Source organism: Nicotiana tomentosiformis, chromosome 3, assembly GCF_000390325.3.
Source record: "Nicotiana tomentosiformis chromosome 3, ASM39032v3, whole genome shotgun sequence".
In the NCBI taxonomy this organism is placed as follows: domain Eukaryota; kingdom Viridiplantae; phylum Streptophyta; class Magnoliopsida; order Solanales; family Solanaceae; genus Nicotiana; species Nicotiana tomentosiformis.
The window spans coordinates 3,297,795-3,355,927 of record NC_090814.1 but is presented as its reverse complement, the minus strand read 5'-3'; the positions used below and the strand labels follow the sequence as shown (position 1 = coordinate 3,355,927).

The 58,133-nt window shown below is 35.9% G+C and overlaps 3 protein-coding genes and 1 pseudogene across 4 annotated transcripts; all 4 read right to left on the bottom strand.

The window, feature by feature from the left end:
- Positions 1-6,766: 6,766 nt before the first annotated feature.
- Positions 6,767-19,915, bottom strand: LOC104087287 (protein TIC 40, chloroplastic). 2 transcript variants are annotated; one of them, XM_070196666.1, is made up of 14 exons: positions 19,537-19,915; positions 16,467-16,578; positions 16,246-16,303; positions 16,127-16,144; positions 14,905-15,190; positions 13,498-13,592; positions 13,320-13,422; positions 12,541-12,619; positions 10,462-10,502; positions 9,630-9,675; positions 8,773-8,867; positions 7,595-7,698; positions 7,411-7,458; positions 6,767-7,188 (listed from the first exon to the last, which is right to left on the bottom strand). In XM_070196666.1, the coding sequence occupies exons 1-14, from the start codon at positions 19,739-19,741 to the stop codon at positions 7,129-7,131; spliced, it is 1,350 nt and encodes a 449-aa protein (XP_070052767.1). In that variant the 5' UTR covers positions 19,742-19,915; the 3' UTR covers positions 6,767-7,128. The 2 variants fall into 2 exon arrangements, with proteins under 2 accessions (XP_070052767.1, XP_070052768.1); XM_070196667.1 differs by having other exon boundaries at positions 13,320-13,419.
- On the bottom strand, positions 13,773-13,884 carry LOC117274410 (U6 spliceosomal RNA; annotated as a pseudogene).
- A 6,390-nt stretch (positions 19,916-26,305) lies between the features above and the next one.
- On the bottom strand, positions 26,306-27,247 carry LOC104087285 (22.0 kDa class IV heat shock protein). The gene has a single exon (XM_009591698.4). The coding sequence runs from the start codon at positions 27,122-27,124 to the stop codon at positions 26,534-26,536; it is 591 nt and encodes a 196-aa protein (XP_009589993.1). The 5' UTR covers positions 27,125-27,247; the 3' UTR covers positions 26,306-26,533.
- A 20,032-nt stretch (positions 27,248-47,279) lies between these two features.
- Positions 47,280-49,399, bottom strand: LOC138907277 (uncharacterized). The gene is made up of 5 exons (XM_070197868.1): positions 49,018-49,399; positions 48,724-48,900; positions 48,388-48,628; positions 47,634-48,333; positions 47,280-47,432 (listed from the first exon to the last, which is right to left on the bottom strand). Exons 1-5 carry the CDS (start codon positions 49,397-49,399, stop codon positions 47,280-47,282), a joined length of 1,653 nt encoding a protein of 550 aa, XP_070053969.1.
- Between the last annotated feature and the right edge of the window lie 8,734 nt (positions 49,400-58,133).

Here is a 58,133-nt window from a genome sequence, read left to right as displayed (position 1 = left end):
GATTTTATTTTTAGACACTGGGTCTCCACTCCCTAGTCGCCTTTTCCAACATAGGGTCTTCACTCCCTAATTGATTTTATTTTAGACATAGGGTCTCCACTCCCTAGTCGCTTTTCTAACATAGGGTATCCACTCCCTAGTTGATTGATATTTTAGACATAGGGTCTTCACTCCCTAGTCTTTTTTTCAACATAGGGTCTCCAATCCCTAGTTTATGATTTTCCAACATAGGGTATCCACTCCCTAGTTGATGATATTTTAGACATAGTGTCTCCACTCCTTAGTCTCTTTTCAAACATAAGGTCTCCACTCCCTAGTTGATGATTTTCCAACATAGGGTCCCCATTCCCTAGTTGATGATTTTTAGACATAGGGTCTCCACTCCCTAGTTTCTTTTTCAACATATGGTCTCCACTCCCTAGTTGATGATTTTTAGACATAGGGTCTCCACTCCCTAGTCTCTTTTCCAACATAGGGTCTCCACTCCCTAGTTGATTTTATTTTTAGACATAGGGTCTCCACTCCTTAGTCGCCTTTTCCAACATAGGATCTCCACTCCCTAGTTGATTTTATTTTAGATATAGGGTCTCCACTCCCTAGTCGCTTTTCCAACATAGGGTCTCCACTCCCTAGTCTCTTTTCCAACATAGGGTCTCCACTCCCTAGTTGATGATTTTTCAACATAGAGTATTCACTCCCTAGTTGATGATATTTTAGACATAGGGTCTACACTCCCTAGTACCTTTTCAAACATAGGGTCTCCACTCCCTAGTTCATAATTTTTCAACATAGGGTCCCCACTCCCTAGTTGATGATTTTTAGACATAGGGTCTCCACTCCCTAGTTTATTTTCCAACATAGGGTCTCCACTCCCTAGTTGATGTTTTTAGACATAGGGTCTCCACTCCCTAGTCGCTTTTGCAACATAGGGTCTCCACTCCCTAGTTGATGTTATTATAGACATAGGGTCTCCACTTTCTAGTCGTCTTTTCCAACATAGGGTCTCCACTCCCTAGTTGATTTTATTTTTAACATAGAGTCTCCACTACCTAGTCGCTTTTTCCAACATACGGTTTTCACTCCCTAGTTGATTTGATCTTAAATGCAGGGTACACCATTCCCCGATATCTTTGCCAATATAGGGTATCTCATTTGCTGGCCACATTTTTCCAATATAAGGTACACAAATCCTTAGTTGAGATATCCTTTTGACAATAAAAGAACACAATCAAAAAAAAAATGACATTTCCAGGGTACACCACTCACGACCTTTTATTGCTTTCAATAAAGAAGTAGTTTAGAATTTTGTTACAATAACTCACGAAATTTTCCTAGTGAAAACTCGGGTAAAAAAATTTCGTTCGATTGTTTGTTTTGGTGTCTGAGTAGGTTTTACCTCGAGGCACAGGGTTCGAGATGACCAAAAGAAGAAGTCTCAATTCAGAAAAAAATAAGTGAATCCAAAATGCAAAAGCAATTGAAAAGATGTGGAATGCTAAGACATGACTGAAGCCGCGAGCATTGGAGTCCCGTTTTGATTAGAAGAAGCTATAGAAAAATGAACTATAACCTACAGCTAGCGAGCATCAAGGTTTAGATCAGAGTGTGCATGAAGAACCAGTCAAGACTCAAGATCAAGTTTCTGAAGACTCATAGATATGAATCTTGTAACTCATAATTGATAGGCTTGTTTAGTTTCTTTTTTATTTTGATATAATAGCAGGACCGCGGACCGGAGCCTCGACGGAACCTCACTCGACTCCTCAACTCATCATTCCACCATTCTTCTTGAACTACACGCGACCTGATTCCCCTATAACCCGGGATATGTAGGCTGTCCAAAATCAGGACTCGGTTGCACCCTATCTTTTATTTCTTTTCCTTTTGAATAATGGTTTTGTCAAAAATTAGTCACCTGGCCCACCTAGTCTTTGCCTGAAAACTCTTCATGTTTCCAAGCAAAGAGGGGCAGCTGTGAGCACCTAATTTTTTACTATATTTGAATTTTTATCACCTTCTACTATGTAAATATTTTCAGAATTTAATATATATTTTTTAGCTTTGTTAGACTCTATATATATATATATATATATATATATATATATATATATATATATATAGAGAGAGAGAGAGAGAGAGAGAGAGAGAGGAGGGAGGGAGAGAGGGAGAGAGAGAAAAACTATTAATAATTTAAAAGGTCAATTATTACTATTAGTATTATTTTTATTATTATTTTTATCTTTATTTTTAAATAAAATGAATTAAAAACATTATTATTATTTTTAAACAAATTTCGGATGGGAATCAAAAAATAGAAAAAGTAGAAATATAAAATTGAAAAGTAAAAGTAAAAGTAGGTAGAAATTGTTTAATAAAAAAAATAAAAGAATGTGGAAATTTAAAAAATAAAAAGTAAAATAAAGTTGGAATTAAAAAATAAAAGTAAGGGTATCTGATTTTGTTTTTAAAAAAAAAAGGTAAAAGTAAGTGGAAAATAAAAATAAAAGTAAAATAAGTGGAAAATAAAAAAAAAGTAAAAAAAAATATGGGATTTTAAATATATTAAAAGTAAAAAAAGTGAGAAATTAAAAAATAAAAATAAAGGAAAGTGGGGAATTATTATTTTTTTTAAAATAAGAAAAATGGGAAGTGAAAATTCTTTTTAATTAAAAATAAAAAAATAAATAAAAAGTAAAAATCTGAAAATTCCGAAACTTTTTTCTATAAATAGAAGAGAAATGTGATGAAAAAGAGAGAGAGAAAATTAAAAAATAGGGAGGAAGGAATTGAGAAAAATTTATTTTTCTTCTTCTAGGATAAGGAAATTTCTACTCGTGTCATTCTTTCTTCGGCTTTCTTTCGAAAAATCCAGTAGCTTCACCACCCCAAAACCACCAGCCCTTGATCACTTTTGAGTTATCATTAACCCCCCCCCTCCCCCTCTCCCCCTCAAAAAAAAGCTCCAAAAATAGCCACTAAATCGTCAGTTTTGCAATGTCGATTGAGGTTGCAAGTTGAGATTTGCCGCTCGAGTTTTTCGTGGTCCGAAGGGTCCAGTTGAGAGCTATCCGATCATTGAGTGGTTGTAATTTAAATCAACAATCATCAATACAAAGGTTCACTTCTCTTTCTATTTTATTTTTTTTCTCATTAATATTTTGAGTCACTCTGTTTTAATTTAACTTTGAGTATGATATGATCGAGTTCGCATCTGAGTGTGCTAAGATTAATTTGTTCTCATGTTGAGTATTTATTAAGATTAATTTATTGTCCTTTTTAGTAGTTCATATGGTTAATTTTATTGATGAATATGTATTAATTCGTTACTTTTCTTGTTTATTCAATGAAGTAATGACTTTCCATTTTAGCATGCTTTAGTTTCATTTTGATCTCCTATCTTAGTGACTAAATTGATCCTGCCTGTATCTATCTTTTCCTGCCATAAATTTAGTCTAATTTCAAATATTGGTTAGCAGTAAAATTATAAGAGATTAGGTTGGGCCATGATTGGTGTAAGACTTTAATTGAACTTCCCTAGCGTATTTATGGGCTAATTATTGCACATGACCAAAAACAAATAAACATTCACAAGCTAGCCAACTTTTTTCATAATTAATTTACTTCATTTCCTCCATAACAATATACATACCTCATGACCTTACAATAATGTCAAAATTAGTAATTGAATAATATTCGAACACCGTAGCTTGATTTAGGTGCGATTAATAATAAATCATCGTGACTATGGGTACGGTTCATGTGGCATAGTCATGATACGTAAACCCCAATTCAAGTGTATGTTTCACGCGACTTGACCATAACTTCAAATAATAATAAAAATAAACATGTTGTAAATCGCGGGTGCGTTTCACGTGGCGCGGTTCGCAATGTGTACCAAAACGGCAAATGTGCGACATCGTGACTTGTTCAAATAAATTTCATAAATATTAAAAAGCGGTAAAAGACAAAAATGCACAATGGGTTTAAAACATGTAATAAATCAAATAATTACGTCAAGTATTAATTGTTAAGCGACCGTGCTAAAACCACGGAACTCGGGAATGCCTCACACCTTCTCCCAGGTTAACAAAATTTCTTACCCGGTCTTCTGTGTTCGTGGACCAAAAGTAAGAGTCAAATTTTCTCGATTTGGGATTCTAAAATAAATCGGTGACTTGGGACACCATAAATTATTCCAAGTGGCGACTCTGAATAAATAAATAATCTCATTTCGAATAATGTCACTTAAATTGAAAAAACTCTCTATCCGCTATCCCCTCGGAAAAAAGGAGGTGCGACAATATATATATATATATATATATATATATAATAAAATAAAAAGGCTTCACACCATACAAGATTTTTATTCAAATAGCAATTAATTGTACTAGGAAGTTCTAGTTTCAAATGAATTTTGGACATTTAGCGGTAAAAATTTTACAGGACGCTTATTTGGTTGCTTTCATTTAACTTATACTCATTTTTTTTTTAAAGTTTAACTGGTATCGAGTGTAACCGCACTTCAGATTTCTTCCACTTTTCAAGCTTCTTCCGCTTCTCATATTCTCATATTCTCCTTTAGAAATTTTTCTATAGGTTATGCTGTATTTGCTGAGGAACCCAACAGGGTCTATTCCTTTCTCGTTATCCGACTGCTCCTTTGTTACCTTGCCAGTCGTTGTTTGTGCTATAAGACGAGTTTTTCTCAAAGATAAAAAATTTGAATTGAATCCGTCAAAGAGAGTATGGTTGATGCTAATTAGTAATTCCTACGGTTTAAGGGAGAAGAAGATGAAGTATTTACCCTAGAAATCTGAAGTTAGACCGTTTCAAGCGAACTTCAGATGCGTTTCTGAAATTGTATTGAAGCGGTGGAAGAATTTTAAATCCGATTTTTTTAGTTGCATTGAACCGGTGGAATAAGAACTTCAAATCCAAGTCTGAAGTTGCACTTTGAAGCAATAGAAAAAATTCGGTAGTTTACAAAATCCTACATTTGTAACTTAAGATGTGAATTTTGAAGTGTGGTGCTAAGTGAGTTAATATTGTAAATTTTTATTCAGTGAGAATATGACTTCAATAGTGGCCCAACATCGGGTATATCTTGGTAAAACTTTCGCGGGTATCCTATTTGGTCACCCCTCTATAACTTGTATCCACTTTTTAAATTTTTTTTTTTAACTAGAAGTATAGATAACTTCAAGCTTTTTTCTCCTCCTCCTCCTTCTTTATGAAAATAAAGGTGAATTTATATGGTGTTTGCGAGCATATTTTAAGGTGGTTTACGGTGTTTTGCAGTGGTGAGTTGTTGTGGCGCTTTATTTTTTACTACCGCTTATGGTGTGAGCATATTTTAAGGTACTTCTTCTTCTTCTTCTTCTTCTTCTTCTTCTTCTTCTTCTTCTTCTTCTTCTTCTTCTTCTTCTTCTTCTTCTTCTCCATTGCACAATGGGTTTGTTAGATTTATTGTTTGATAAATTGATGATTGAGGTTTGTTCTTGATGATATTTGAAGGTTATCTTTCAAATTTAAACTCATTTGGAGTAGATCTAAGTGTAAATCGTGTATTGGATTGTTGAAATTCGAAGAACAAGTTTCTGTTTCTGGGCAATTTGCATTTCAGATCTATTTTTCCTTAAGTGCATGAAAATATTGGTTGCACTTCAAACCTATTTGGCATTAAGTGCATCTGAAGTGCGACATTTTTACTTCAGATCTATTTGGCCTTAAATGCATGAAAATATTTGTCGCACTTCAAACTAAAAAAAATTTCAAGTTTAGATCCAATAAGTCTGAGTTAATCTTAAAGTGAATAGGTTTGCAAAATTTTGTGCAAAGTGAGTATAACTTTAATGGTGACCCCAAAATTGGGTATAGATGCAAATGCTAACTTTCCCACTTACTGCTTCAATAATAGAATGGGCCTATAAGACATTATATAGTACAACTCTTTTCCTTGGTGTAATGTGAAGGCATTTTTTTGGTTACGAGGGTCATTTCTTGTAGAAATGGCAACTATTTTACATTTCAAATAACACATATGGGACCTGAAATTATATTCAAAAATGGTACTAGAAGATTGCATGATTGTCTTGTTTCTTTTGGTGACAGCTTTCCCACACAATTGATTATCTTCATTTACTTCAGCACTAGACCAAAACTTTCACCCCAAGTACACTAGAAAATCAATTTTAAAAAACGTTTTAATTACCCACATTGGGTGTTTACACCACACCATACTAATATTATCATGATTAATAACCAAGGTGAAAATATCAATTAATTAACTATGATTTAATGATAACCATATTTGTGAATACATATCATATATTCATTGATTTGGAGTAAACACGAAAACCTCTGCACCTTTTTGTAGCCCCCTTTCAACAACTTTAATTTTTTCCCCTGATAGCCCAAAATACAGGCATTATATGGTACTCTCCTTGCATCGAGTGGCAAAGTTTCAATGTAATGCTTAAGGATGCAAAGAAGCTTTTAACTCAAAAATTCACTTCCTATTTCTTTGATTCAGTTATCAAATACAGTCACCACAAAGCATGGCTTAACCACTGATAAATGTTCAAAAATGTCAAAAGTACAACCCAAATTTTGTTTCACCTTAACCTCTAATAGTTGCCATTCAATTACAAAAACTATTCAAGTCCATTTACACAAGGAAATTTTAGAACATAAAAACAGGTTTAGAATCAAGCAAATACTGCAAGAAATGCTTGAAAGGTCCTTAGGTAAGAACAAAACATCAAGATAGAAGAATAGCATATCTTCATCAAATCATACAGTTGAACAAGCTAATATAAGTTATAAGTGACTCTAAAATCATTAAAAAGCTGGCAAATTTACAGCTGAAGTTAGCTTCTAAAGACTACTGATAAACAAAGGCATGTTAACATGCACAAAATTTTAGAAGGGCAGTGAGTTTATATGTTCTTAACAAGGAGGCGACAGTTTCATGTGCATCCGTTGCAAAATGACCATTTCGCTAGCACACAACCAACCGAGTGTGCAGTACATCTTAGAGCCCAACAGTTCTGGCTGATACCTCACTCAAACAGAACAAAAATGACAAGGAGCGGTCACATAACAGCAGCTAAAGCAGGAAGGAGAGAATCAAGGTGAACCCGACACCCCAGGGAATAGTTCAGATATTTTATTGAAGACATCCATCACCTATGACCATATGTGCAAATATATGCATTAGGTATTTATCAAATGTATATATGAGTATCTAAAACATACATGGAACGTAATATGCATTAGGTATTTCACGTGATGACTGCTCTCGTGTAGTGAAGCAAAAATTTCAGACAGCCAATAACATATGCAGACTTCATACTCAAAATTAAGATCAATAGACAAGAAGACATGTATCGGATGAAACTACGTTCTCACCTCCTTGTCGTTTTGATACTTTGCGATACTCAGTGGATTCTGTGAACACTGCAATAATCATAAAAGTCAGAGTGCACCAACACTTCAGGCCATAAAAGTGCATCTCTTTGAAACTTCAATAAATTCAAGATTAGATTTTTTTTTTAAAAAAAGTTAAAACAGAAAGGGAGCAAAAAGTGCATACATCCATGATGGCTGCTTGAACTCTTGGATTTTGGAAAGCCATAGCAACATCAGGATTAGCCATAATTTTCGAAATGACTTCCTCAGGAGTAAGCCCTATTTGATCTGCAATTTATAAAAATAACTAAATATGCAAAAGGAAAGTGCAAATCATATCATTTGTTAGTTTTGGCTATAGCAACTGCATGTAGAATTAGAAGTCTTCCAGACAGAAATCAAAAGGCACAAAGTTAACTACTAGTGCAAGGCTACCAAGTCAAATTAGTAAATCCATCCTGTTTTATCAAGCTGCATATTAAGAAACAAATGGCAATGTTTCTTCAATATAAGCTCCACATGGGAGGAGTAATAGCATAGCCTAACGGGGGGGGGGGGGGGCTCGAGAGCAAATGCCACACATTTGATCCGGAAGATGACTGGCTGTGAAATCAACTTGTGAAGTCTCAAAAATATTGTATTTTCACAGAAAAAGAGTTACTGGCGGTTTAATGCTGCGAGCTCGTCCAAGACGGAGAGAGACAGATTTAAAAGAATAAAAAGAAATAGCAGGATTCAGGGAGTAATATTAGTTTTCTTTATAAGATGAGGTTGCTAGACTTACCCGTGGTAAGCAATCTGCATGTTCAACTATATTGGAGGCTCTTTCAACTGGGAACCAATAGGGAGGGATACTCCTCGAGAGATCCCACATACAACATCACTACAAGGCCTCTAAATTACCCGCTTCAACACATTAAATCAGACGTAAAAAAGATGGTTTGAGACTAGCCCTAATGGAGTTCTAAGCAGTTATTTCTGCACCACTCATAACATTAATGTCGTGTCCATTGAATATCTCAAAGAGTTTCTCCTCTGACTGCAACTTGTCACTATAAACTTGTAAAGCAATAGCAGAAAAGGAGTAACATTCTTTCCTCTTTTATATTAGAATAGCAACTTCATCAGAAGACTCTCATTATAAAAATTTCTTGTATTAAGACTCCATCAGGATAAAAGTTTGTTCTATATTTCTCCTGGATGAGATGGGTCATTTATCATGATAATACACGCAAAACATATATCGACGCTCAGAGGAATCCAGCTTTTGTCTAGACCCTATAGTCCCACCGCAGGATCAGAGAGCTATGGATATTAATGTTGCAAGTAGACCACGAAAAGAAGAAAATAACTAAAACTTACCAAATTGTTGCTTAATTTCAGGGCTGCTAAGATCAAAATTCTTCAAGGAATCCACCATGCGGTTGTCCCATTCTGGGTTTCCACCCATGTTATTCCTGGGAGGGGCAAATGATGAAAACCCTGATAAGCTTTTCATAGACATAAAAAGAAAGTTGTTTTAACACTGGAAATCCCTACCAAACCATAAATCAACAGATTATTTAACATTTATGTTCTCTTCCTCCTTTCTTTTCAAAATTGAGACCAAGACATACATAAAGGCAAGCAGATTGACAAAGAGTAGGTGGTCCCAAGCCCAAGAATATTTGAATCCAGACAGATAATTAATATCAGATGATATATATCGTTCCTTTTTATGATAGAATTGCAATTAGATGGACAAAGAATCAACAAGATGAAAAGGGTCCAACATGTACCAGTAAAATACATATATTGGGATGGAAAATATTTTCATGTAAGCTGAGAAGTTTAACCATATGAGGGCAGAAGCAAAAAGTCAAGTCTTTTTTCTTTCTTTTTTTGATAAGTGAGAAAAAAAAAGGTCAAGTCTAGTTCGCACAAGTTCAACAAAAGCCTTGTTACTGCAGTAAATAAAGAGCAGTCCAAATACATCAGATCGAGCAGAGCTACACCAGAATATGTTTTCTTATACTTAAAGTAGTTATAGAATGGCATTAGATTCTATTTAAAAAGTTTTTGTGACAATGCTCATGGCAAAGCTCATCCGATGGCTGGGATACTAAATAGAATATAGTGCCAAACAGAGATTTCAGAAAAATAAATGACAATACAAGTACTGAATTTCGGTACAGAATATAGGGAAATATGCACTTGAAAGACAATTGAACCAGACTTACAGCATGTCCTGCAACTGTTGACGGTATTGTGGATTTTGTAGCATCCCTGTCAGAAAAAAAGATGTAACACCCTCTTAGCTTATTTTTATCTGATAGAGATAGTAGATAAAGAAGCTTGAAAAATTATATCAATGAATCATATCATTATATAAATGCGGACTGTCATTTGCCTCGACCTAATTAATGTATTCCTTTTTCTTATTTTAATCTTAAGGTAGATTTCTCTCACTACCAATGCTAGAAAGTTTCGGTTTTTTATAGCAAGTTATTAGATTGAAATCAACAAGGTTATAATGATGAATATCATTTTTACCCACTAACTTTTTTGTTGGAAAGGCACTAAACAGCCCTTCCCCTTTGCGCCTTTATATGCAATAGAAGAAAACTAGATAGTTGTATTTAGAATTAGCCAGACCGTATGAAGTATGACCTTTGTTCTAAAGGCCTGGCGAGTTACCTTTTTTTTTTAGTTTCAAGTCTCACAATAAATCAGAAAGACAAGTGTTCCCTGGTAAGATGAGAACACAGCAAAAAAAAAAAATTAATGGTATTTAACTCTTGTTCTCAATGATGCTACAACTTAGCAATTCACACAGAAACAGTCATTGACAAAAGAAGAATTGAATTTTACTCTAAAACCTGAGCCATGAGTTGATTGATAAAAGTTAACACAAACCAAAAAAAGAGAAGTTACATAATTTAGGCAATGCGTTACTGGGTGCATTGTCTGCACTTACATCCTTCAAGAGATCCATTAATGGTCAAAATTAAGGGTAGTAGCTGGGAAAGCATAGTTCATATGCATAGAAAAGAGCATCAGATGGCAGCTTACATTTAAATGTTGTAGGATTCCTCATCTCCTCCGGTAGATAGCTGCACCAAGTATCAAATGAAATGTTAGTTCTCGTCAAAATAAAGCACAAGTAGTTTATACATACAAAACATATGTCACATAAGATGAAAGGTCTGCGTATGGTCACAAGAAAAGCACAATAGAATGAACATAGAAGAAAAAACGTCACTTTAGATAAAACACCGCATTTGCCAACCTTGTATACAATCTAGTACTTTAATATGCATTAGCCAATTTATTCAGGGTTTTCTTAATTACACTTTTCCGGTCAATCACAATCCACAACATTAAACACTTATTGCCAACAACCATCTTAGGTAACGTTTAATATTTTAAGTCCTACTCCATAGACCATCTAAATATCTTTTCAACACCATCCTCTAAGCATCTCAATTCTCAAGTTAGTTCACTTCCTTCCATTATTACCAAAGTATAGCATGTTTGGCCAAGCTTCTCCAAAGCCAAAAGCACTTTTTTCAAAAAAATGCCTTTTTCAAAGTTGAAGTGTTTGGCCAAGCTTTTAGAGGGAAAAAAAACGCTTTTGAGTAGAAGGAGAAGCAAAAAAAAGTAGCTTCTCCCAGAAGCACTTTTTTGAAAAGCACTTTTGAGAAAAATACACTTAGAAGCACTTTTCCAAAGCTTGGCCAAACACTAATTGCTGCTCAGAAGTGTTTTTCAAATTAATTAGCCAAATACAAACTGTTTCTCACCAAAAATACTTTTAAAAAAAGTACTTCTCAAAATAAGCTGATTTTTGAAGCTTGGCCAAACAGGCTAGTAGTCTACATCACACTAACAGCCTATCGTACTTTCCTACCCTGTTAATTGAACACAATAATGAAAGGATATTCTCCCTGCTATGCCTTAGAGAGATTTAAAACTTAAATTCATACATAAGAACTTTGACTTCACTAGAAGTTCATTACTTCTTGATCGATAATGCAATACATAGTAGCATTGTGCAACTGAAACTAGAGTTTCGACCAATAAGGTACTATAATTAATTTGTAGTTAACAACAGCTTTACTTCACGCAAATTAAAATTCATCGACAAGGCCCATCCCGACAGCACATAGTAGTACAGAATAGCAAGAGTTAACTTGGGTAGAACTTTAAAATCCTAGAATATTCAGGTCATACCTAAGAAAAATTTACTTTCTCATTTGTATTCTTTCAGCTTTATCTTTGCTAGAGCTCCAGTTGGCAGCACTACAGTATGAAATCAACGGGAATCATCACAAGTCACAGACTGGGTCCAGATGTCACAACCCAAGCCCATGTTACATATTTTCTGCTTTGGCCTAATAGACCTCACGAATTTGTCCCTTGGACTACACTACGTTGAGCCCAAAAGCACGCGTACTATGTGAATTTATGCTATTTGCTACATACTTTTTCCTCCTTTCTGATGAGGAATTTGCCTAAGATGTCATATGCGTCCTTTCTCCGGAAGCTTGTCAGCTTAGAAGCCTACTATTATTTCTCCTTGACCCGTCCTCCTCACTAAGGATTTCCCCCCATCATACTATGAGAGTTTAACTCTTATAACATATTTGTCACAACCCAAGCCCATGGGACGTATTGTCCTCTTTGACCCAACAGAGCTCAGAGATTTGTCCTTAGGACTTCCCACATCAAGCTCAAAAGCGCGCATATGATGTGAATTTTTGATATTTGTCATATAGCCCTTGACTTTTCCACTCTCTTTTTTCAATGTGGAATTCTCCTAAGATGTCATATGCTCTCCTTCTTTGGAGACTTGCCAACTTAGAATCCTGCAAGTCCTTCTCCTTGATCTGCCCTCCATTATGAGCATCACACCAGACATTATTTTTGCCCATAAGGATAGAATGAACAAGATATCTTAACTAAGGTTTTACAACAAAATTTTCTATGTTAAAATTTCAATAGCATGACGTAGGACGAAAAGGAATTCAAATGTTCTAATGAGTCGAGGAAGATATCATTCAGAACGCTAAGTAATCTAGACATTGCAAATATTCAAGTTAATCAAACAAAACTAATAGAGCATAACAGAAAAGGTACATGCTATCTTACGGGTAAACCATCTTCTGCACTGTTGGATCTTCCATCATTTTCTCCAGAGCATCCACTGACATTAGCGGGTTTGATTTTTCTGTTCAAGAGAGAATATCATGCAAAGGTTTCCACTGGCTGAGAAGCAGAGAGCATGAAGGGAAATTTTATTTGTTTTCCCATAAATAAAAAGTCGAAGGGAAATTAGGCCAGAAGAAACATTTTCTTAATAATAAACAGACATGATCAAATAAGCAGTGGAGTATGTGCCATTTGAAACCTCCAACTTCAAAACAAATAATGCACCCAAAATTTTCATCCATCCAAAAATCCATAATAAAACAAAGATATAATGTAAGAAATAGGTCATTTTCCGTGGAATATGCCCGTTAAAGCAGTTTCCATTAATTACGATAGTTCTACACAGGTTTCTAGAGAAGGCAATATTCAGGTCATTACAAAGACTACAGTTTCTGACTGGCTGTTCATGCTTTTTTGCCTGCATCTGATCGATGCAGTATCTCATACAACATGGATCCATAGACTGACAAGTGTTTAACCACTTCTAAATTCTAATTGTACATAGATATGATCGTGCCTTTATGCCTTATTGGATTAGGATACATATTGAAAACACAAAATGTAATCTCTTAAAGTCTTGTACCCTGTTGATTTACCAGAATACCTCTATGTATCCAGGTAGTGCTACAAACATACTGAATGTACTTTTGACCTGATGCATGAATGATATTTGCAGTACGACAGCCATGCCTTAAGGGCAGGACGAGCAGATGATTTACCAGTTGATGAGGTACTATCAGATGTATTTGCACCAAAACCGGTACTGTCAGATGTATTTGCACCAAATCCCGACTTTGAAGCAGCCCCATTTTGAGTTACCTTCTAGACATTAAAAAACTATTGAAGTACGATTGTTATATGACACCATATTCTCAGATAATAGCTCTACCGACTCACCTGATCAACAGTTACTGAAGCTGTCTCATTTGATTCTTTATAATTTTCGAAAGCACCCTTTTGGAATGTTTCATCAGGAGATATGTCAATAAAAGCTGCAGAGAAGTTCCATTAATAGATATAATATCATAACCAGCAAACCTAAATATCTTTGTAAGAGTAATACGAAATGCATCACTATCCCAAAGTGGTACTAACTTGGGAAATAAGAGAGAGGATGAGCATTCTTATAATTATGGTACAAACAAAAGTGAACTCCCCTGACATCATTAATTCCTTTTATGGACCATTTCTCGATTTGTGTGTGACATCCTTGCGCTGGCAGGGCCATGATAATCTTCTCTATATTTGTTCCAATTTTATCGGATGTCCCCACTACAACTGAACTCATGTATCCATTTCTACTGTCCCACAATGGATGTTAGCATTTAAGAAAAGCTGTCAGGAAAAGGATACAGTTGCAAAACCTGCTTTGTTTCCACAAAGCATTCTGCTCCTTTTCTTTTCCTTTTTTTTTTTTTTTTGAAGAGTTGGTTAATCTGGGATATCAGTGGAGTCTAAAATTTGGTTCTGGTGACGGACTGTTGACAAATGCAGGCCAGAAATCTTTTGATTATTGAGGCATTTATCAAAAAAAAAAATCATGATTGAGGCACAGATAAAAGAAGTTGTTAAACTGATTTAATTTAAGCTCGAAGAAATGGAAAAGGAACCTTTTTCCTCTAGCTCATTCCTTTTACGCTTTAATGTAGAGCTTTTCCCCAATCCAGCATTCCCCTGCTTGCCTCTTGTCAGCAACGGACTCTAGTAATTTCATGAGGGGGTTAGGTTTCTACAGGAGGGGGTGATAAGGGCTTAGGGTTTGTACACTTGCAGAACCCCAGCAAAGCTGGCAAAACGGGGTGATGTGGATGAATTCTCATTTAGAAGATCAGAAGTTCACGTAATGACCACATCATGGTACTCCAGATTCTTGAGCTGTAGATGGTTGAGGGGTAGTGTTTGTTGCTGACAACTCCAAAACCGGAAACGAAGTTGAAAACTTTTCTGGTATGGAATCGTAGTCTATAATATAATTAGAATTATGATTTAAGCTTACCCATTAACTAGTGATGTTTTTAATATCAATGGCTAATTGCTGGTTAATTTTAAAATTTAGACGATAACTTGCTAATTTAAGATAGTAATAGTGGCCTCACTGATTTACTCCAATATCTTTCAGGTTAATGAGACAAATCTAAGTTAAGGTTGATCAAAGCTTGGAACATACAAGGCTTTGAACGCACAAGGCTTTTTAAGGGTAAGTGTCAAAAGAGGCATTCGATGAACCTGCCTTGTAGCTAGAACTGCTTTTTTTTCTACATAAAAAAAAAAGCAAAAGCTAGAAGTAACTATCAATTATATTACCATTTTTCTTTGGTACCCTTTCAGCTTCTGTATCATTCTTCTTGACATTTACAGCTGGAGGTTCCTCCACTTTGGTTGCGGACACATCAACAGTAACCGGCTGAGATGCAAATGAAGCTGATGATGCAGGTGGTGGAGGTGATGAACTAGCTGCACCTGACATTGGAGGTGGTGGTGGGAACGGAAAAGGCGACCCAGGTGAAAAAGCAGTGTTACTAAATGGACTATTCTGGTTATTATTCATTTGCCCCATCATTGTTTTGAATGCTTGCTGCATTGCGTACTTCTGGAGGAATATGCAGGAGTAGTTAGACATATATGAAAGATCTGGTTTTATCGAATTTCTATAGCTAAACCAATGAAAAAGGGTTTCCTTTGAGCAACGGTAAAGTTATCTCCGTGTGACTCTTAGGTCACGGGTTCAAGCTGTGGAATCAGCCACGGGTGCTTGCATTAGGGTAGGTTGCCTACCTCACACCCTCTTTAGGTGCGGTCCTTCCCCGGACCCTGCGTAAACGCGGGATGCTTCGTGCACCGGGTTGCTCTTTTTTTCTATAGCTAAACCAACTACAACATCTGACATTTGAAGAATCTGAAAGTAGTTTAAACACTATTTTCCGCCATAAAGAATAAGAGAGCAACCACCGGATTTATGTTTACCTGAGCAAGTATTGTATATACAATCCGGTTTTGACTCATTAGCAGGAATAATTTAGTTGTTTAAAATGAGGAAAATGCCATGCTACTTATCTTAAAGCTCACAGATACAAGAACAAAATCAACTAAATGAAACAGCAAGAGTTAGGACTCTCAAACAAAAAGACAAGTATAGTGACATAGCTAGAAAAATAATTAAGGATATTATTGGCCTTCCAAAACCAGATTTGAAATTATTTGCAAGAGACGGAACATGGTTTGAATTACTTGCAAAGCATGAAACTGACATGTAAATTGCAGGCACCATCAACTTACGCATAGTTCCCATTCTTTTCTTGCTTATATGCTTTTTGGCCCTTTCTTCTTAACATGTGGTTAATTCTATAACACATTATTGCTCAGAAGGTATGTCCCATCATGTCCATGTCAGATTATCGACAAGTTACGTGCATATTTGCATCTAAAGGCTAAACTCTCTAGCTGTCACTCTGTTAGTAGGGCCATAAGAAATAACAGAATTAGACAAGCATCAAATCCATGCAAATTTTAATTAAAAAGTACTTGCCTTTAGGTATGAAGCCACCTGCAATATATTTCAAAAAATCCAGTAAAGAGTTAGTAAAACAAAACAAAATGAAAAAACAAGAGTGCAACAAATAAAATCAAGAGAATTATCCTTCCCACCCATGAGAAAAGTGCTGAGAGCCCAACACCAACTCCAATCCAAAAAAGAGGAGACCCTCTGTAGACACAAAAAAACAACAATGAATAAGTAACAAACCAAAAGATATTAATTATCAATGCAGATGCAAACAGTATAAGAAGAACGTGTAAAGCAAGAAACTGATAGGCAAAGTTGTAGACAAGATAAAACATATCAAATGGGGAATAATACAAATTATTACACTTGAGACGATGGTGATGGAGCTGAAAATTGTGGATTTACACCAACTGAAGAGGTCTGCTGGCCACCTGAAGTTGTGCTAGCAAAACAATCTCTCCCTATTTTTTCTGGCACTGCATAGAATCAGTACAAAGGGAGGTTAAGGCTTAAGAAGCAGCAGAATTAATAACAAGAATATAACATTAAAAAGTCCCAACAATAGTAAGCCCCCGTTTGGCCATAGATTTTGTCAAGTTTTTTCCAAATTGTTTTTGGCAAAACATGTTTGTTTATAGATTTTATCCATATTTTGGCAGATTTTGAAAACAAAATTTCCAAATCCCAAAACTAGATCTAAACCTGTTTTTGGCCCAAAATATTATTGTTTGATTTTTTAACAATTTTAAAAATTACCCCAAAATTTTATATTTTATAAAAAAAAAACACCATCTATTATGACCCAACTAATCCACCAGCTAATTACTATCATTTTCTTTTGGACTGATGGATCTTGTAATATTATTACAATTTGACGAATTATTGTGGTTGGTAATTGTGTTATTAGCATTTGATATTAAAATATCAGGTTATGGTTTTAGGATAGTGTATTATGTGGTTCATTATAAAAATTATAATTTTGTGCCAAACGTATCTACGTTCAGGACTATGGTTTGGGATAATGATAATGAATGGCATCAATGAATGTTCTGTATATACAGGATAAGCAAGTTTGTTTGTTGGGTATTGTTGGGTATTTTTGATAGTTTTTAGAACTTATGGGTATAAGTAACATTTCATGTTTTTTCAAAAAAACAAAGTGAAATATGTTCTGAAAAATTATGTCCGAACAGATTTTCATCTTCAAACCAAACTTCACCCAAATCAGATTTTTTAAAACAAATTTGGGAATCTATGGCCAAACACTAGCTAAAAAACTTGGGACAAGAGAAGTGACTGTCCCTTCCAGGTGATACTCCTTGAATTATTCTTCACGATATAGCAGTTCTATGAATAGTATGTCTGTTTCCAACAACAAGCTCTTTTTTATTTGGTCGTCTAGCCAGATATAAAGCATATCAAAGTTGTAGCAGCAACAACCTCTGAGAAATTTCACATTACCCATAGAAACATGACGCCAATGAGCTTAAGCGCAATAACCATCTTGTAATATATTTTAAAACAAATGTCTTATTGGAAAATTTGATCTGGCAATTGAATCGGGCCAACAGTAACTTTTTCTCTGACAGAAAAAGATATCACATATTGGAATCATTCTTTCAACAAGTAAAACCCATCCAAATTTCAAAATGCATGTTTCTTAAAACCCTAAAAGCGTTTTCAAAATAGATTTGAAAAATACAAATGTAAAAAAGCTAAGATGAAAATACCGAAGAAAAGAAAGAAAAATATTATCTGATGTCAATATTTTCCTTTTCTTTTCTTCGGTATTTTATTTTTCAAACCTGTTTTGGAAACGCTTTTCTTGTGCCGAGGGTCTAGCGGAAACAACTTCTATACCTCAAACGAGGTAGGGGTAAGGTCTGTGTACACCCCACCCACTGGGTATGTTGTTGTTGTTGAATGGAACATTAGCTTGTTTGAGATTTACAACCACATTTGATCTCTTAAATAAAGTTACTAGACAAATAAGATGCTCTACTTGTGATACTTTAGAGGACACTTTTATCTTTAGACCTTTTCTCCTTTTCCTTTTTTTCCCTTTATCCAAGTGATGTGTATGCATTGGATAGACTATTGGAGCGCTCTGTTCTTGCGTGCCTAGTTCAAGCCCTAAAGGCATGATTTCATAAGGTATATTATTACAGCAGCATAATTTAAGCCCTATGATTTTAATGATGACAACAATCTTTACCTGGAAAAGGATATGTCTGTCACTAAGAAGTTAAGTTTTGAATGCAGGCACGAAAATATGCAAGTTAGATCAGGTGCAAATCAGTCAAGGAAAATCAACAACAGGCTGAAAAACAAGTCGCGTACAAGAAAACTAAGCTATGATTGATGGAAGAAAATGATTTTCTAGAAGGCGACCAAATTACTCCTCCAATGGAAAGCGAGATTCAGCAGTCGTGTTTCAAGAACACAATTCACCAATCACCCCCACCCCTTGAGTTTTCACACAAAACTCGAGAGTGAGTTTTCACCAATTTAGGAGAATTGAAATAATGGAAACAGCTCGAGAATGAGTTTTCACCAATTACGGGAAAATGATGCAGAAACAACTCAAAATAGGAAAATCTTTCCTCCTAGAGATGTGAGTCTCGAGTTTTCACCAATTACGGGAAAATGATGCAGAAACAACTCAAAATAGGAAAATCTTTCCTCCTAGAGATGTGAGCTTTTAGCCATATTTTTATAGTTTAGGTTGAGATTTATGTACTGTTTCTTTTTTACAGGCTACTCTGAGGCTTAGAATATTTATATCGGTAATTAGGTGTTCTGCAGTAAAATTGCATGTAATCTAGCCAATTCGACTATAGGTGAAGTCCAACTTGTCTTAAAAATCAACTTACAACAGTTTCTTATCCTGTTAACAATTCTAAAATATGGGGAAGCTGGAAACTTAGATACCTATGTAATCTTTCTGGTCAAATGAATTATAATAGGACACATGTGAGCTTCAGATAAACACACACATACACACAAACATCTGGGTAATGAACTTCTACTAAAAGAATCAATTTTTAGACAAAAAGATATCAGAATTATGCAGTTTCAAGTTATTGAATAAACCAAAAAAGTACCTCACAATACCAAAATTTCAAAAGGTTATCTTCAAAGACAGCTCCACTTCTACTATAAGTTGCAATAAGGCTTCAGATAAACACATATATACACACAAAAAATCACTAAAAGATCAATTTTTTACATGAGTAGAAATTAGAATTGTGCATCTCCCAACCATTAAATAACCCCGAAAAAAACTCATAATACCAAAATTTCAAATAATTAACTTCAAAGACAGCTCCTTTTGGGTAATGAACTTCTAGTCTAAAAGATGAAATAAAGCTTCAAATAAACACAGAATATATAAAGGACATTGAGGACTAGTATAAAGAAGGAGTATAAATTACCAATCTTTTTGGTGAGTCTTGGACCCTGAAAACAAGAGACAACTTCAAAACAAGTAGTGGGTCTGACAATTCTTGCATTCTTTGAGGGTCTTTTGGGTAGATGAGGAAGACCAAAGAAGGGTTTGCTGGTAATTACTAAATTCCTTGGGTTTGAAGAGAGACCCAATACCATTTTCGGTGATGAAACTATTCCTATGTTCTCCATCACCTTGAAAAAATACTGAATAATAATTTGCTGCTACTTCAGCTTATTACTATAGACAAGGAGAGCAGAAGTGCAAAAGGGTCTCTCCTATTTGGCTTATTTTTGGAGGTTCCCGAAGAAGAGAGAGACAGTGAAGTGAGATATCGGCAGGCAGAAGAACAGTGTTAAGAATTGAAAACGGAGCGGGTTATATGGATAGGTTTTGCAGCTTCTTTTTGCCCCACCCGTGTATAAGGCTTTCTTTTGGACGTCAAAGTAGTAGTCAAAGCTAAGAGATACGGAGAACTAAGAGGGTCGGGAAAATCGCACTGTATAACCGCTGTAAAAATAATAATTAAAAAAATATATAAAATTTATATATTTTTTATATATATATACATTATGTATATTATATACAAAATTTATACAAATTTTATATATTTTTTCGGCTACCAGATATAAATAATTTCTGATGCAGACTAAAAATGATAATACTCCTAAGGGGTCGAAGGATAAGGAAAAATAATTTTGGGTTAAAAATTAGTAGTATTGCTTTATATCTTGTTTGATTACTGATTTTGAGATAAGTTATTCCAATATTAAAAATAGTACTGGAATAACTTATACTTGCCAAATGTTGGAACATCAATTCAGGATAAGTTATCCTAGGATAAAGCAGTAACATTGATAATCTTACGATTAATACAACATATCAAACAGTCAATAATAAATAATATCAGAACAACTATTACCAGCATAACTAGCTAATCTGAACATAATTAATCGTAGCATAACTTGTCTTCAAACCAAACGGCCCCTAAAAGTTAATAAGTTTATTCATCTTGTGATTAATGTGTGAGTAATAATATTTACAGAAAAGGGTCAAATATACCCCTCTGTTTTATTGTACCCTGCGTTTTATAAATACACTAATAATAAAACGGAGGATAAGTTTAAACAATTTTTGATAGTAGAAGGTATACTTAACCCCTTTCCGTGATATTTTATGAATGAGAAACATGCATGTCTTGGGTTATGTCGAAACCCTTGTTAGGTTGATTATTTCCAGAAATTGAAAGAAATGAAGAGAAAGAAAACCCTAGATCGGGTGAGATGAGAGAGAATAAGAAGAATGTTTTTATTTCATCATTTGTGTAAAATGAATCTGTTACCAAAATTAATAAATCACCAATACTATAAAAATGTGCCTAATATACTAATGGGCCAGCTGTACATATTGGGCCCATTACTACTTATCAACCATTGGGCCTCTCTTCATATGTGCTCTATTCAGCTCAACACCCCCACTCAAGCTTGAGGGTGTTGACACCCCAAGCTTGCCAAGCAGATGATGATGAGTGGTGCCTGGAAGGGACTTAGTGAGAATGTCAGCAAGTTGAGAAGAAGAAGAAATATGATGTAAAGTGATGAGACCAAATTGTAGGATATCCCGAACATAGTGACAATCAACTTCAATGTGTTTAGTGTGTTCATGTAATACTGGATTCCTGGCTATATGCAAAGTAGCTTGGCTATCACAAAACACAGGAACAGGATTGGAAATAACCAACCCAAGATCAGCCAGCAATCGAACAAGCCATGAAATCTCAGCAACCACTTTGCGTAGAGCTCTATACTCTGTCTCAGCAGATAAGAGAGATATAGTAGGTTGTTTCTTGCTTTTCGAAGAGATAGGACAACCCCCTAAGGTAATGTAATACCCAGTGACAGACTTTCGAGTCTGGGCACAAGTGGCCCAGTCAGAATCAGAGTAAGCTAAGAGAGAAAGATCAGTAGACTTAGGAAGGAAAATACCCAAATCAGGAGCATTCATCAGATACCTCAAAACATGTATAGCAGCCAGCATGTGAGGAACTTGAGGAGCTTGAAGAAACTAACTAAGGTGTTGGACTGAGTATGCAATATCAGGCCTTGTATGGCATAAGAAATTGAGCTTGCCCACAATCCTTCTGTAGATGCTAGGATCAGAAATGGGCTCCCCCATATTAGAAGATAGTTTGATGGAATGATCAAGAGGAGTATTGACAGGAGTGAAATGATCACAGTGAAACTCCTCCAATAGATCATTTGTAAATTTGTGTTGACACATCAAGAAACCTTGGGGTTGTTAGAGAACTTCCAAACCCAAGAAATAGTGAACACAACCTAAGTCTTTGATTTTGAAAGTAGCATCCAGAAAAGCCTTAAGAGCATCCAATTCAAAAATATCATCTCCTGCCAATAAGATGTCATATACATACACTGCTAAGACTATCAAGGAGCCACCAGAGGACTTTGTGAACAATGAATAATCATTTTTGCTGGAAATATAACCTCTGGAACACAAGGCTTTAGACAATTTAGAGAACCACTGTCTGGAGGCCTGTTTGAGGCCATAGAGAGACTTCTTGAGTTTGCAAACTAGTGGAGAAGAGGAGGAAGAATGACCAGGAACCATTAGACCAGGAGGCAGACCATGAAGAAAAACATTATTGACATCTAGTTGATAAACAGTCCACCCCTTTTTAGCAGCAAGAGAGAGTGAGCACTTGATAGTGGTGAATTTAACAACTGGAGAAAAAGTCTCATTATAATCTATCCCTTCCTTTTGTGCGTCACCCCTTATGACTAATCTGGCTCTGTATCTTTCAATAGTGCCATCAAATTTCTGTTTAATCTTGTGCACCCACTTACAAGGAATGGATTTCTTGTGAGGAGGGAGAGGAACAACATCCCAAGTGTGGTTAGCTTCAAGAGCTTGGAACTCTTTTAGCATGGCTGCTTGCCAAGCAGGATGTGAGGCAGCCTGTTGATAATATTGAGGTTCCTGCAGCTGTAGCTCAGAAGTGGAAACCTTGGAATTTATAAAGACAGGGTTGGCAGAAAGAACAAAAGAACAGACATAATCTGGCAAGTAGGAAGGAGGGTTGGAAACCCTGGTAGAATGCCTAACAAGCAAGGTGTTAGAAGGAGGAACATGAGCATTGAGAGGAGGAGAGACAAAGGAAGAAACAGGTATAACAAGTGGTTCTTGATGGTGGGAGGAACAAGTAGAAGGATCATGATGTGATTCTTGAGGTACAACAGAAATATCATCAGGAGAAGTTAGTAAAGGAGCAGTGGAAGAGTGAAATAAAAGAGGATCTTCAAAGGAATCAGAAGAAGAAGGGAAAACAGAAGAAGATGGGGCAGAGGAAGAGGGAAAGATGTGTTCATGGAAAAGTACATCTATGGAAAAAATACATAATGAGTAGAGAGATTAAGCAATTTATATCCCTTTTTCCCAAAGGGATAGCCCAGAAAAACACAGGCAACAGCCCTAGACTGGAATTTGTCTCTTCCAGATTTATGGGTAGTTGCAAAACAAAGATAGGTGATCATATGTAGGAGGAGTTCCATGCAGTTTTTCAAAAGGAGTAGCATTAGTCAAAATAGATGAATGTAGTCTATTGACAATGTAGGTTGCAGTTAACACACATTCACCCCAATATTTGGTAGGGAGTTTAGATTGAAACAAAAGGGCTCTAGAAGTTTCCAAAAGATATTTGTGTTTCCTTTCAACCACACCATTTTATTGTGGGGTGTGAGGTATAGTGGTTTAGTGTAAAATGCCATTATCAGCAAAGAAGGATATAGCCTCTGAACTACTACCTAATTCAAAAGTATTGTCTGATCTAAAAGATTGAACAAAAGACCTAAAATGGACTTTGACCATCATAGTGAAAGCTTTGATTACAGAAAAGGCGTTGCCTTTGGAAGAAAATAAGTGTGTCTAGGTGACTCTAGTAAAATCATCAACCAAAGTAATAAAATATCTGAAACCATTGTATGTATTAGTGTGGTAAGGTCCCCATATATCTATATGGACTAACTGGAAAGGTACAATTAAATGAATGTGACTATCATAGAAAGGTAGTCTTTGTTGCCTAGCCATAGGACAAATAGAACATACAAATGATTGTTTAGAAGATACTTGAGTAGATAAACATGGAATAGATTTCAGCTTATGAAATGGCATATGGCCTAACCTTTGATGTCAAAATAGATCCATTTTATTGATAGTACTAGATGAGTTACAAGTAGAGCTGGGAAAACAAGGGATAACCTTTGCTGTAGATGAATTACAAACAGTAGAACAAGAAGCATTAGAAGAAAATGAAGGGGTAACCATACCAGGTAGCAGAAAATAGAGCCCATAAGCAGCTTTACCAATTTCCAATGGCCTCTTCAGAGAAGGGCCCTGTAGAAAACAAGAGAAACTGCTGAAGATTGCTAGACCTTTCAATTGACAAATGAGTTTATGTACTGAAATTAAATTGAATTGAAAAGAAGGAACCAAAAGAACATTGTGTAAAGTTATATCATGCCTAAGATGCAGGGATCTAGTAGAAATAACTTTCACTTTATACCCATTTGGTAAGGTGATTAAGTAAGGAGAAGGTAAAGGTTTAATATTGTTTAAAAACTATTTGTGAGGGGTCATATGATTTATGGCACCTGAATCTAAAATCCAAGAAATTCTTCCTAACCGAGCAGACAAAGAATGCATAATAGAATTTACTGCAGGAAACTGATTTACAAGGAGATTGCACACACCTGCAAAGTTGGCAAGACCAATATTTTCTCCAGGAGAAGTGGACTGAGGATAACCAGAAGAAATATTTGCTTGTTGGAAGAGAGTCAATGAGATGTTCATATTGCTCCTTACTGAATCCATAAGCAGAGTCTGAAGAATTGTTACTAGTACCAGTAGCAATCAAGTTTCTTGGAGAAGAATCCCCCACTTGAACACATACAACAGACCTCTTGGACTTAGTGAACTTGAAATCAGCTGGAAACCCATGGAGTCTATAGCATTTTTTTACACTATGCCCAGGCTTCTTGCAATATTTGCAAGTTACAGGAGAAGTAGACTTCTTAGACTCAAAATTTACCATCTGATTATATGGCATATTGGTGGAAGAAGATATGCCAGATGAAGCAGAGAATGAGGCTGTTGAATCAGCTGAAAACCCAGGAGCTATGGACTTAGCTTCCTTTTGATTTTCATCTTGTTGTAAAAGTGAATAAGCTTTGATGATGCTTGGATAAAGAGACATCATTAAAATGCTACTTTTGACTGTAGAGTAGGATTCATTTAACCCACTGAGAAACTGAAACAGGTGTTGGTCCTCAATGAATTTAGGAAGTGCACCACATGAACATGTTGGTCCAACATAGGCAGAATTGAGCTCATCCCAGAAACTCCTCATTCTGGTAAAGTAACTAGCTATATCAGATGTCCCTTGAGAGGTACTACTAATTTTTCTCTGATTTTGGATATACTTGGAACCATTTGACTGACCATACCTATCATTTATGTCTCTTCAGACTTCACTAACAGTGTTGAAACACATAACGCTCAGAGCAATTTCTCTAGTCAAGGAGTTAGTAATTCAAGCCTTGACCATGTTATTGCAACGCTCCCAAAAAGGATAATAAGGAGAATCAGGTTGAGGTTGAGGTATCCTACCAGTTACCAACCCTAACTTGTTTTTAGCTGAGAAAGAGGTCAACATACTGCTACGCCAAATAACGAAGCCAGTTCCATTAAATCCATAGCAGAATCACGGTAAATTTATCTATTGTCTATTTGCAATTAATGTTTAGTTAATTAATCATAATTCATACATGATCAATTGAGACGAGAATATAGATAAACTAACGATGACAAATAATAAACTTGTATATAAAGGATATTGATATGCATGCATTATATAAATTAATTACGCGTGGGTAAATTTCAACCCCAAACCTCAAGTCCCTAATGATTCAATTGATGGTGCATGTCATTCATTAATGGGAGTACTTGCTACCGTTTGTTTGCCTTTTTTTTTTTCGTTTCCCGCCCGGTGTCCAGTACCTATATTGGGGTCCGATTAAATCCGGATTCGCACCGAAAAGTTCCACATTGGGGTAAAGCGCTCCCTAACAAAAGGTGACTCCATAATCAGAACTCAAACCTGAGACCTCTGATTAACAATGAATGAGTACTTACCACTCCGCCACAACCCTTGTTGGTTGTTTGGCTTTATTTGTTAACAAATGTGTCAATTGTCCATTCTTAATGACTTCCACCACAATTCCAAATGAAGGGAGTAGCAAATTTATTAACTTAAAGGGGCTAAGCAGTGTACAACTTCAGTCATATTATTGTTCAATCTGGAAGTGTTTGATATTTTTAACTCTTAATTGGTTAAAGGCGGGTCGACTAGTAAATAGTAAAACTCATGTGCAGTCAGTTGAAAAGTAGTTAATTAGATTAGCAGGCGATATTTATTTGAAAGGAAGGGAAATAGATTATTTTGCCTTTGTATTGCTCAATATGACAGAAATGAAGACCCCTCTTCCTTGCTGTCTACATATTCTTCTCTGAGTTCTGTTTAAATTGAGTGAAATCCATTTACATGTGCTAGATCATTGAATTGCTAGATTAGCTCAAATTAACATAACTACTACCAGAAAATTACGACTTGAGCTTTTGAGAAGTAGCATTCGTGAAAAAATATGAATAGAACTTAACAATTAGAAAATCAATCCAAGAACGAAAAAGAAACAGATCAAATATATATGATACTACTTCCCAATTATGACTACATTTACATTATTTTCATCACTTTTCACTACTTTCTAGGTACAAAAGACCAAGCATATTAATTATAAATCACACCCCATGATTTATTACTATTACAAGAAATACAGTTTGACGCATAAAGTATCCTGTATTCACGCAGAATTCGAATGATGTGAAACTAATACAAGCTATCAAAGCCATTAGAGCTCCTCTTTAACGGAAGGAGAAGAGTTTTTTCCTTCTTCTTTGGTCTCAATGGCGACAACTTTAGGACCCTTAATTTTGTCAGGAGACAACTTAGCAAAAGAAATAGTTAGCACCCCATTCTCAAGCTTAGCTTTGAGAGTATCAATATCAGCATTTTCGGGCAGACGGAACTGCCTCCAAAACTTCCCGTAGCTCCTTTCAACACAGTGCCAATGATCATCTTTCTTCTCTTCTTCTTTCTTCCTCTCTCCACTCACCCTCAACACCCTATTTTCCTCCACCTCTATCTTTATCTCTTCTTTCTTTAAACCTGGAACGTCTACTGTTACCACGTGTCCCTCATGCGTTTCTTTCCAGTCTACTTTTGCAACGGACAGAGTCTCGTCTCTGGTTTCTAGTCCTAAGGGTATCTGTTCCAACATTCTGAATGGATCAAGAAATGTTTCACTTAGTAGACTACTGGGAGTATTGGCCATTTGGTCCAAGAATAATGGTAGAATTGATCCTTCTGAAACTAATGCCACTTGCAATATGCAGCCAACTGAAAAGATAAAAAATGGAATATTATTTTTGCTGAGCCTCATCCTTGCAAGCTTTGACGATCTTCTTCTTTTTCTTTCTCTTTTTGTGTTTGGTTCTGTGATGTGGTAGATGATATTAATATCAACTGGCTAGCTAGTTTGTTTGACTGGGACGAGCTAACGGGTTTAATGGTGCATTATATATATAGAGAAAAGATTTATGAGGATAGAGAGAGGGGTACAGTTTTAAGAATCTTGAAAGTTCCGAAATTGTTGAGAGAGTTCTTTGTGCAAGAAACTTCCAGCAACTTACAGGAAATTAAAAGTGGGAAGAGGAAGGGGACATATCTTTCGAGTTTCGAGAGGCTTCTTGAGATGTGTCTGCTAAAAAAGGTTCATGCTATGTAGAATTTTATGACTAACAATCCACAAACAAAGACGTCACAATAAGGAATAATTAATCTTATAATTAAATTTAATATGAATTTATCTAATGTTTGGTTGAGATAAAATTACGATATAGCTAATTTTGAAATTAGTTATTTTGGAATTTAATATTATTTTGATCCCTATGAAAGGGTAGAATAATAATCACCGAATTAGTAATCCCGAATAATTAATTCTAAAATAATTTGTTTCCTAATAAAACGACCCTTCAAGTTGCATCTTAACATTATTGATATTCCTAGTAAATGTGTTGGTTTCTCCCTTCAGAAAGATTTTTTATATATAAGAATTTAGAGCTTAGAAGTTACTTACTAGAGATATATTGTGGACAAAAGGCCCCCGAGACACTATTTTTTTGGACCCCTCTTTATTTTTTATTTAAGTTTTGCCCAGAAAAATGTTAAGCGGGGATTTAAGTTTGATCGGGGGCTATTTTGAATTTTTAAAAACTTCTAGGGTAAACTTAAAATTCAAGAAATAAATCAAAATGTTATAAAAAAAAATCAAATTATGGTGGATGTCTACTCTTCCTTCATGATTTTCATCTCAAATGCTTAATGACATATTCAATGACATATTTTTCTTCACTTTTCATGCCTATATAAAGGCCTTGTAATAGATAGGAAAATACACACAATTGAAGAAGAAATAAGAATCTCTCCCCTCTTTCTCTCTATATCTCTTAGCTTGTTTTTCCTTATTCTATATTGTTACTTTGAGCTATATTTCATAACACGTTATCAGCACGAAGTCTCTAACCTCAAGGTTGAATTCCACTTCTGTGTTACAGTCACGTCTTTCTGCTACAGCAACAAGTCCGAGCTTTAAACCAGATAAGCTTATACCAATATTTGGAATAAGTAATGGTCTGATTATTAAAAAATTAGTATTTATGTGGCTGCTAAGGATGTCACCTTGTTAAATTTTCATGAACTAAATAATATGTGGCATGCGGTATACTAAATAATCTATAAAATTAAAATTATACTTTATTATGTATGCTTATGGTTTTACCTTATAATACGATTTTAGTATGCCTAGTATAATGATTATACATTAGTTTGCTGTCAAATATAATATAATAATAATAATACTCGTAACTATTTTATTTTAATAAGATAAAATATTAGTACAAGAAGTATGCACTACACCAAATTTTTCATTGATGATAGTTCTTATCAAATTAACATGTTGAATCATTTCTATGTGGAAAGCATATAGTAGTAGATAGTAGATAGATATTTTTTTTAAGAGCATAATACTTAGTTTCCACAAAAGTGCATGGTAACTAGTAGCACTATATTATTCTATTTGATACATTATTTTTCTTTAATACTCTGGTCATATCACTTTCATCTTGAAGTAAGCTTATTGCAGCAAAGACCACGTGTGAATTTTCAATATTATTTTGTACTTTCATATATCTGTTTGACACTAATTACTTAGCTGATTTGAGTAAACGAAAGTCTATTATTGAGAATTATATCCAAATGACATTATGAAGAGTTTAACTCAAGAGGTAAGCATTTTCTTCGTATTTGAAATTGTTTTTGTCCTTTGATATTAATGATATCAACTTCAATGAGTTCAAGTCGCAATGCACCATGAGGGTAAGACATCGGGATCAAGTCCTGATGCTCCATGATGATAAGAGTTGGATTTGAGTCCCAATTCATTATGGTCTAACATGCCTTTATATTGATAAGACATTGGGTTTGAGTCCCACTATACCATATTGATGATATAATAATGACTAAAGAAAATAATATATTTTTCATGAAAAGGCATGAATATTGTCCCACTTGATTTGCTCTATTCTTGAAGTGAATGTGGTAGTGGCGTATAATAAGTCTAAATGAAGACAAGTGGTTGAATAATGAACGTGGGCATTCCAAAGATCAAAATAATAATAATCATCACTACGATTATAAAAGGAGAACAATAAAGGTTCTCAAAATAGTCCTTCAAAATGTGAAGGAAATGTTTACCATCAAATTGGTATGAAAAATAATAAAACACGTCGCTGATTATGATCCATTCCTTGAAGAGAATGTATTTTGTGATAAGCATTGAGAATGCAGACCCATTCCTAAAGGTGAATGTGACAATATGTGATAAAAGTAATGAATAAAGACATGCAATGCATGATTAGATGAATACCATACAACTCACCTTTAAGGGAGGTTTGAGTGAAATAAAGAGAATAAATATTTTTGTGTGGTTACATGAATATATCATTGGTCACGTACATATGACACGCTAAAAAATATTTTTGTTGTACCTTATAAAAAGTTATTAAAGGCAAAATTAAAGCAAGAAATGATTTTGCTTATGATAATTTTGACCATGATAATTTATTATGATATAATTTTCTCCGTGAAGGAGATATTTACCATATGAATGGTGCGACAAAAGATCTTGTAGTACAAAAGTTATTAAGAGCTCATAAAAAATTAATTTGTTACTACCCGGATGAATAAAATTATTCACGATATTGATATTGTAAAGTCTCAAAAGAAACTTTTTGAGTTTCAAATGTATAAGTCAAAGTGGTTGGTATATTGAGACTATAAATGAAAGGAATATTGAATATCTTCATATTTCTATAATCATAACGGATAAATATGAAAGATTACCTCATTTTCTTTCTATTTGTACTACACAAATATATGTATGATGATGGAATTATATGTTACAAGTAAACTAAAGGTTTACTGAAACAAATATTAGTTGGCATGACCGGTTGACCATCTCGGTTCAATTATGATGCAAAAAATTAATTGAGAATTACATTGGCATATATTGAATAAATATAAGATTCTTCAAGAATTCTCTTGTGCTGCTTATTCTCATGATATACCAGTTAAAGTTGGGATTGAATCCCTTGATTTCTGGAACGAATAAAAGATGATAAATATATGGGCCCAGTCACCTGCCATGTGGACCGTTTACTATTATATGATTTTAATAGATGCATCTATTCTATGGTCACATGTGCATTTGTTATCAATTTGTAGTTTGGCTTTTGCAAGATTGATTGCTCAAATTATTAGAGCACAATTCCAGAATATAAATTATGATGATTTATCTTGATAATATTGGTTTAAATCCAAGTTGGTTTAGCAGAAACTGTATGCCTCCAATTATAGCTAAACCATCGGTTATGAGAACAAAATTGCCAAAATAAAATTTGGTATGTGATGTATTATTTAATATACAACAACACTCACATCTAGCCAAGTTAAGATAAGTTCTCCCTATCACAATCGGTTCAGAGTCAGGAACCAAATAATTTCTATCTAGAAATATGAATGTTCTATATGATTTAATTGTTCCACCACAATGCACAAAGATGGATCCCCAAATAAGGCTAGAGATATGTGTTGGTGATCCCAATAATAGGGGGAGAAAATGGGTAGCTGAAAAGATAATGCATGTAATGAATTATTATGAGTACATCTAGATCCTCGTACGAGAAAATGTGAACTTGAAGTTCAAGTGATAATTCATTTGCAAAATATTGCTAGGCGTATTTGCTGACCCAAAGCTAAATGTCATATTCAGATGCTAATGCTTAAATAAAATAAAATTCATAATGAATAGAGTCTATGGCATGCATGAAGCATAATAGACTAATCGGTTTCAAAGATAAAACTTCTTGAAGAATGAGAAGAGCAAATGTTCAAGATGGTCATAATAAGGAGGCAAGTGCTCTAGAAGAGTACCACGATATAACACTTCATAAAACCTCATGGGAGAGGCTTAGGTACCTGAAAATAATGAGATAAAGAGATCTCAATAAGTTATGTCTTTATTGGGTAATAATAGAACCGATATAAAATGATCGTCGGCGATATTGTTAATATAATGTAGCGCTCAATATTAATAATATTGACGAGGATCTTGAGCTCAAATCTGTTATGAAATTTGGAAAGATAAATGATTGGCCAAATGAAAAATACGCAATGAAAATTGATTTCACCTGAAAAATATGAAATTGGACGGATAGTCCCAACACTTGAAAGTATAAAGCCAGTGGAGGTGTAAATGTGTTCTTGTACAAAAAAAGGTCAAGTCGATGGACATAAAGACGACTTGTGTTACAAGAAGATTTGTAAATATCCTGGCATTGATTATATAGAGACATGTTCTCCTGTGGTGGATGTAGTCATTTCAGGTTTTAATCTGGCAATACATGAAAAACTTGATATGCATATAATGGAAATCATTGAAGGATTTAAATTGTTCTGAAACATATTAAGGTTTCCAAGAAATTTATTAAATAAAGTTTCAAAATCCTTATACGGATTGAAACAATCAGGGCGCATGTGGTATAATCGCCTGAGTGAGTACCTGTTGAAAGAAGGGTACAAGAATGATTAAATTTGTCCTTGTGTATTTATAAAATGATCTGGATCTAAATTTGTTATAATCGCCGTGTATGTTGATGATTTAAATATCATTGGAACTCTTAGGGAGTTTCCTAAAGCAGTAGACTGCTTAAAGAAAGAATTTGAAATGAAAGATCTTGGAAAGATAAAATTTTATCTTGGTCTACAAATTTAGTATATAAAAGATGGAATTTTTGTCCATCAATCAGCATACACTAAAACGATTTTAAAGTGATTCTATATGGATAAAGCACATCCATTGAGTACCCCGATGGTTGTGAGATCACTCGATATAAATAAAGATCCATTCCGATCTCATGAAAATAATGAAGAACTTCTTGGTCCCGAAGTACCATATCTTAGTGCAATTGGTGCACTAATGTATCTTTCTAACATTACAAGGCTTGACATAACTTTTTCAGTTAATGTCTTAATAAGATATAACTCTGCTCCTACAAGGAGACATTGGAATGGAATCAAACATATATTGCGGTATCTAAAAGGGACTACCGATATGGGCTTATTTTATGGCAATGATTGCAATCTCGATCTTGTTGGTTATACCGATGCTGGGTATTTATCTGACCCACACAAGGCTCGATCTCAAACAAGCTATATGTTTACATGTGGAAGTACTGCCATATCTTGGCGATCAACTAAGCAATTAATCATGGCTACTTAATCTAATCATGCTAAGATAATTGCTATTCATGAAGCAAGTTGAGAATGTGTATGGTTGAGGTCTATAATACATCTTATTAGAGACAAATGTGGTTTGAAGTGTGACAAACTATCCACAATCTTGTATGAAGATAATGCAGCATGCATAACCCAATAGAAGGGAGGATTCATAAAAGGAGATAGGACAAAGCACATTTCACCAAAGTTATTTTTCACACATGATTTTCAAAAAAATGGTGATATCAATGTGCAACAGATTCGTTCAAATGATAATATGGCTGATTTGTTCACCAAATCTCTACCGACGTCAACCTTCAAGAAACTAGTGTACAAGATTGGGATGCGAAGGCTCAAGGATGTGAATTGATGCTTTTATCAGGGGGAATTAATACGCGTTGTACTCTTTTTTCCTTACAAGATTTTGTCCCACTGGATTTTCCTTGAAGGTTTTTAACGAGGCAACCAAAAGGCGTATTTATAAACATGTGTACTCTTTTTCCTTCATTAGGATTTTTTAGAGGATTTTTCCTAATAAGGTTTTAACGAGGCACATTATCTATGGACATTCAAGGGGGAGTGTTATAAGAAAAATAAAATTATGGCGGATGTCTACTCTTCCTTCATGATTTTCATCTCAAATGCTTAATGACATATTGAATGACATATTTTTCTTCACTTTTCATGCCTATATAAAGGCCTTGTAATAGATAGGAAAATACACACAATTGAAGAAAAAATAAGAATCTCTTCCCTCTTTCTCTCTATATCTCTTAGCTTGTTTTTCCTTGTTCTATATTGTTACTTTGAGTTATATTTCATAACACAAAACCAATTCTTCGCCTAAGCTTGAGCATTAATTGGCAGCTTTTCCACTCTACTTCTTCATCTTCATCTTCATTGCCCACTTTTTGATTGCAAATTTGATTGATTTAATTGTTTCTTGTCTCTTAAAGTTTTAAAATTAAACATTGTATTCATTATACGTGGAAGAACTTGAGCTTGAAACTTGAAGGAGAAGAACAAAACTCCATTAAAGCTCATTTTGAAGCTTGGTTGGGAGATTGGATTTTGCAAAAATATTTTTTGCTTGGATCGGATATTGTTACAATAGATTGGGTCCATCTTGGAGAGCTTATCTCAATTTTGAGGGAGTTTTATGAAAATTTAAGATAGTTTTGGATGAAATTTCAGATTTGAACTTGAGGTTGAAGATGAACAGTTCAGATTTATGTTTAACATCTATAATAGATCTTAAAAGTCTATACTAAAATAGTTTTGAAATTTATTATAGATCACAGCATATTTTCTAAAATTTACTATAAGCATATTTAGGTCGTTTAGTATAGACTAAGTTAAACTCGTTTTGTATAGACCGTTAAAATTTATTATAGACCTTAAACATAAATCTAAAATGTTCATGTTAAACACTTAAACTTCAAGCTTAAATATGAAATTTCACCTGAAACCACCTTAAATTTTTTTCAAACTCTCTCAAATTTGAAATTTAGACCCCTCAAAAGATCCCAACGAAACCCAATAACATCAACTCGAAATAGTTCATACTTTTTAAACACCCAGTTTTTAAGATTGAAGCTCAAGTTTCAACAATGACTGTCATCGGAGCATTTCAGATGTTCTTTTGATCTAGAAGGCGAAAGTAAAATACGCAGGAATGGATTGAGGGAGAAAAATATATCTTTTTATTTTTTTTATAAGGTAAAAAATACATCTTAATATCTTTTTTGGTTTAATTTTTATTATTTATTACTTTGGACTAAATCGTATTTTTTACAAATTTTGGGCCGGTTTCGAACATTTTATAATGGGAATTAGCTTAATTAGCACTAATTATAAAAGGAATTTAAATTTTAAAAATTAAAACATGGGTTCAAATTCTTTAAAAAGACTTGTAAATGGTCCTCGTCCCAACATAACCCTATTTAATAAGCTTTTGGACACTATTTGAATTATTAGAAGTGGAAAAAAATAAGCATAGTTTAAAAAATTGTTTTTTTTGTCCAAAAAGAATTGTTAAAAGTTGCGTGCCTTTTGGTTCTCAGTTAGTTTGGTCTAGAAGGTCTAATAGTAAACAAAATAAATTGGAGTAAATTATTTATTCATGCGTATATTTTACTTGGCAAAAATTACATGCGCTATTTTCTTAACCCATCCCTTGAAGAAAAAATGATGTTTTCTACACCTATATATTCTTTACTTTTAAGCTTTTTATTCTTACTAGTCTTAAAATATGCGCGTGCGCGTGTATCTCGTTTCATAAGTATAAAATTTTAAAATTTATATAAATATTAAATTAAAATTTATATTTGAGTTATAAAATAAAAGTTAAAAAACTGTAAGTTTTCAAAAATGGTGTGATTGGTGATTCCATTTGGTTAACTCATAAAAAAATAAATTTGTCTCACACAGGTCTTCCATCATATCGGTTAATATAATCTAGCTTAAAATTTGTTATATTTTTTGTTGTTTATTTTGTTAATTTTTTTTTGTATTTATCTTTCACTTCTATAAAACACATTTATGAAATTTTCTGTATATCATAATCTTAGATTTTCTTACTAGATTATTTTCATGTATAAAATAGCAAGTGCCTTAGTATTACTTAGATTTTTTATAACAATTTGTTCTCCTAAAGTTATATCTTTGAAATATTTAGTTCTAAGCTTAAATATATTCTAATAAAGAAAATAAAACTGAAAATATGAAAAGTATATTTTAAATGGATCTACTTCAATAATTCTAATTTCAGTTAGAGGTATCCCGAAAATAAATTAGGTTTACTTTAAGTCTAAGAGTGTGTTTGGTATGAAGGAAATTTTCATGGAAAATGAGTGGTTTTATCGCTTATTTTCCCTAATTTGGTTGGTGAGTGGAAAACTTTTTTCAGAAAATATTTTCTAGTGTTTGGTTAGAGACTAGAAATGTGATGACCCGATAGGTCATCTTATATTTTAAAACCTAATTCTGCGTTACGAGGTCTCAAAAACTTCATCTTAGCCTTTCTCGATTTACGTGCGCAGTCAGGGTATTGGCCCGGAAGGTTTATATGTTAAAAACTGATAAAAATAAGAATTTTGCCTAAAAATATCAGTTGAGTTGACTTCAGACAATATTTTTGGTAAACGGGTCCGGATCCATATTTTGACGGTCTCGGTGGGTCCATATCAAAATATGGGACATGGGCGTATGCCCAGAATCGAATTCAGAGGTCCCTACCTCGAGTTATGAATTTTTGATAAAAATTTAATGATTTTAAGAATTGGTTGATGTTTGGCCTTGTTGATACCGGGTCCGTATTTTGGTTTCTGTGCCCGATATAGGTCCAATATAATATTTATGACTTATCTGTGAAATTTGATGAGAAACAAAGTTAGTTTGACATGATTCGGACGTCCGGTTGTGAAAATAGGAATTTTAAAGTGTTCTTGAGAATTTTATTTGATTTGGTGCTAAATTCGTAGTTTTAGGTGTTATTTTGGCGATTTCATCGCGCGAGCAAGTTCGTATGATGTTTTTAGACTTGTGTGCATGTTTGGTTTGGAGCCCCGAGGGCTCGGGTGAGATTCGGATAGGCTACGAGATATGTTTGACTTAGGAAAAATCTGGTTTCTACAGTTTCAGTGCCTTCTGGTTTCCTTCTTCGCGTTCGTGAAGGCACTCTCGCGAACGCGTAGTAGAAACTGGGCTGGCTGAATTTTGCTTCTTCACGAACGCGAAGGCTAGGTCGCGAACGCCGAGCGATGGGGACTTTACCCTTCGCGAACGCGACCAGCTCAATGCGAACGCGTAGTGATAGGGACCTGAGGGAGGGGGCCAGTCACTCTTCATCGCAAACGCGAGCAAGGACTCGCGAACGCGAAGACCAGGGGGGCATAACCTTCGCGAACGCGATAGGAGTTTCGCGATCGCGTAAGCTTGGCAAGCTTTGCTCTTCGCGAACGCGACCGTGTCCTCGCGAACGCGATGAATACTGTCGCCGAGCTATTAAACAGTCCCATTATAGGACTTAAGCCATTCTTTCAACTTTTCAAAAGCCAAACGACCTAGAGGCGATTCTCCCAAGCTAAATTCTTCCCCAAAATGTTGGTAAGTGATTTTAAATCACTTTCTTTCAATTACCCATTACATTTCATGAGTTTTCAACCTAAAATCTAGGATTTTCTTGGTGAAAATTGGGGGTTTGGGTAGAATTAGGGATTTTTGCATAATTAGAATTTAGACCTCGAATTGAGGTCGGATTTTGAAATAAATTATATAATCGGGCTCGGAGGTGAATGGATTTTGGTCCGAACATTGGGTTTTGACCAAGTGGGCCCGGGGTCGATTTTTGACTTTTTGGGGGCAAGTTTGGGGAATCTAAATTTATGCATTGTAATTGATTTCTTTAGCAATATTTGATATTATTGAGTCGTTTGTGGATAGATACGAGTGGTTCGGAGGTGAATTCTAGAGGAAAAGCGGTAATTGAGCATTGAGTGGCCTTTGGAGCGAGGTAAGTGTTGTGTCTAACCCTGACTTGAGGGAATATGACTTGTTTGTCTATTTGCTACATGTTTAGATATTGGGGAATAATGTATATGTGAAGTGACGAGTACTTATGCGTTATAGTAGGGTTAAAGCATGCGGGTGGGGGCTTGGTTTCTTGCAATTATAGCTTCCTTTGTTCATGTTATCCATGTTTAGACTAGTATTATTAAATTGATCGTTCTTATCATGTTTACGAATTTTCTGGTGATAATTGAGTATTGATTTCGAAGCTGAGGTTGGTATTGTGGAACCAAATATTGAAGTAAGGCTTGTACTTGTTATTCTATATCCTTGTTGTTATTTGTTCATTGCATTATGGTAAGGGAGAGTGTTAATGCACGAAGGGTGATGCCGTGCCATATTGTAAGTGTTAATGCACGAAGGGCGATGCCGTGCCATATTATGAGTGTTAATGCACGAAGGGTGATGCCGTTCCACGTTATGAGAGTTAATGCACGAAGAGTGATGCCGTGCCGTATCTATTGATTTATATTGTGAGGCTGAGAGTAAAAGCACGAAGGGTGATGCCGTACAATTTTCTTCATTGTGTTTAGTTGTTTTTCACTGGTTAAAAGCATGTTGACTGTTCTGGTTATTATTTCCGCTGTATCTCCTATATCATATGCCCCTTTAGCATGTTCCCCCTCCCAATAGTACATGTTTAGCTGTTACTGTTGTTTTCTTGTACATATACTGTTATCTGCTCAAGTTTATTATGTGGGTGTCTTGTCATAGCCTCGTCACTACTTCGTCGAGGTTAGACTCGACACTTACCAGTACATGGGGTCGATTGTACTGATACTGCACTTTGCACTTCTTGTGCAGATTTTGGTACCGGTCCTAGCTGATCGTGAGGCTTAGCAACTTGGATTTGCTGTCAGGAGACCCAAGGTAGATCTGCTGGCGTCCGCAGACCCTGGAGTCTCTTCTTAGTTTTATCATTTACTGTTTCCTTACTTCAAAACAGTGTATTTTTTTCCTTTTTAGACTCTGTTTGTAGTAAATCATAGTAGTTCATGAGTTGTGACTACAGATCCGGGTGGTAGTAATTAATGCAGTTTTTATATTATTCCGCACTCATTATATTTCATCTTAGCTAATTTGCTGTTATTTACTGAATGAAAAAAGGATTGGTTTAATGATTCTCTAACGTTGGCTTGCCTAGCAAGTGAAATGTTAGGCGCCATCACGGTCCCGACAGTGAGAATTTCGGGTCGTGATAAGAAAATATTTTTTTATGCTACTCTCCTCACCCCCTTCCCCTAAGTCCCCATGTTTCCTTGCCCCCCTCCAAATACCCAAGTTTTCAGGACTCTATTTTCTTCAAGAATTTAATTTATTTTTCTAAAAATTCACACAAATCCAAAGGAACTAATGTGCTGCTTTACTTTTTTAAGCAAAAATAAAGTTGAAGTTTGTGCTCCATACCTAAAAAAAAATATTCTTTTTTGGTTGAAAAATAAAGTACTCTTTCTAAAATATGAAAATAAAGTACTCATTTTATTGAAATAAACAAACATACTTTTTCTATATCATGAAACGAAAATACCCATTTTGTTGAAATAAAAAAAAAAATACTTTTTTTACATTATGAAAAGAAAATAATTTTTTTGTTTAAATAAAATAAAATACTTTTTTTATGAAAAGAAAGTACTTTTTTTTAAATGAAAAAAAAAATACCTTTTGATATCATGTAAAAAAAAATACTCATTTGTTGAAATGCAAAAAAAACGTCTATCTATAACATGAAAAGAAAGTACTATTGATAATATTTGTTGGCCCAAGTGAAGTTTGTTTTGATGATTGACAAAGGAACTCAAGTATGAACCAGGTTCATACACAGTGTACATAGACACGGGCAAATTCAAGGACAAGGCATACCCGTAAAGGAGATAATCTTAAGTGGTTATATCTGATATCTCCTGAACGAAAAGGTTGCATAAGTGATAAGGAGAAGGACTCCTTACTCGAGAGAACTCTATCCTAGATAAGGGATGAGTTAAAAGTTGAAGATAACTAGAACTTTTCCACCAAGGAAGAGTATAGCATTGGAACTCTAGTTATTTCCTATTCTACTAACTCTATAAATTGCAGGATGTTCTCATTTCATAGGTACACACAAACGCTGAAGTTAAACGTGAATTGAGAGCAAAATAGCAAGGCATTTTGCAAACAACTCTTGTGTGATTCAAGTGTGCAAATCGGAAGCTACATGAACTGAATAAAAGAACCAGCTCCAAGTGTCTGTCTTTTATTCTAGTTTCATTGTAGTAGGTGTTTCAAGTTGTACCTTTCAGCTTTACCTAGAAGCAATTGTATTAGGTACTCTGAGTATTGTATTCAAGTTAGAGTTAACTTGAAGTTATCGCAACAATTAGAGGCTGGCTGCCACAACGGGATTATAGGTAATCCTTAGATTTACAAAGAGTTTTGTAAATGCTGTTTTGGCTTAGTGATTTAGTGAAGTGTTGGAAAAAATTCTACTGAGTAGTATGTCGTGGTTTTTTCACCTTTTGAGCCGGGTGTTTTCCACGTAAAAATACTTGTGTTCTTTACTTTATGCATTTACTATTTCTGCAACAGTAGTATAAGGAACACATAGAAGAACCAAGTCGTTCTATAATCAGTGCACGTGAAAATTGGACACCACACAAATCACCTCCCTCTTGTGTGACATTGAAGTATAAAACAATAATTGGTATCAGAGTGGGTTATCCTTGAAGAGGCTAACACCTTAGGAGAAGATCAAGATGAGTGCACCACCTGAAAACTGGGAAGGGAAATCCACTGCTAGGCCGCCACTCTTTAATGGCCAGTACTACTCTTGGTGGAAAAACAAGATGAGAGATCACATTATAGGAGAAGACTATGAGCTATGGGACATTGTCACTGATGGTCCACTGGCTACCTTAAAGAAAAATGCCGAAGGAGTAGATGTACCAATGACAAGAGCAGACTGCACTGCTGAGGACTTGGAAGAAGTGGGAGAAGAATGCTAAAGCCGAGAAATGGCTTGTTTGTGGACTTGGTCCAGATGAGTACAACAGAATCCAAAGCTATACCACTGCAAAGTAAATTTGGGACACACTGCAAGTGGCTCACGATGGAACACCTCAGGTGAAGAGATCCAGAGGAACTCTACTGTACTCTCAGTATGAGAACTTTGCTATGAAGGAAGGAGAAACCATTCAAGAAATGTACACAAGGTTCACTACATTGACAAATGAGCTAAAATCTCTTGGCAGGATTATTCATGAAGAAGATAGAGTCGAGAAGATACTGACTAGGGTTTTGCCTATTACTTGGGAGAGCAAAATCATTGCCATCCAGGAATCAAAGAATATTTCCACTCTTCCACTAGATGAATTAATTAGAAATCTCACTGCTTATGAACTTAGGAGACAAACCATGAAGATGGATGCGCCTAAGAAGGAAAGGAACTTGTCACTCAGAATCACTGAAGGTTCTGATCTGGAAGATGATGAAATGGCTATGATCACTAAGGATTTCAAGAATAACCTGAGGAGAGGAAAGGGTTCTTCAAGAACTGGAAGCTATAGCAAGTCAAAATCTCCTGAGAAGCAAACTAATGATGTCTGCTACAAGTGTGAAAAGACTGATCACCACATCAAGAATTATGGGAAATTGAATGGAAGAAGGAAAGAGCTGAACGAAGGAACAAGAAGAAGGAACATGTTCAACCCAAGAAAAGCAGCAACAAAGGTTCAACCAAGGCTATGGTCGCTGCTTGGGGAGAAAGCTCAGATGAAAGCTCAAATGATGACGATGAGGATGAACAAACACTTATGGCCATTGGAGAATCTGATAAAGAAACTAACGTAAGTGTAATTCATCTCAAATACAAGATTAAATTGTTGTCTAAAGAAAGATTATCTGAGTTACTATTAGAACTAATTGATGAATCTGAGGATGTAAACAATGAAAAGGAACAATTATCTAAAGAATGTGTGATTTTGAAGGCTAAGTGCAAAAACCTGGAACTTAGAGTTAGTGAAACTGTAAGTGAAAATACTGTGTTCAAGAACCAGGTTCATGCACTTGACTTAACTGTCCTAGAGCTTAGATCCAAAAATCTAAAACTAAAATTAGGAACATGTAAAAAGACAGCTGATCACACACACCTCACTTTAGAGAAAAATGTAGGAAAAATGAAAGATGAGTTGTACAAGAGAGATGAACATGTAAGAATTCTAAAGGAGGATCTAAGCAAGGTCAAGCATGAGCTAGACAGAACCTGTAAATGGAACAGATTCCCCGATGAACTTTCATGGCTACAAGAATACCATAGTAGTAATAGAAGATGACTTGGCTTTGGGAACCCGGCACCTAAGTGGGATCCCAAAAGCAAGTACCTCACACTTCCTGAGAACAAGATTTGCACATACTGTGGTAAAATAAGTCACTATAAAAGTGAATGTACTACAAAAGAAAAGACAAGTCAAAAGAACAAAGAATTTGTTCAAGGGAAGAATAGGCTACCAAATTGGGCTAAAAAGAATCTGATTCATCCTTTTGCCTATAGAAAGGGACCCAAACTAGTTTGGGTTCCTAAGACTAACCCCTGATTTCCTTTTGCAAGTCCAAGTGAAGGGGAGTAGCCAAATATGGTACATGGATAGTGGATGCTCAAAGCACATGACAGGAAGCAAGAACCAGTTCCTTTCACTTGAGGACCTTAAAAGAGGTAATGTCTCCTTTGGAAATGGGAAGAAAGGTGAGATCATTTAGGTTGGAAAGGTAGGTAAGACTGATTCTCACTCTATTGAGAATGTCTACTTGATAGATGGACTGAAGTACAGTCTAATAAGTGTATCACAATTGTGTGATAGAAGTAACATGGTAGTATTCACCTCTACAAAATGCTTTGTGATTAATCTTACCACTGACAAGATAGTTTTGCAGGAAAAAAGAGTGAATAACATATATGTTGTGGATCTGTCCACACTTTCAGATAATGAACTCACTTGCTTAAGTGTATTGGATAATGATCCCCTCCTTTGGCATAAGAGACTTGGACATGCCAGTCTAAGTCAACTCAACAAATTAGTCTCCAAGAACTTGGTGATAGGGCTGCCTAACATTAAGTTCAAGGAAGATAAAGTTTGTGAGGCTTGAGCAATGGGGAAGTAGGTAAGATCCTCTTTCAAAAGCAAGAAAGTGGTAAGCACTACCAAGACGATGGAACTGATCCATATGGAACTTTGTAGACCAATAAGAACATTGAGTAGAGGTGGCACGAGATATGTTATGGTGCTTGTTGATGATTACTCTAGGTTTACTTGGACATTATTTTTAACATCTAAAGATGAAGCATTTGACATGTTCACTTCTTTTGTTAGAAAAACTCAGAAACAACTAGGTAATCAACTTGCATCAATTAGGTCTGATCATGGTACTGAATTTGAGAATGCTAAATTTGCTGAATTTTGTGATGAGCATGGCATACATCATAATTTTTCTGTATCTAGGAATCCACAACAAAATGGAGTGGTTGAAAGAAAGAATAGGACATTGGAATAAATGGATAGGACTATGCTTCTTTCTAGTAAACTGCCTCATAGTTTCCGAGCAGAAGCTGTGAACACTACATGCTACATCATAAATAGGTGCATGACTAGACCTCTTGTTGAGAAGACTCCCTATGAGTTACTTAAAGGGAGAAAGCCAAATATATCCCATCTTAAGGCATTTGGATGCAAGTGCTTTGTGCACAATAATGGTAAGGACTCACTAGGTAAGTTTGATCCCAGAAGTGATGAGAGAGTATTATTGGGATATTATTCATATAGTAAAGCTTATAGGATTTATAACAAAATAACTATGTGTGTAGAAGAAAGTGTACATGTGGTTTTTGATGAAACTAACATTCTTTCTGAGAGGCAGGAACATGATGATGAAGCAATTGGGCTGGTAAGAAACTCAAATGAAACCACAGCCCAGACTGAAGCTGCACCAGAGGAAGGAACATAGATTTCCAAAAAAGCTTTACTGGCATGGGACAAACTATGTTTACCTTTGTCTGGTGGTGGTCTTAGTCTGCTAAATATTGCAATCTGGAACAAGGCAGCTATATGCAAGATGCTATGGAATGTGTACAGAAAGAAAGACAAACTATGGGTGAAGCAGATTCATTCATACTATGGGAAGGGGAGAATAATATGGGAGGCCGGTACTAATCAAGCATCTTGGATGGTCCAGAAAATTTTCAAAGCAAAGAAGTACTTTGAGAAAGCTGGGATCACTTTCATGGAGCTACAGAGCATGGCAGAATTTTCTATCAAGAAAATGTACAAGAAGACGCTAGGAACATTTACAAAAGTCAGTTAGAGAAGGCTTATTTGTAATAACCATGGATCACCAAAGTGGTTATTCATTGTAAGATTGGTAGCACTTGGGAGGCTATTCACTAAGGACAGACTACATAAATGGGGGATTCTTACTGATCAAACATGTCCCTTATGTGGTAATGCACATGAGAGTATATCCCATATATTTTTCAAATGTGACATTGCAGCTGAGATATGGGAGAGACTTCTTAGATGGCAAGGACTGAATAAGCAAGCGCTAGAATGGGAGGCTAAACTTCACTGGGCTACGACATATTGCAAGGGGAAGGATGCCAAAACTGAGATATTCAGAATGACAATGGCTGGTGGGATGTATTATGTGTGAAAAGAAAGGAACAACAGAGTGTTCGCCAATATTACCATGCCTGCTACAACAATCGTGATGTTAATCATACAGGAAATACACTATAGAGGAAGCAGGAATCCAAAACTAGCTCGGAGATTACATGATTTGAATTTCTACCCTTAATAGCTAGGAATAGAGGAGTGGTCTTTAGAGTAAGTAGGAGAGAGTTTGTTCACTAGTTGGTTTCTTTAGGCTGACTAGAACGGAGGATCTGTTGTTTAGGTTGCCAAGTGAGTGAAAACTACTACAACACGGGGGACGCAATGTCCGGTGAAGTAGGAGTCTATTTTTTATTTTTATTAAGCTGTAAATATACTCGATGGTAATAAAATATTTTTAATTACCAAAAAGAAAATAGTCATTTAATTATTTTTCATGATCTTAATATACGTATTGTCTTAAAAGGTTTGTAAACTTTTCTTTTATTTTGTTGAACTTTATTCAATGGGATTTATACATGCTCAACCTGAAGATGTAAGAATTTGATGGGATTTAGGGTGTGTTTGGTATGAAGGAAAATATTTTTCGAAAAATATTTTCCAATTTGTCCATGTTTGGTTGGTTTAAATGTTTTGAAAAATATTTTCTTCATCAACTCATTTTCCTCTAATTGGAGGAAAATATTTTCCCTATCAAGAGAAGGAAAAATATTTTCCAAAACTCCATCTCAACCTTCCCCACCCTATTCCCCATCCCCACTAACCCCCACATCCCCACCCCAACCTGCGCCCCACCCTCGCCTACCTACCCTAACCTCTAACCCCCACCCCTACCCTAAATAAAAATATTATTATTTTATACTTCAATGCCACACGGAGGGGGGGGGGGAGTGATTTGTGTGGTATTCAATTTTCGCGTGCACTGATTATAGAACGACCTGGTTCTTCTATGTGTTCCTTATACTACTGTTGTGGAAATAGTAAATGCGGAAAGTAAAGAACACAAGTATTTTTATGTGGAAAACACCCGACTAAAAAGGCAAAAAAATCACAACTTTCTACTCAGTAGGATTTTCTCCAACATTTCAGTAAATCACTGAGCCAAAACAATATTTACAAAACTCTTTGTAAACCTAAGGATTACCTCTAATCCCGTTGTAGCAACTAACCTCTAACTGTTACGACAACTTCAAGTTAACTCTAACTTGAATACAATACTCAGAGTACCTAATACAATTGTTTCTAGATAAAGCTGAAAGGTACAACTTGAAACACCTTCTACAATGAAACTAGAATAAAAGACAGACACTTGGAACTAGTTCTTCTATATAGTTCATGTAGCTTCAGATTTGCACACTTGAATCACACAAGAGTTGTTTACAAAATGCCTTGTTATTTTGCTCTCAACTCATGTTTAACTTTAGTGTTTGTGCATACCTACGAAATGAGAACATCCTGCAATTTATAGAATTAGTAGAATAGAAAATAACTAGAGTTCCAATGCTATACTCTTCCTTGGTGGAAGAGTTCTAGTTATCTTCAACTTCCAACTCCTCCCTTATCTAGGATAGAGTTCTCTCGAGTAAGGAGTCCTTCTCCCTATTACTTATGCAACCTTTTCGTTCAGTAGATATCAGATATAACCACTTAAGCTTATCTCCTTCACGTGCATTCCTTGTGCTTGAATCTGCTCGTGTCTATGTACACTATGTATGGACCTGGTTCATGCTTGATTTCCTTTGTCAATCATCAAAATAAACTTCACTTGGGCCAACAAATGTTATTAATAGTACTTTCTTTTCATGTTATAGATAGATATTTTTTTGCATTTCAACAAATGAGTATTTGTTTTACATGATATCAAAAAGTATTTTTTTTTCAAGTCCTCAGCAGTGGAGTCCGCTCTTATCATTGGTACATCTACTCCTTCAGAAATTTTCTTCAAGGTAGCCAATGGACCATCGGTGAAAATGTCCCATAGCTCATAGTCCTCTCCTATAATGTGATCTCTCATCCTGTTTTTCCACCAAGAGTAGTACTAGCCATTAAAGAGTGGCGGCCTAGCAGTGGATTGCCCTTCCCAGTTTTCAGGTGGTGCACTCATCTTGATCTTCTCCTAAGGTGTTAGCCTCTTCAAGGATAACCCACTCTGATATCAATTGTTGTTTTATACTTCAATGCCACACAAGAGGGAGGTGATTTGTGTGGTGTCCAATTTTCACGTGTACTAATTATAGAACGACCTGATTCTTCTATGTGTTCCTTATACTACTGTTGCGAAAATAGTAAATGCAAAAAGTAAAGAACACAAGTATTTTTACGTGGAAAACACCCGGCTCAAAAGGTGAAAAAACCACGACCTACTACTCAGTAGGATTTTCCCCAACTCACTAATTCATTGAGCCAAAATAGCATTTACAAAACTCTTTGTAAACCTAAGAATTACCTCCAATCCCGTTGTGGAAACCAGCCTCTAACTATTGCAACAACTTCAAGTTAACTCTAACTTGAATACAATACTCAGAGTACCTAATACAATTGCTTCTAGATAAAGCTGAAAGGTACAACTTGAAACACCTACTATAATGAAACTAGAATAAAAGACATACACTTGGAACTAGTACTTCTATCTGGTTCATGTAGCTTCAGATTCGCACACTTGAATCACACAAGTGTTGTTTGCAAAATGCCTTGCTATTTTAACTTCATTGTTTGTGCGTACCTACGAAATGAGAACATCCTGCAATTTATAGAGTTAGTAGAATATGAAATAACTAGAGTTCCAATGCTATACTCTTCCCTTATCTAGGATAGAGTTCTCTCTAATAAGGAGTCCTTCTCCTTATCACTTATGCAACCTTTTCGTTCAGGAGATATCCGATATAACCACTTAAGCTTATCTCCTTCATGTGCATGTCTTGTGATTGAATCTTCACGTGTCTGTGTACCCTGTGTATGAGCCTGGTTCATGCTTGAGTTCCTTTGTCAATCATCAAAACAAACTTCACTTGGGCCAACAAATTTCCCCTTTTTGATGATGACAAACTCTATGCTTTTCATAAGTATAAGACATGTTTCAACTCAGCTCAACATCAACACAATGTTAGAACACTTTCCATTTTTAAAGTCACAAATCATCAAAGACCAGGTTCATTAGGTTATAAACATCGCAATCCAAAGTAAAAAGCACAACCTATCTTTCACTTTTTGGCATCATTAAAAAGTTGCATAATAATGTTAGATAACCAGATTTTAATAGATATTACTCATGGCCACTGGAGCTACTTCAAATGCAATCATGGAGTCAAACATCATATATCAATCTACTGATATTAACTATCTAAGAAGCATCAACAAACAGTTAGATCACAAAAACAGTTGATTAACATCGATACTAGTCATCCAAAAAGCATAAAAAAATAAAGATACTGGATCATAAGCAAAAAGAAACAAAAAGAAATCCTCCGGATCATTGGTTTGTCTAACTAGGCTAGAAAGGATTCAAGGCTGGGAAGGACTAGGTTCTTGGTTTTTGGCCTGAAGTAGTTTTAACATATCATGAAGAATGCCTTCATTCTTCTCCTTCTCCATTGCAAGCTTAGTCCTGAGAGCATCCCTCTCAGTTTCTACTTCAGCCAACCTCTTCTTCAGCCTCTAAATCTCAGCATCCTTAGCCCTACTCTCTTGCACCAAAGCTCGCGCTTTGCTGTTCACAGGTACCTTCTTGGATGAACCATGTTCTTTAGGAGTGGTGTGAACTTCATAGTCAAATGCAGTCAAAGTGTTTGCCCCAAAGTAATCCTTATTTGTACTAACTTCCTATTTCTTAATGGGTATCTTGAAGTGTGCAAGTACAGCCGTGAGAATGAAACCATATGGTATGGCATGAGTTTTGGTGCCAGTCAGAACCCTATCAAGAAGTTGGATGATAAACTCATACCAGTTGATTTGCCTTCCACTATCAAAACATTCCATAAGGACCAGGTCCATGAATGTGGCAATGTGCCTTCTCTCCTGCCTAGGCAGCACAACCTTGTTAACAAATTCAAACAACACTTTGTGGGGAGGCTTTATCTCACTTTTGTATATAGTCTTGGGCTGAAGCTCTTCTTCATTGTCACCAAACTTCCTTGTAATGGCAAGTGATGTTGGGAGGTTTTCTAGTCTTGGCCATTTTAACTTTTTGTAGTCATTGTACCCTTTAGCAGGTACCCCCAGAATTTCTCCCAATTCCTTGTAATCAAAACTCACAGTCACCCCCTTTACCACACTGGTGACTCTGTCATTCTTGATCTCACAGTTTGCCATGAACTCCAAAATCTCGGTTCTCGCAAGCTTTCCATCCATCTGAAGGACCATGTTCTTCCAACCCTGCAGTTGTAGTTTTTCCAGCAGCAGCATCATGCCTTCCTCCTCCAAGTCCCTGAGGGGTCTTCCTTTCAGGATGGTTCTTTTCCTAAACTTAACCATCTTGTCCTTCTCTGCATCAGATTCTTCTTCTTCTTCACTCTCTTCTTCCTCCACTACTTTTACTTTTCTAGACTTCAAGGCAGACCTGGTTGTTTTTGCCAAGGTAGAAGGTTCTACTTAATTTAATTTCAAAGGAGACTTCTTGGTGGAAGTCTTGATTTTCTTTACTTTTGGAGTCACGACCTCCACCTCTTCTGCCTCCTCTTTATCATGAAGGACCAGGTCCATCTCCTCAATTTCAACTGCCTCTACAGGCTCACTCACCTTTTTCTTTTCCTTTGCGGCAACTTTTCTTTTACTTTCTTTCAAGGCCTTCTCAAGTTCAGTCTCACTCTGCTTCTTCTGACTCCTTGTATCTCTTCCTCTTGTAGGAAGAGTCACTGCAGGGATACAAGAGGCAGCCTTTCTTTTTTTGTTTGCCCTCGCAGTGCCAGGATTTTAACTCCTGAACTCTTTTTCCTTTTGGGATTGTAACTGTCAGACACTCTTCTCGATAGGTTTTCGAGGGGTTCTTGCACAGATAGAACAGGTTCTTGGAACCTCTTCCTCAACCTAACCAACCCCTCAGTAGCTTCTCCAAGCCCACTTCCCCCTTTTTCTCTCACACATTCTTCTTCTCCATCTGATTCCTCACTCCATACTACTATAACTCCTGTTTTGTCAGTCAAACTAATAGGAGTGGGTGAAGATTCAGCCACTCCTTATCCCATTCCCCTCACATCGCCTTGATCACCCTCACTCTTTTTTTCTTTTCTCTTTTTATTTTTACCACCAATTTTCCCATACTCGGTGGTCTCTACACTAGCCACAGTTCCTACCAGAACAAATCTATTTTCCAGATTTGCAGCAACCTCAGAGATTACTTCAGATGTAATTTTAGGGCCAGATATTACCTGCTCTATTTCAGAAGAAACAGTTTCTTCCCTCTCAGTTGCATACTTGAAAGAATCTTCAGATTTTTTGGGTTCATCTTCCTGACTTGCCTTCAGTTGCTCATTGATTTTCTTGCTTTGTTCTTCTCCGGCAACTACTTTGCAAGCAAGAATCTTGAATCTTCCTTTCTTATAGATTGGTGTGGTTGAAGGTGTGGTTGAAGGAGTGGGTGTGGATTCTTTGGGTGGTGATGAGGGATTTCCAGATACGTTAGCCATTGATGGTTAGAGGGTGAGAGAAGATGAGTATGTATGTGTTTAGAATATGAGAAAAGATAGAGAGAATTGTTTGGCGGCTAAAAATTTAGAAGTAAAGAAACAACTAAGGCCTAATAAATATAAAGAGACAGATTTAATTGGGTAACGACAACTTTTTTAGAAGCTCAGAAGTCTAATCAAATTGGGAGTCAGTTTGAAGAGACGTTGAAGACTCTCCCTAGAATCTAGGCACTTATTGCGTTTTGGGACTCTATTTGGATGAAACTGGTTCATTTCGTAACGGATAAGCTCAAGGAGGTTAGGATTAAATGGGACTCTCCTTTTGATCATAATCCAAAAATAATTATTTCAAAATTTGCATAGTGGAGAGTACGTACCATGTAATCTTGATGAACCAGGTTCTTCACTGAGAAATCTATTGTATAAGTCTAAATTTTCTAAGAAAATAAAGATAATATCATTAGAGATTAATGAGGCATTTTAGCACATGGCACAAGAGTATACTGATGAAAGTATGAGACTGAGCAAAATCTAATCTAATTATGTACAAAAATTCACATATTTTCTAACTAATTTTTTTAGTTAGAACTGGTTCCTTTTAAGTGATCTTAATCATCCCTAATTATAACATGTTCCTTTCAAAGTGATCTCTACTTAGAACTTTTTTGAAGATGTCAGTTATTTGCTTGTCAGTAGCATAAAATTCCACAGTGATTAAACCATTTTCATAATTGTCCCTCAAAAAGTGATGCCTAACATCTATGTGCTTAGTTCTTTTGTGATGAACTGGGTTCTTGGTCATACTAATTGCACTGGTGTTATCACAAAAGATGGGGATACAACCTACATTAATTTCAAAGTCCATTAATTATTGTTTGATACACAATAATTGAGCACAATATGAGGCAGCAACAACATACTCAGCTTTAGCAGTAGATAAAGCCACATAGTTTTGCTTTTTGATGGCCCAAGGCACAAGACATGAGCCAAGAAAGTGTGCCATACCTGAGGTGCTCTTTCTATCCACAAAAAAACCTGCATAATCAGCATCAGCATATCCCACTAAGTTGAAATTACTACCTTTTGGATACCATAGACAAAGGTCAGTGGTGCCTTTTAGGTATCTTAAGATCCTCTTGACAGCAGTCAAGTGAGACTCCTTTGGATTTTTCTGAAATCTAGCACAAAGGCCTACACTAAAAACAATGTCATATCTGCTAGCAGTGAGATATAACAAAGAGCCAATCATTCCCCTGTACAACTTCTTATCAACAGATGAACCTGGTTCATCTACATCTAATTTTGTGGTTGTTGCTATATGAGTGTCAATTTCTTTGGAATCTTCCATTTTAAACCTTTTAAGCAACTCTTTCACATACTTATGTTGATGGATCATAGTTCTATTTGAATTTTGTTTAATTTGTAAGCCTAAATAGAAATTAATCTCACCCATCATACTCATTTCAAATTCACCCCCCATTAGTTTATCAAATTCTTTACTTAACTTATCAGTAGTTGCTCCAAAGATTATATCATCAACCTATATCTGAACTACCAAGAGATCTTTAACTTTTTCGTTCAAGAATAAAGTATTGTCAATTTTACTTCTCTTGTAGCCATGCTCAAGCAAGAATTTTGATAATCTTTCATACCATGCTCTTAGAGCCTGCTTGAGCCCATAAAGTGCCTTGTCAAGCTTGTACACACGATCAGGACATTCCTTTCTTTCAAAGCCCGGAGGTTGCTTGACAAACACTTCTTCCTTTAGATAGTCATTAAGGAAGGCACATGTCATGCCTGACCTTGGGGAGTGCGATAAGCGCTCAACAGAGTTACCCTGGTCAAGTAAGCCTACACAATGTCGTCTACCAACTCACCCACAAATAAAGAGACAAATGCATTTCATTAATTAGTCAGTAAGAAATCATGTGAACAACGCCATTTCATTTCCATTAGTTACGTCCTTAACAAATGTTCAAAACAGTACATTGTACAATCATAGTTAAAGTGGGACAGATGATACAATTACAATATTTTTAGTTCTAACTTTCCCGAAACAGACACAACCCACACTATGTCTACGGAGTCTCTAACAGGAACAAATGAGTGCTATAACAGTGCCGGCAACAAGGCCCCGGCTATACCTCAAAATACTATGTACAAAGGATAGAAGATACTGGACCCCGAAATGAAGTGGGGCTCAACAAATCAGCTGAGGAGAGGGTGTGCTTCTATCACTGATCAATACCACCTGCTATGGAATCACCTGCATCCATTAAAGATGCAGCACCCCCGGCAAAAAGGACGTTAGTACATATGGAATAGTACTAGTATGTAAAACTAAACACCCTCTCAATAGAACGAGCAACAGTAAACGGAGAATAAAGCATGATATCAATAAGAGACTCAAACGGTATCAAAGTGTCATATTAGGGGAAACGTAAATTTCAAGTAGGTTTCGGTAATTTAAGTTGGGAGATCTTTAACACTGATATACCACCGTATTTTATCACGGAGTCCAATCTCAGCCCGACCGGCTAAGCCGTCTCACCCAGAGACATACACTCACAATACCACCATGTGCGTGGCATGGCGTCCGATCTCAGTCTAATCGGCTAAGTCGTCTCACCATAACGCCGTGTGGGTCGACATTACATCACATCTAGCTAGCAACAATCTCATCCCATTTAAGGGGAAAATATCTCAACACACCAATCTCGTCCTATATAAGGGAAAACAGTCTTATTATATTAACACGGGGATTTACCCCTCAATCACTCCTACACAGGCACGTGCAGTTTTGGGGTTAGGTTGTTCCGACCTACCCTTCCTCGGTGGCTAATAGATACTCCCAAAGCATTTGTTATTAAAAGTATTTACCACTCAATTCATATTCCTTTACATGTCAATCATTTTTTTGACATCATTGGACATAACGCATTATCATTCTTGGCATATTGGTCGTACTTCATAATTCAAGCTCACTATTCTATCTTCAATCAATATCATGGATAATCAACAACAAGGCCTTTCAAATTAAGACTTTAATCACATACTTGGGCAAATTAGGGTCTTAGGCACATATGATCACTTATACAATTTGATGTGATCACTTTTATTTGAACTTGACTTGAAGTCACAACATTTTAATACATACTCATACTTCAAATACACTCCCAAAGAATAGCACAATTTAATAAGAACATTCCGTAACACATTTGAATATATTCATATATATATACATCATCCGATGCCAAACTTATTAAGAAAAGTCAATTCATAATGGACAACTCGGGACTTACAAGATCATCATGGGAATTCAATTCTAAGAGAAAAGTTTAGCCAACATACCTTGCCTCGAGCCCTTTTAATTTACTAAAATATTCTGGAGATCCTATCCACTTTGATCTATTTACAGATATTGCAAAATTGAACACAAATTAGGAAGGAGTTTATAATTCTAGCTGACTTGAGCATTTTATCAAACACTAGGTGTGTATTAAGGTTTCAAGGTCCTCCTATGGTGGATTATTTCACCTCCACTACCCAAAGTTCACCCAAAAGAGCTCAACAATCTTTTCACTACCCTAGATGGTACATGCATGTAAAATAAACAACTCCCACACCCCAGAATTTACTTAGCTTATTACCTATTTTCAGTTAAAATCACGAAATTGAGGGCTATGGAGTAAAAACTTACCTCTAGGATGAAGACCTAGTGAATTCTTCTTACAATTTCTTCAACTTTGAGCAAGAATTGATGGATGATGGGCTTAGGAACTCCCCTCTCACTCTTTAGCACTCCCTCACTCTAGAATATATGTTTTTGCTTCAGAAGTAGTACATTACTCTAATATATCAAAATAGGGTCAGGTAAAAAAAATAGAAAAAATGAGCCTTGTCACAGATCTGCGGTCGCATATTGCTTCTGCGATCTGTGAAATGGCCCTCCAGAACTGGGCAATTCTGCCCCACGTTGCGGCTATTATGCGGTCTGCAGACTTGTACTGCGGTCGCATAATGCACTACAGACCTGTTCTGCGGTCGCATAATGCACCGCAGACTTTCCTCCAAACTTGTCCAGTCACTGCTTCACTCTGCGGCCACTCTGCAGCCCGCAGAGTGATTCTGCGACCGCATAGTGGGCCGCAAAAATGTCTTTTTCTGCCAAAAAATTTCCTTTACTCCCCAACGCACTGTCCAACCCAAAAAGTCTTCGTCAACATATAGTCTACTTCGACAACACGAAATCCCGGGTTTTAGGTAAAATATTTATGGGGCCTCATAGCACACTTGATATCCATTTGATTTCCATATAAGCAGCAAAGGCTATAAGGAGTCTAATTGCCTCCAATCTTGCAACTGGAGCAAAGGTCTCACCCTAGACTATGCCCTTCTATTGACTATATCCTTGAACCACCAATCTTGCCTTGTTCCTTGTAACTGTTCCATCTTCGTCAAGTTTGTTTCTAAAGACCCATTTTGTGCCAATTACTGATTTGTACTTGGGTCTTGGTACCAGATGCCAAACTTGACTTCTCTCAGATTGGTTGAGTTCATCTTGCATTGCATTCACCCAGTCTGCATCCTGCAAAGCCTCAGCAACATTTTTAGGTTCAATAAGAGATTAAAAAAACATGAAAAACACAAAGATTCTTCAAAAAAGATCTAGTTTTGATTCCAGAGGTTGGATCGGTGATTATGTTCTCAATGGGATGAGAACTTTGATACTTGTAAGGTTTCACAACCAGCTGGTTTCCCTTAGATGTTCCTTCAATGTTTTGTTGCTGAGGAACAGGTTCATGGACAGGTTCCCTCGAGGTTTGAGGATCAGTTCCTCTTTGTTCAGTTCCCCCTGTCAAGTTGCCCTAGGTGGAAGGACCTGTTCCATCATAATCTTTTACATATTCTTTATATCAGCAGCACAACCTTCTTTGGTAGAATAAATATTTGTGCCCAGAAGACTTGTAATGAAAACAAAATACTCTTCAGTAATTGAACCCTTCCAGCATAGGATAGGACTTTAGCTGTCCATAAGTTCACTCTTTGCAGCATCTTCTCAAGTAAAGGTTGATATTGGACACTTGAGAGTCGCTTAGTATTGAGGGGCACTCTCAGGTACCTAATAGGCAGCTCACCTTTAACAAAGCCCAGGACATATACTATTTGCTGTTGGATGTCTTGACTAACTAACCCAAAATAAACAGAGCTTTTGTTCAGGTTAGCAACTAATCCAGATACAAGGGAAAACTTTTGAAAGTATCTAAAACTGCCTTAACAAACTTAAGATCACCCCTACAAAAGAGGAGCAAATCATCTGCAAATCCCAATTACATGACTTGAGGTTTTTCACACTTTGGGTGAAACTTGAAACCTTTTCTTTATATTCTTTAATAGCCTGTTCAAGTACTCCATCACCAGCACAAACAGATAAGGGGATAAAGGGTCCCTTACCTTAGTCCTCTTTTGGCTTCAAATAGTTTCAGATAGCCTACCATTAATCACAATAGAATATGAGACTGTTGTGGCACAGTTCATGATTCATTTAACAAACAGAGCAGGAAAATTTAGTTCAATCAGGATTTGCTCCAAGTACACCCATTCAACTGAATCATATGCTTTTGTATGTCAACTTTTATTATACACCTGGGAGAAATATTTTTCCTTCCATAACCCTTCACTATCTCATGGCTTAGAATCACATTATCAGTGATAACCCTCCTTAGAACAAAAGCCCCTTGACTATTGTCAACTAATTGATCTATTACCTTCTGCAATCTATTAGTAATAATCTTCGGTATTATATTATAGAGGACATTACAGTACGATATAGGCCTATACTCTTTGATTGTGGAAGGATTTTTCACTTTAGAAATTAGTGTAATGGAGGTGCAGTTTATAGGTCTATGCATAGTAGAAGTAATGAAATAACTCATTACAGCTGCAACTATGTCTTCCCCAATCATATGCCTGACCTTTTTGTAAAAGTATGCATTATATCCATCACTTCCCGTATCTTTCTGATTACCAATTCCTTGGATTGCTACATTCACCTCCTTCCTTGTAATGTGAGCTATAAGTTGGACCTGTTGATCTCTGTTCAGAGTGGGACCTTTCCTCATTACATCTGACTGCACACATGGAAGTTGGCTAGTGGATGTTCCTAGTAGTTGCTTATAGTAACTTGTTATTTTATCCTCAATCCCCTTGGCATCTTGAAGCATATCACAATTAGCATTTATAAGGCTTCTGATAGAATTTTGGCCAATTCTGTTTTTCATACATGCAAAGAAATAGGCAGTGTTAGAATTCCCTAACCTGAGCCATTGTACCCTTGACTTTTGCCTTGCAATACTTTCTTGTATGATAGACCACTTCTCTACTTGTTCTTTAAGTCGCTTCTCTTCCTGGAATAAAACTTGATGTTGTGTATGATTTTTTATTTGGCCTTGCAATTCAGACACTTGAGTTCGAGCTACTTTAACTTTATTATCTATCCCATTATATTCAGTACTATTCATATGTTTTATAGCCACATTCACTCTTTTTAATTTTCCCCACACATCATACATAGAGGCTTCCTTATCATTAGCTCCCCATCTCTCTTTCACAGTCTTCAAAAATTCTGGATGCTCTGCCAGACAGTTAAAGAACTTGAATGGTTTAGGCCCTTTCCTATCCCACCCCTCAAAGCTGATACTTATAGGGGAATGGTCAAAACAAGCAAGGTCTAAAATAGTAGCTTCATACTAAGGCCACTTATGCATCCAATCAGCATTTACTAAAGCTCCGTCAATTCTACTATAAACGTGGTTATTTGTCCAGGTAAAAAATCTCCCCACAGTCTTGAGTTCTGTCATGCCTGTCGTTTGTAAGAAATTATTGAAGTCCTGTATTTCTACTTCATTGAATGGGTTTCCATTCCACCTATCCTCAATACTGTTGATGGCATTAAAGTCTCCCATAGCAACATATGGTCCCTGCTGCGTACTATGAATTCTTTCCAATTCACTTTATAACTCTCTTTTATCTTGTATAGAATGTAAGCCATATATAGCAGAGAAATCAAACTCAGTATTGTCAAAAAAGACATTTATTCTTCCATAGATACATTGGCTACTTCTACTCAAGGCATTGAAATGACATTGCTTTGGGTCCCAAATCATCCAAATTCTACCTTTCCCATCAGCTTGGTAGTTACAACTACTTCCCCAGCCTACATCAATCTTCTTCATAATTTGTGGAGCTAAAGGTTCCTTAACTCTATGTTAAATAATAGCTAGCAAGCTTACTTTATTCTCTATGATAAACCTTCTTACCCCTTTTTGCTTATACACCTTATTGAGCCTCATGATATTCCATGTGACTAGCTTCATGTGGTCACATGTTGAGGTAGTACTCCACCTTCCTTCCTCTGCATATCATAGTCTTTCTCTTGGCCAACAACGTTCTGTCTAAGGTTTTGATTAGTACCAGCTTCTAATGGACTAAACACATTGGTGGTATAACTCTGTTATGCATAACAGTCTCGTTGTTTCTTGATGCTGACTTTCCTCTAGCTGCAGTCCATTCAACCTCCTGATTGTGCATCTGCACAGAATGCTGTACACTTTCATTCTCCCTAACTTTTTGCTCCTCTATTGTCTTCTTAATGGGATGCTATTTCAATTGCATCTCCTTTTGGGCTTTAGCAGGTTTCACATTTTCATGTTATTGCACCTGGATACCCCTACTAGCCCATTCCTCATATTGTAGAGGTTGCATTTGAATCCATACCATGTTCTTATGCTTTTGTACTTGCATCTTCTCCTTCAGGAGTTGTTCCAATCTCATTTGTGTCTCCGCAACTTGGTAGATATGGCCCAATTTTAGACATGTTGGACAATATTTCGGCTTCCAGTCATACTCCACTACTTGCTCGAAGTATCTCCCTTTTGGCTCTTGGAGTCTTATGCTAGTAGGCAGTTCCCTAGTGACATCCATTTCCACTAAAATTCTAGCATAAGAAATCATATATATGCTAGTGGTGCACTCATTAGCATAGATAGGTTTGCCAATTCTGCCACCTACCCTGCTTAATGTAATATTTTCGCAGCAACTTAGAGGAAAATATGGTAATCGAACCCACAAAGGGATAATACTTAGCACCTCTTTGTCCAGATAAAAATTCTCAGAACAGGGTTTAATAATTAGCGGTCTGTTATTGATTGTACATGGACCTGAATATAGGACTGCATCTCGATCTTCCATACAAGTAAATCGTACCACAAAATAGTCATTATTATGATAGCATACCTTTGGTTTTGCCGCAAAATTCCATTATGTAGCAATGAACTTCAACAACACCAATTGAGGGTTAATTTCCCACTACGTATAGGATTATTTCTTGCCTCCACTTCACCGCCTCAATTTCAATCTCATTTTACTGCAATTGAACCACCTTTTCTCCATCCACCATATGTAACGACCCGACCGGTCATTTTGAGAATTTACATCCCATTCGGTGGCTTATGCTTGTAGCTCTGTATTGTGTATTATGGCTTGCATGTGTGGTCGAGCTCGTTTTTAGATATTTCGGGATTGGTTTAGAAGGATGATTCTTATTTTAGAAGCTTAAGCAGTAAGAATTGATCGAACTTTAACTTCTGTTTATCTGACCTCAGAATAGAATTTTGATGATTCTGTTAGGTCCGAATGGTAATTTTGGACTTGGACGTATGCCCGTATTTCCTTT

Coding starts and splice junctions, on each gene's coding strand:
- LOC104087287 (XM_070196666.1), bottom strand. CDS start 19,741: ATGGAGAACATAGGAATAGTTTCATCACCGAAAATGGTATTGGGTCTC. Junction 10,503..12,540: donor GTGCAGAAGATGGTTTACCC/GTAAGATAGCAT, acceptor TACTTGGTGCAG/CTATCTACCGGAGGAGATGA. Junction 9,676..10,461: donor GAATCCTACAACATTTAAAT/GTAAGCTGCCAT, acceptor TTTTTCTGACAG/GGATGCTACAAAATCCACAA.
- LOC104087285 (XM_009591698.4), bottom strand. CDS start 27,124: ATGAGGCTCAGCAAAAATAATATTCCATTTTTTATCTTTTCAGTTGGC.
- LOC138907277 (XM_070197868.1), bottom strand. CDS start 49,399: ATGGCTAACGTATCTGGAAATCCCTCATCACCACCCAAAGAATCCACA. Junction 48,334..48,387: donor ATCAAGACTTCCACCAAGAA/GTCTCCTTTGAA, acceptor AAAAACAACCAG/GTCTGCCTTGAAGTCTAGAA. Junction 47,433..47,633: donor ATGGTTTCATTCTCACGGCT/GTACTTGCACAC, acceptor GCTGAGATTTAG/AGGCTGAAGAAGAGGTTGGC.